The sequence below is a fragment of the Ursus americanus genome, chromosome 18 (assembly GCF_024610735.1).
Source record: "Ursus americanus isolate L20-20 chromosome 18, mUrsAme1.1.p, whole genome shotgun sequence".
Taxonomy (NCBI): Eukaryota; Metazoa; Chordata; class Mammalia; order Carnivora; family Ursidae; genus Ursus; species Ursus americanus.
The window spans coordinates 33,500,165-33,570,842 of record NC_142144.1 but is presented as its reverse complement, the minus strand read 5'-3'; the positions used below and the strand labels follow the sequence as shown (position 1 = coordinate 33,570,842).

Sequence of the window (70,678 nt, the reverse complement as noted above, 5' to 3'; positions counted from 1 at the left end):
CAGGGGGAGCAGCAGAGGGAGAGGGAGAATCAGGCTTCCCACTGAGCAGGGAGCCCGATGCGGGGCTCGATCCCAGGACTCTGGGATCATGACCTGAGCTGAAGGCAGATGCTTAACAACTGAGCCATCCAGGCGCTCCAACCACTATGTATTTTTCTGCAGTTCCTTCAGGATATGTGAGTGTGTGCCCATCTATCTATTCTTTTTTTTAAGTTTATTTATTTTAGGGAGAGAAAGAACATGCGGGAGTGGGAGAGGGGCAGAGGGAGAGAATCTCAAGCAGACTCCAAGCTGAGGGTAGAGCCCCACGAGGGGCTCATTCTCATGACTCTGAGATCATGACCTGAGCCAAAATCAAGAGTCGAACACTTAACCAACAGCTACCCAGGCGCCCCACGTGCCCATCTATCTTATCTACATGTTACATAGTGGACTGTTCACACAATTTTGCAATATTTTTTTTAAAACTTACTGTTATACTCTAAGCCTTTTTAAAGCCCATTATAAAAGTCCCCAAACTATTATTTTATGAGTGGAATCTACTCCATTAAGAGGACATATATAATTTATTTAGCCAATCATCTGTTATCATATTGAGCTAATGTCCTTTTTTTATTATAGCACTGCATTAATTTTTTTTAATTACTAGCTTTTGTCCACTGTCTTCATAATTTTACTCTCGGGTACCATTCAGAGATTCTTGGGCACCACCAATCTATGTCCCTAGAAGCAGAGGAGAGAAGAACAGTCTCAAAGTAGCTGGTAAACTTAGTTACCAGTCTGCACCACCAATCTATGTCCCTAGAAGCAGAGGAGAGATGAACAGTCTCAAAGTAGCTGGTAAACTTAGTTACCAGTCTGCACAAGACAAGGAGTTTGTACTAGAGAGTAAAGCAGCACCCTGCTTTCTTCATGGAGGAAGTCTTGCTATGAAAAAAAGAGAGCATACGTTGTTCATTGTGGACAAGTCTACATCTTGGTGAATTTGCATGGTTGGGTTTTGGAAGAGAAAACCAGTCCCCGCCATGAGCCTGGTGCTGTGCCATGGCCTGGCCTTGCAGCAACGTACAAAGGACGCTCTATCTCACAGCTGCAGCCCTGCTGCTCCTGTCCTTGTGAGCGTTTGCTTTGTGTTCTGCCAGCTTGCGCAGCTGTATGCAGGTTATAGATCTCCCATGCACTGCCATATACATGCAGCAACAGCCAAGGCTGTCCCTCGAAGGAAGGAGAACAAGGGACACTCAATTATCAGGGGCCATGATAACAATTGTACTGGGGACATATTTCATAGGACCCTTAGAATATTGTTAAATACAGAACTTTTACAGGTGAATTTCAATTATTCTCCAAACTCAAAAAAGAGGAATAAGACCATCAAGCAAAGGAAGGATTTGGGGGATTTTACGCTGAAAAGTGATACGGTCAGGTTTGCATGTTAGAAGGAGCAAACTACTCCATGAAGAATAGATTAGAGGGGATGAGACCAAAGTTGAGGAGTCTAGTGGGAAGGTTAAGACTAGAGCAGTAGGCTCTGTCCTCCTGCATCCACACCTCCTTGTGGGAGGAGTGTATGCTCCTAGCCCTGGACTTTGGACTTGGTCTTGTGACTTACTTAGGTCCATGGAGTGGGGCAGAAGTGACTAGATACCGGTTCTGAGCCTTGACCTTAAGAGGCCTCACATGTTCCACTTGCCCTCTGCGCATCTGCCATCACCAGGAGAAGGACGTGTCCAGCTGGGCTGCTGATCCTGGAGGATGAGAGACCTGTGGAGCAGAGCCGCCGCAAGCACAAGCAGAGCAGCCCCAGGCGCTTGCAGCCCCACAAGTGAGCCCAGCTGAGGTCAGTAGAGCTGCAGGGCCATGTGAAGGAACTGCCTGCTGTTGTAGGCCACTGGGATGTTGTGATTGCTCATTAGGCAGCTTTGCTGCAGCCACGGGTAGCTGATAGATACAGTGGCAATGCAAGGAAGTAAGCAAAGCCAAGAAGCGTTAGGAAAGCAGGTGGAGTTGGTGGTCACCTGGGTGGAACTAACTGTGACTGAGGGTAACTGACAGAGTGTTAGAGGACTCAGGTTTGAAGGCGCTGGGCCTGGGATGGAGAGCACAGGAAGAGGAGGAGGACAGGAAGTGACCTCCTACATTAGACTTACATCTCTGACTCCTTCTTTCTCCTTGTTTCCCAAGGAGACCAGGGTCTGTGTCTGTCAGGATGAGCCCCTGGGGTGCTGAGCTACTGAGCAGGGTGACTTGCATCCCTGCCACCCTCAGCGCCCCCATGGCCTCTGGCTCTGGGGGAACATCCCCTCCTTTACAGATCCATTAGGACAAGCCCTGATTTGGACAACGGATTGAACCAGACTTCCCGGCCATGGGGGCCACTCAAGAAAGCCCCTGCTGACTTCCCAGGGCTTCCTGCAGAGACAGAAGTCTATTCTCATTACTTTCATTTACTTAAGATACTTGCTTTACAGCAGTGAAACTGCCCAAAATATTCACTTCTTTATTTTCCAACTAGACGAATTGAACTCAATTTGCATTGGATAATTATTTTCAATTAAGTGATAACAATCCTGTTTCATGGAAAAATAATCTTGTCCAAAGGCCAAACAGTTTATCCCATCCAAGAAATGAGGAGGCAGTGACAGGAGGAGGCCTGTTGGCGTCCTCCTCACGCGGGTGGAGGGATGCCCCAGCCAAGCCCCTCATGGGTCACCTCTGACCTGAGGGCCAAGTGAGACCGGTGGCCTGTTCTGTCCTCTGACACCCCCCCCCCCCCATCCTGCATCTCCTCTCCTCCACTTTGAACTAACAAGAGGGTACCTCCTGACAGCTGCCAGGTGTTAGAAAAGGCAGCTGGGGGGCGCCTGGGTGGCACAGCGGTTAGGCGTCTGCCTTCGGCTCAGGGCGTGATCCCGGCGTTATGGGATCGAGCCCCACATCAGGCTCCTCTGCTATGAGCCTGCTTCTTCCTCTCCCACTCCCCCTGCTTGTGTTCCCTCTCTCGCTGGCTGTCTCTATCTCTGTCAAATAAATAAATAAAATCTTTAAAAAAAAAAAAAAAGAAAAGAAAAGACAGCTGGTACAGAGGAGGGCCCAGGCCAGAACCAGGAGAGCTGCGTTCTGATCTGACTGTGTGCCCTGGGCAAGTCACCCCAGCTCTGGGCCTTCAGATCCCTCTCTGTACAAGGAGCAGTGAGGTTAGGTTATAGGACTGCTTCAGCTCAGAGGCTGTTTGTGATTCTGTCAGTCATCCAGAGCTACCTCCCTCTAAAGCCAGGTTTTTATAGGGGACTCTGTCCAGCAGCCAGCCCCCACTTTCTGGGTACACTGTGTGCTGCTGAGGTGGGGGTTCACCCCTGTCAGATAAAAGATGCTCCGGCTGAGTTCCGAAGCCTCATTCAGGAGCAGCTTGTGGAAGCCTGCTCATGTGTTCAGGAGCAGATAGCTCCCAGCCAGGGGCTTTCTGGAGCGGGAGCGCTCTGTCTTAAAAGACCATATGAGAAACATCCCGAGGTGCTGTTGTCAGGCAAATGCTCCCACACTTGCTGCAACAGAGTGCTCACTCCCTCACCCACAGCCCCTTTGCCACATCACCCCTCGTAGGAAGCTCTCTGTCTCCCCAGGACAGATGTGCCTCGGGTCCTCCTGAGTGGTGTCTACTGCTGACCTCAGTCACTGCCCAGTCAGGCATTCAAGTCGAGTTCAAAGTAGCCAGACAGCACAGCCCAGCTAGACCTCCCCCCATGCCTCCTGATGCCCGATGTTTCAAACGCTTCTGGGTAAACCGTCCACTCACAGATGGAGCTACTGGGGACATCTCCCACCAATGCCTTTTCCTTCTCCCTGGTGCTCCATTTTCATTACAAGTCTAAAGGAGGGTGCATTTATACTTGTGTGTTAAGAAAGCTTCAGGAAGACACCCCTTTAAATCCATACACTGGTAATCATACTGGACTTGATTAGATTTACCAAGAAACAACAATGAAACGCACAGCCCAGAAACCTCTTCCCCAAGCTGAGAGGGATCAGAGTTCCAGCTCTGGGCAGGTGACAGCAGACCTCTTGGGCTCCCACTGGTCACTTGTCCCCCAGCGTCTTCCCCAGGGTACCTCCAGGGGCCTGGGGAACAATTTGGGAAAAAGACAAAGAAGCCATATCAGCATGTGTGGGGTTGACTTCTTGCACAACACTCAGCCCCGAAGAAGAAGATCAGTGTTTGCACTGGGTGGGGATAGAGGGGTGGATAATGTTTTTGATATATCAACCGATGTGATTGATTTATTCGGTAATATTTATTTACATGGAAAGGTATTTGATATATGTTGCTAAGTGAAAAGTAAAATCACAATGCATATAATCCCATTCTTAGGGGAAAAAAAAGAAAAAGTACCTTCCTGCCCATCTTCGCCTTGTTTCTTACAGTTAAAAAAAGGGAGGATCGAGGTGGACCAAACAAAAAACCGATGTGCGTTTTTGCTCCCAGTACTTTAAATACTTGATGCTTCAGGAGCAGGCGACACAAGAAACTCGACAACCAAACCAAAACCAAACCAAAACCAAACCAAAATCAAACCAAAAACCAACAACATTTTGTATGTTGACGTTACAAAAATACATTTTTGTGTTTTATGATTCGAAACGCAAAGCTCTCGGTGTATGAAATTTGCCACCCACCCGAAAAGCCTGGAAGTCTGGAGCCCCAGACATCAGCTGTTTGCCATCAGCACTAGATCTGAAGGCTACTGCTCAGAAAGAGCCAGCTTGTCTCCACCTTCCCCCAGCTCCTAAAACTAGGAAAGTTCCCCCAAGCTGGAGAAGGAAGAGGGATGGAAGGGAAGCAAGAGGCTGGTGCAGCTTCTGAGAAGGGGCCTTGTCCCTGGCCCCTCGGCCTCTCAGCCCCTCAGCCGGGGCTTGGCCTGGAGGCGGGAGCCTAGTAGCCCCGTGAGCTGTGGGATCTGAGAGCAGAGAGGCCCTGCTCCCCGGCTGGGGTGGTGGCAGAAGCAGTGGGTTGAGATGCCCGCATGGAATGTTCGAGCAAACCCCTCCCACCCTGGGACAGCCTTAGAGGCTGAGCAGCAGAGCTGAAGTCCCCCAGTGTGTCCAGGAGGAGGCCCAGCTGCCCCCCTGCCTTTCCAGCCATGGCTGGTGCTCCTCAGAGCTCCGTCAGGCCTGCTGTTGGATGGCCCAGGATGTGGAAGCAAGGCTCCATGCGGGGTGCTTTTGTGTATTCACCGGTGCGTAGCTCTCCTACCACCCTAGGAACTAAGTGTTCTCATCACTTACAGATGAGGAAACCACGGCTCAGAGTCGCCCTGAGTAGAATTCAGACTGTGGTCTGATTTCTGTCAGCTTCCACTGACTTCAGCACCCCCATTCTCTTCTCTATTCAGTGGAGACAAAAAGAGCTGAGTTGGCAGAGTCATAGCGTTTGTCCTTGGCCAGGCCCAGGGTGGCAAAGCCAGGCTGGAGGACGGAAAGAAGAAACTACCAGAGCCACCCTATCTCTTAAGTACAGTTTTCCATATTCAAATGAGATGGCACAATCTCCATGAATAAAATTACAGTACCCAAAGGGATCACGCCCAATTTAAATGTATAAGAGGCCATTAACAGGCCAGTCTGGCTATTAGAATTTAGCTCCTGTCATTTGTACTGTGGTTCTGCTATGATGCCAGGGGCCTGGGGATAACAGAGGCATGAGGCACAGTAGGCCAAGCTGCCTTGAGGACCCCCAGTCTCTAAAGCCTGGGTCCTCAGGCAGGCTGGGTGCTGATGTACCCTCCTGAGAGTTAGTAAGCTTCCTTCTCTCCCACTCTGAATCGGCCCAGGCCCCTGTCATCCAGCTGACTGGCCCTGACAAACCTTGCAGGTGGGGTCCTTAAAGCAGACCTTCACTGGAGTTCAGCAAACAGGAGGTCCCCAGGATCAACAGCTGAAGAAAGGAGGGGAGGAAGCTGGCGTGGACAGAGGGAAAGCCAAGCTGCCAGACAGGCTTAACAACCTGGGGGCCCCTGAGCTGAAAGCAGACTGTCAAAGTGTCCCCAGTTTCAGGGAGCTGAGCTGGCCAGGCCTCTGGCACCTCACATAGGTCAGTCACTCTGGGGAGGGGTGTAGCCTTGGGCTGGGTGAGTCTCTGCAGCTGAGGCCATCCTGAAGTGCAGAACACATGCCCAGCCTGGAGGGGATCAGGGCAGGTGGCAGTACTGACCTTGCTTCATGGTCCCAGGGGAGAACGAGGAAATACACGGAAAGCCTAAGCTCAGGGCTGGCACATGGTAAGAGCTCAAAACACTTCAGCCACAGTGTTATTTCCCACCCTGACCCAAAGCACAGGATGACCTCACCGCTTTGCTCCCTTGGCCTTGCCCTTACTCCCCAGCATCGAGAAGCTGCCCAGCCTCTCTTGCACATCTCCACTAATGGACAGACCGCTACTTCCCAAGTCAGCCCAAGTCACTGTGCAACAACCTTTTTGTTTTTATTGTGGTGAGTGAACACAACATCAAACATACCGTTTTAACCATCCATAAGTGTGCAGTTCAGTGGCATTAATCACATTCACACTGTTGTGCAACTATTACCCCCATCCATCTCCAGAACATTTTTATCTTCCGTCCCATTTCCCCCTCCCCCAGCCCCTGGCAACAACCATTGACTTTCTGTCTTCATTAATTTGACTACTCCAGAGTCTTCGTACTATATTTGCCGCTTTGTGCCTGGCTGATTTTACTTAGCATAATGTTTTCAAGGTTCAGTCATGACAGAACATATGTTGGATTTTCCTTCCTTTTGAAGGCTGGATAATATTCTATTATAGCATATTTTGTTTATCCATTCATTTGTACTCAGACAGTTGGGTTGCCCCCACCTTCTAGCTATTCAGCTATTGTAGCTGAATAATGCTGCTATGAATGTGCAATATCTCTTTGAGTTCCTGTTTTTGATTCTTTGTGTTATATACCTGGCATGGGATTGCTGGATCATATGGGAATTCTGTTTTTGAGAAAACCCCACAGTTTCCCACTACAGCTGCCCCATGTTTGTTGAATAGCTCTGACCATGAGAAAACTCTTTCAGGTTGTGCTGGACTCTGCCTCCCCAAGACTTCCTGCACTGGCTCTCGCTTTCTCTCCAAGGTCACATGTCTTTCATCTGCCCGCTGTGCCCTGGTTGGCCCCGCTGGGCTCTCTCTGCTCTGGGCAGGTCTCCCCGAGTTCCCATACCCCCAAGATTGGCTCTCCCCACACGCATAGTCCCAGGGCCCCCCTCGAACTGGCTCCTGCACAGAAGCACATTCTCTTGAGAAGCACCCCCATTTGGGAGACTCCAGGCCACCCTGTTGAGGGGAGAAGCAGTCTCAGAGTTGGGAATGAGCTGGCCATAGCACTTGGAATGAAATTCAGTCCCGACTTAGCCCACCCCACCTTCTAGCTGCTTCTCTCCCTATCACCTCCAGACTTCCTCTCCCTCACTCCCCTCCAGCCATACGAGCCTCTTATCTGCCCTCCTCCCACCTCAGAGCCCACCTCATTCCCACCATCCAGGTCTCTGCTCAAACAGCACCTTCTCAGGGAGACCTTTGCTGACGACCTGGAATGATGGGCCTCCACCTGGACCCTGTCACCTCAACCTGCTCAACTTCCTTCACCAAGCTCACCACTGTCCTCCAGCAAATAAGTCCACCAGGCCGGGTCCCAGCTCATTCATGGCTGCATCCCGGTGCCTGGAATGGTGCCTGGCACAGGGCAGATACCCAATGGCAACTGTGGATAATGCCAGGAACTAGTGTCTCCTTGCCCACAGGCTCTGCTCTCTGCCCCTGGCCTGGGAGTCTGAGACCTCGGTGTGGCCCTGGACAAGGTGCCTCCCTTGGGGACTTACTCCCCTCTGCTCTAGGGCATGACCCTGACCAAATCACCCCTGACCTCTCTCCCTGCTTTCCTGAGTCTCCTAAGTGCATCATCCTTGCTAACAAAGAAAATGATCTGTGAACAGAGGTACAAATGTATCCTCCTAAAAAATTCTGAAGACATTTTACCCGTTTGAAGAACTAACATAGATTTAAGTTTGTTTGTTGTTTGTTTTAGACCCAGTGTGGGGCTTGAACTCACGACCTGGAGATCAAGAGTCACATGCTCTTCTGACTGAGCCAGCCAGGGACCCTGAAGAGGTAACATTAACTCAAAATTTAAATTTTACTCTGCTCTGTCATTTTACTAGATGAGACTGAAAGTTCCTCCAATACTCAAAAATCTTTAAAATATCTAACTTTGGTATTTGAAGGGACTAAGGCTATCTCTTCATCCTTCTGGAAGGTTCCTGATTTCACTGTCCTGACACATTTTCATCTCATTCAGCCCACCCCAGCAGGATAGTGTGTGTGTGGTGGGGGGAGTTATAGCATCGTCAAGAGCAACAATCACAAATGAAATAGAATAAAACAAAAGTATAATTCAGTGGTGACGAGGTAGCGACCGTAGCTCCTCCAAGGACACCTTCCAAGGCAGCTGCCCTAAATGTCAAACCCATGTGTAGTCTCACCTGCTGTGCTTTCAATGCCCATGGGAAAGGTGCTGTGATGGTCTTTCTACTGCAAATAGTGAAGCCAGTCCAGGCCCAGGGCTGTGGACTGAAATACAGAGCATTCATTCAGGCGCTCAGACCACAGGAGTCTGGGGCCCAGGGTGGGGCAAGAGGGGAACGCGCTCTGCAGGCTGTTGGGAATGCAGACTCTGCCCTGGGAGGGAGCGCCTCCTTCATCTCTGTACCCTGAATGTCCCTGCCCTGGTCCACGACCTTGCTGGAGGCTGAGTGCCCAGTAGGAGGAATACTGGACACAGCTCAAGAGATGTGAGTTTAAGTTCTGTCTTTGCCGCCATGTGTGGACGAGGCACACCCTGACTCTTGTCCTCACTTTCCCCATTTATAAACCAAGAGCGTTAGAATGATCAGTTCCAAATTTCTCTCTGTGTACAATTTTTCCTTTATTCCTGGCCTTGCAGCCCCTGGAGTGGGAGAACCAAAATCAACAGGGTCATACGGTGACCCTGCCCTCACTGAGCTCAAAGTTTGGACAAAGAGATGAATGTGGATGTGAATACTACATAGTGGGAAGGAGACTTGTGTGGTCCAAGGAAGTGTTCCGGAAGCTCAGAATGGAGGGTCTTCTCTAGCTGAGGAGACCAGAGCTGCTCCCTGGAGGATGCAGGACTAGGGCTGAGCCTGTAATATATGGAGGATGTGCATATGCAGAGGAGGGTGGGGTGGGAGACTCAGCATCCCTCAGCCAGGCCAGCAAATGGTTCAGGGCAAATACAAATGAGAAAACAAATTACGTTCATTGGTGCCCCAGTACTGTGGAGCAGGGAAGACAGTTGTTTGGGCTTTGCTCATTTGTGGCATCAAAGTGTGAAGAAAGGATTTTTTTTTTTTTCTACTTTGTGTCAATAGCAGTCTTTGGCCACAATAGGGGCTTGTTCTGGTGATGGCACGAATGATTTGGTCAAATCTTCCAAAAAAAACAGTTGATGGGCCCATTGCCACCTCCAACATGAAAACCTTGAGTGAGACCAATCTGCACTTTATTTTATGAAAAGGCATTTTTATAAAAGTAACGTAAGACCATCACAGGAAATTTGGAAAAGAGAAAAGAGGAAAAATAAAATTACCCCCATACATCCCTTAATACCACCCCGAGATGCTGGATGTATTTCCATTTAGAATTTTCTGTAAGTGTGGATGGGCATGGGCTACTTTTTTTTCTAAGAGTTTATTTATTTGAGAGAGAGTGAGAGAGAGAGAGAGAACACGAGTGGGGTGAAGGGCAGAGGGAGAAGCAGACTCTCTGCTGAGCAGGGAGCCAGGATGCGGGGCTCGATCCCAGGACTCCGGGATCATGACCTGAGTTGAAGGTAGACGCTTAACTGACTGAGCCACCCAGGTACTCCATACTGCTATGTATCTTATCTGCATATCACATGGTAGAGATCATATTTCATGCACATTTTTATCCTGCTTTTTCCATGTGCTTCCCTGTCCCCTCTCAGTAATACCGCTGTACCCTTCAGCTATTTCTGGATAACAACCCAACTCAAAATTCATGATTAAAACAAGATTTACTATTGCTCTTGAGTCTCTGGGTAAAATGGGCCGTTCTACTGGTCTGAACAGGCTTAGTCTTGATTGGGGGGGTGTTAATGCACCTGTGCCCAGCTGGTGTCTCAGCTGGTTGGACTCAGATAGCCTCACTCACATGTCTGATGGCTGGCCATCTATTGCCTGGGCAGCAAGGGTGACTGCACCCTGGAATTTACCCGCCATCACATTCTGTTGGTCAAAGGAGGTCTTGTGAGCATCCAGAGTCAGAGTGAGAGGGACTGCAAATTTCAGGGTCAAGGACATGGATATAACGAGGCCAGTAACTGCAGTGTCAATGATTGCCATCAAGCTACCATGTTCCTCATTTTCATAGCTGCCATGTTTGACAGCAGTAGAGTTTTTCATAGATGTACCATTACATAGGGATGTACCACATTTAATTTGTTTAACATTTTTCTAATAACACCTAAGCGATCAATATGTTACAGCCTTAATCTCTGAGGTAAAGAAAAGCGATGTTTCCCACCCTTAATCAAAAAATCCAAAGTTATGGGGTGCCTGGCTGGCTCAATTGGAAGAACATGTGACTCTTGATCTCAGGCTTGTGACTTCAAGCCCCACGTTGAGTGTAGAGATTACTAAAAAAAATTTAATTAAAAAAAACCAAAAAACCCAAGGTTAAATGAGAAGATGGAGCCAAAGTCTTCCCCGGGCCCCATACAAGCAACACCACCTGCAGACCTTCCTATGTTCTTCATCTGACCAAATTCAAATGTGTCTATTCTCAGAAAACGTACTGGCTGTTGAAACCATTTGCAAGAGTCCCTTTCCATCTCTGGGCCTTGCTTCCCCATCTATAAAGCTAGAGGGTTGGACTAAATGGTTGGGGGGGGGGCGGGTATTGGACAAGAACAGCGTTTGGCAGACAATGCCGCTCAGGTCAAAAAGCCAAAAACGTATCCGTGACATCCTTCTTACACGTACTTTTAAATACACAAGAGACACAGAAAGCACACCTGTATCATTCTTCCTGCCCTACAGTGACCCACCTTTAAGAAACGGTGTGTACGGAGCAGAGGGGGCAGCAAGAGAGGCGCCGGCTGGCGGGTGTGAGGGTGATGTTAGATGTGCGTATCCAGGCCAGGCAGCCATCACGGGGCTGCCGACGCTGGCTGGTCTCTGTTCAGTGTCTTGTCTTGTAATCTCAACATGTATTTGTGACCTTGCTGCATGTTCGTTGTCTGTAAAATGCACTATAAAATTTAATTCCTGTGGTTTGCGGCTGAGCAGAGGAGCTTTGAAAAGAAAGGTGGGCGCATTCTCACTCATGAGCTCTTGTTATCATTTTTAAAGACTTTATTTTCTTAGAGCAGTTTTAGATTCATTTCAGTTTTAGATTCAACTTAGCAAAATTGAGAGGACGTACAGAGAATTCCCGTATACCCCCTTTCCAACCAATGCACAGCCTCCCTCAGCATCAACACCCTGCACCAGAATGGTTCACTCAACCAAGGATGGACCTGCGCTGACACGTCAGTATCACCCAGAGTCCCTAGTGCACACCACGGCTCGCTCTTGGTGTTGCCCATTCTCTGGGTTTGGACAAATGTGTACTGACATGCATCTACCATTATAGCTCATACAGACTATCTTCATTCCCTTCAAAGTCCTCTGTGCTCTGCCTATTCATCCCTCCCTGCCCCCCACCCCCACAACCACTCATCTTTCCACTGTCTCCATAGTTTCGCCTTTGCCAGATGTCATATTATTGGAATCGTACAGTCTGTTAGCCTTTCAGACTGGCTTCTTTCACTTACTGATATGCATTAAAGTTTCCTCCATGTCTTTTCATGGCTTGAGAGCTCATGTCTTTTTAGTGCTGAGCAACATTGCATTATCTGCATGTGCCACAGTTTACTTATCCATTCACCTCTTTGAGGACATCTGGGTTGCTTTCAGGTTTGAGCAATTATGAATAAAGCCGCTACAAACATCCGTGTGCAGCTTTTCGTGTGGACGCAAGTTCTCAACTCCTCTCGGCGGATACCAAGGAGCTCGAATGCAGGACTGCATGGTGAGGGTATGTTTGGTTTTGTAAGAAACCGCCAACCCGTCTTCCCAAGTGGCTGCACCATGTTGCGCTCCCGCCAGCAGCGTGGGGGGTTCCTGCTGCTCCACATCGTCGCCAGCGTTTGTTGTTGTCCGTGTTCCAGATTTTGGCCATTTTAATGGGTGTGTAGTGGTGTCTCGTTGTTGGAATCTGCATCTCCCTGATGACATATGGTGTGGAGCGTCTTTTCATGTGCTTATTTGCCATCTGTGTCTCTTTGGTGAGGTGTCTGTTAAGGTCTTTGGGCCATTTTTTCATTGGATTGTTTTCTTATTGCTGAGTTTACAGAGTGCTTTGTATATTTTGGGTACAAGTCCTTTATCAGATGTGTCTTTTGCAAATAGTTTCTCCAAGTCAGTGGCTTGTTTTGTCATTTTAAAGTGCTCCTTGAGGGCACCTGGGTGGCTTAGTCAGTTAAGTGGCTGTCTTTGGCTCAGGTCATGATCCCAGGGTCCTGGGATCAAGTCCTGTGTAGGGCTCCCTGCTCAGCGGGGAGTCTGCTTCTCCCTCTGCCCCTCCCCCTGTCTCATGTGCGCTCTCTCTCTAATAGTGAAATAAAATCCTGAAAGAAAGAAAGAAAGAAAGAAAGAAAGAAAGAAAGAAAGAAAGAAAGAAAGAAAGAAAAAGAAAAAAAAAGGAAGGAAGGAAGGAAGGAAGGAAGGAAGGAAGGAAGGAAGGAAGGGGCTCCATGGATCAAATAAGTGGACTCAAGCACCCCCGAGCTCTAACAGCCCAGAGAAGGTGCGGAAAGGAGTGCCTTCTTTCTCTTCCCCAGCTGTGTTCGGAGGTCACCAGTCCTCATGAGCTGGAATGGGCAGGGCTGTCAGTGGTACATCTCAAGGGTCACTGCTGGTGATTGTCTCGTGCATTGCAGAGGCCCTGGGGATAGAACTGGCCATGTCCTTGTTACAGACTTCTCCTGTCTGGTCTTCTGGAAGAGGTCTTTCTGATTCTTTGTGCTGGATGTGTGATTTTGTTTGCAAGTTTCCTTGAGAAGACCACTCCTCCCCAACTCTGGGACACTGTCAATCATGATGGCTCCATCCTCCAACCCTGGCCCTCTGAGGTAGACAGTCTCAAGGATCACTCTGTCCTGCCCTCAGCACAGTGATTGGTTTAGGAGTGGGCATGTGACCTCAAGCAGCCAATCAGAATACTTTTCTGGGATTGTTCTATAGTCCCTGGGACAAAGGAGGGTTCCTCCAAGAGATTGGGAGAGACAGGGCCCTACAGCACTGCTTGAACCCCCACATTAAGTCTTGCCTGGTTGCACCCAGACTTCTACCTTTCAGGAGCCACTGAATTCCTTAATAGGCTTGAGTGAGTTAAATATCTCTCAGTTTCAATCAAGAGTCCTTCAAGACCCACTCAGGTTTATACTGTGTAATGGTAGGGGGTGTGCCCTTGACTTACATAATACACAGTCTGTTCAGCTGAAAGCAAGAATGATGCTCCCTCAACGCTTCCTCTCAGAAGCCCTCCTTGATTTCCCCAGGCAGAGTTAGTCACTCCTTCCTTTATGCTTCCAAGTATCTTGTAAAAAATATACGCTGTGGAGCTAATCCCTCTATACTGCAATTTACATACATACACACCTGCCTGTCTTCAGGGTAGGGACTAGATCTGATTTATCTCTGTTTATTTAGTGACCTAACCAAGAAAGTGCTTAGGTGTTTATTAAGTGAATTATATCCAAATCTCATTACAACAAACAATTGGGAAATCCCGTCTAGTCTGTTAAAAGAAAATTCCCTTTGGGGATCCTGAGTGGCTAGGCAGGTAAAGTGTCTGCCTTCGGCTGAGGTCCCAGGGTCCTGGGATTGAGTCCCATGTTGGGCTCCCGGCTCCGTGCTCAGTGGGGGATCTGCTTCTCCCCTTCCCCCTGCTCATGCTCTCTCTCACACTCACTCTCTCTCTTTCAAATAAATAAATAAAATCTTTTAAAAAAGAAAAAGAAGATTTCCCTTGTAACTCCCACAGAAAAGTACTGTAGATCAGGAAGGAGCTGACAAACTTTTTCTGTTAGGAGGCAGATAGTAAACATTTTAGCCTTTAAAGCCACGTAGTCTCTGTCACAACTACTCCACCATTGTAGCACCAAAGTGCCACAGACAATGGGTAAACGAAAGAACTCGAATGTGTTCCAATAAAATTTTATTTATAGACACTGTAATTTTATATAATATTCATGTGTCACAAAATATTATTCTTTTTTGATTGTTTCCAACCATTTTGAAATGTAAAAATCATTCTTAGCTCTCAAGCCATACGAAAATAGATACCTGGCAGGATTTAACCCACAGGCCTGAGTTTGCCAACTCCTGGTGTAGACAGCAAATGGGTGTCTCCATTTGCAGAAAACACTGGGAGGGAGTTGGCATCTGTCCCCTGACTGTGTGTCATGGAGCTGGAATGGCTGTCACCTCTCCTCACTATATGGATTGGAGATTTGGGGCAACCTCTGTATGATTCATGGCCTGGCAATGAGGGGGCCAGGGCAGGGCAGGAAGGGCCTTGGGTGACCACAGCACCACCTCCTTACTATAAACCCAGGGAACTGAGGCTGCCTAAGCCTGACAACTGGTCCAGACACAAACACCTTGGTGAAGTTTACTGTCCTCTGGGAGGCTTCACCAAACCACCCGGAAGTGGCAAGAGGAGCTTTCTGTCTTTCTTTCTTTCTTTTTAAGGAGGCTTCATGCCTAGGGTGGAGCCCAACACGGGGCTTGAACTCACAACCCTGAGATCAAGACCTGAGCTGAGATCAAGAGTTGGATGCTTAACCCACTGAGCCACCCAGGCGCCCAGATGAGGTTTATTTCTTAAAACCATAATCCTCCAGGGGCACCTGGGTAGCGGAGTCGTTAGGCGTCTGCCTTCGGCTCAGGGCGTGATCCCGGTGTTCCGGGATCGAGTTCCACATCGGGCTCCTCCGCTGGGAGCCTGCTTCTTCCTCTCCCACTCCCCCTGCTTGTGTTCCCTCTCTCGCTGGCTGTCTCTCTGTTACATAAATAAATTTTTTTAAAAAATCTTAAAAAAAAAAAAACATAATCCTCCAGGTGCTGGTTTCACGTTCACACATGTGACTCTCAGCTGCACCCACCTCCCCTCATCCCAAATTCTGCCAAGCTGTGACAGCCCTCCCCACACACCAGTGAGGCCCTGGTCTCTGCTACACGCTGCGGGCCTCACGTTCTAGGTCGTTCCCAGCCCCCCCAAGCTCTGCTCTTGGAGCCAAGAAGGCACCTTTGTACAGATGGCTCCAAACGAGTCTTCTACATCTGCAGAAGATAACGGACGTGCATTAAAAAAAAAAAAGGAATAAATACATATTTAATGATTTAGCTTAAGTAGCTGAGCAAATATTCATTTTCTTAAAATGTTAATACATAATTAACTGATAATAAAACTAATTGGGTAAAACATTCTAAAAATAATGCAGTACCTTATTACATGGGGGAATATAACTGTGTCAAAAGAGGTTTCACTGTTCCCGAGGCTGACAAGTCTGCAAAAGCAGAAAAGGGAAGGGACTTTGTCCAGCCACTGGGTAAGGGTCTGGGGGTGGGGCCCCCTGACCCCACTGCTGCGGGGCTGGCGAGAGTGAAGGCTGCCTCCTGCAACTTGGCAACTTGACAGTGGATTTAGACAGCATCCCAGTGTCCACCCCAACCTGGCCAGTGCACCCCTTCTTTTTTTTTTTTAATGATTTTTTATTATATTATGTTAGTCACCATACAGTACATCCCCGGTTTCCAATATAAAGTTTGATGACTCATTAGTCAGTGCACCCCTTCGCCACCACCAATTCCAAAGAAAGAAAGAAAAGAAAAAACCCACCATATACATCCTTTTGTTAGATTATAAAAGAGAAAATTTGCAGAGACTTCATGAACTCATCCTTCTACTAGTAAGTGCCAGGCCCTGGGCTAGAAAGGGAGGGGAGGCTGCCTGGCCATCTCTTCCCCAGGAGGTCTGGGGTGTTTAGGGAAAGAAGGTCTGGACATAACATTCCCCTAACAGCTGCAGCAAGAAGTGAGCAGGGGGCAGGGGTGGGGGGGGTGTCAGAGGAGGGGGAGGTGCTCTGGGACTGGCTGGGATGATGGGCTTTCACAATGCAGGTAAGGGAGGCACAGGGCAGAGACCTGACTGGCGATCCACAGGAAACAGCTAGGGTTTGGTCTGCTGAAACAGGACCCAAGCAGGGCGTGATGACCCGGGAGGCTGGGAGAAGGGGGTCTCAGGTGCAGAGGAAGGCAGCTTGGCTCTAGCTACTGTGCCCAGCCAGGCAGCAGTGGGCTCTGGGTCCCACTGTAGGCCCTGCCTTTTATTATTCATCTCTCTTGTGAATTCAGGTGGGGAAAGGTCTGCTGAGAGTCATGCCAGAATTCACAGGAGAAAGATTCTGTAATTTCTTTTAGCTCTGTGACTCTGGACAAAGTATTCAGTATTAATGCAGTTGACCATGACGTCTTCTGTGTGCGCGACTGACAGACCAAATTACCTTTCCTTATCTCCTGGGGAGAAAAAAGGACCATTTATTTGACATATTTCATAATCATTTCACCTGCTTGCCCCCTACAGAGAGCACCGGTGACCCGGCTCCCTCCCTCCTGCACGATGCAGGAAGCATGTCGGCTAATAAAGCCCAGTTTCTAAAGAATGTTTTTAATCTTGGAATAGTGAGCGTGATTTTCGATTGTATTTTTAATTCTCTATCTACTTTTTTATTTTTTTTTTTTTTTTTAATTAATAATGATTTTTTATTATATTATGTTAGTCACCATACAGTACATCCCCGGTTTTCGATGTAAGGCTCGATGATTCATTAGTTGTGTATAACACCCAGTGCACCATGCAATATGTGCCCTCCTTACTACCCATCACCGGTCTATCCCATTCCCCCACCCCCCTCCCCTCTGTAGCCCTCAGTTTGTTTCTCATAGTCCATAGTCTTTCATGTTTCATTCCCCCTTCTGATTACCCCCCCTTCCTTTATCCCTTTCTTCCCCTACTGATCATTCTAGTTCTTATGTTCCATAGATGAGAGAAATCATATGATAGTTGTCTTTCTCTGCTTGACTTATTTCACTAAGCATTATCTCCTCCAGTGCCGTCCATGTTGTAGCAAATGTTGAGAACTCATTCTTTCTGATTGCTGAGTAATATTCCATTGTATATATGGACCACAACTTCTTAATCCAGTCATCTGTTGCAGGGCATCTCGGCTCCTTCCACGATTTAGCTATTGTGGACATTGCTGCTATGAACATTGGGGTGCATATGGCCCTTCTCTTCACTACGTCTGTATCTTTGGGGTAAACACCCAGTAGCGCAATGGCTGGATCATAGGGTAGCTCAATTTTTAACTTTTTAAGGGACCTCCACACGTCTATCTACTTTTTTAAAGCCCATGTTTCCATTCTCCCTAGTTCTCATCTTAGTTCATCAGAGCCGGGAGGAAGCTGGGACATCACAGGCTCCTATCTCCTTGGCATTTGCCAAGTGGAGAAGGTGGTGGGGAGCAGACTCAGGACTCAGTCATCAGACCTCTGTGCCCTTGGTGCTCACTGGACACGGTTCTCTAGGTGGTGGCTTGGAAATCCCCAGCTTGGGCAACTAGAAGGCCCCCAAAACATTTTTTAAATGGTGGTAAAATACACATAACAGAAAATTTACCATTTTAACTATTTTTAGGTGTGTAGTTCAGTGGTGTTAGGTACTTTCACATTATTATGAAACCATAACCACCATCCATCTCCAGGATTCTTTCCATCTTGAGAAATAGAAATTCTATACCCATTAAATAATAATTCTCTAGTAACCCTCCTCTTAAACCCTGGCAATCACCATCCTACTTTCTGTCTTTATGAACTTAACTACTCTAAGTACTTCATATAAGTGGAATCATATAGCATTTGTCTTTTTGTGACTGGCTTATCTTATTTAGCATAAAGTTCTCAAGGTTCATCCAAGTTATGGTATGTGTCAGAACTCCCTTTCTTTTTAAGGCTGAACAATATTCCATTGTATGTATATACCACATTTCATTTATCCATTCATCCATGGAGGACACTTGGGTTAATTCCATGTTTTGGCTATTGTGAATAATGCTGCTATGAGTAGAAATATCTCTTCGAGTCCCTGTTCTCAACCTTTTTGGGTCTTCTGCCACTCAGGTTGGAGGCCAAGCCAGGCAGCACATGACAGTTTGAGAAAACAACCCTCACCCTGTACCCCGGGCCCACCGGGCACATTAGGGCTTGTCCAACGGAAGGGAAAACCAGCTGTGTGGTGGTTTACACCCACCTGCCAGGTTCTGTGCATGGCCTCTCAGGGCTTCTATTGTGGATTTCAAGTCAGCGTTTCCTGGGGCTCCTGAGCCCCTGGCTCTGGCCTCTGCCCTGGGAACAGACAAGGGCTACATTCACACATCCCATAGAATAATGAGCGCCAGGGACCTTTCATGCAGTGTGTCATTTAATTCTTACCTTAACCCTGGGAGGTAGGTATGATCATTATCCCATTTTACAGATGAGAGCCCTGAAGATCAGGTAAAATAAGGGCCTATGTTCCCCAGCGAGGAAGTGGCAAGACACAGTCTTAAGCCCAGCTCTGTTTGCATTCTTTCCACTCCCTCTAGCTGCCTCTGTTGTGTTGAGGGGCATTCCTGAGAGGTGCAAACTTCACCTTGTAGGGAGTGTGTAGGGGCAGATTTGGGGGAGACTTTGTCCAAGGAACTTGGAGGCCACATTTTAGCAGGACCTTGAAAAAAAGGTTGATGTTGGAAGGTGGGGAGGGTGGAGAGAACTGTGTGAAGAATTCCTCAGAGGGACCCAAAGAAAGGTGATAGACTTTAAGTGTGGTAGGGATTTATGTTGAAGACTAAGTTAATAGATTTTGAGATTAAGTTAATAGATTTGAAAGGTTTACAAAATGGATAATTGTCTATGAAAATAAATATCTGCAAGATCGACTCAAAAAGAGGTGGAAAGCATAAAGATGCCATTGAAGAAATTGGAAAACGCACTTTCTGCATTGTATATTTCTATAGTGTTTGAACTAGATAATGAACATATGTTACTTTTGGACCCTGAAAAAATAAATATATAAAAATCAAATAAATATATTATTATCAAAAATATATATGACATATTTTAAGTATAAGAGGCAGATTGCAAAATGGTATATGTAGACAATGGCCCCACTTATGTAAGTAAATGTGTGAATGTGAGTGCATATTTGAAAGGATATACACCAAAATTCCATCAATATTCATCCCTGGGCAGGAGAATTATGTATGACTTTCTTTTCCTATTATTTATATTTTACCACTAAGGGAAAAAAAATAATTGGAAGAGAAAACCTAGATGACCTTGGATATTGTGATGCCTTTTTAGATACAACACCAAAAACACAATCCATGACAGAAAGGCTTGACAAGCTGGACTTTATTAAAATGTAAAACTTCTGCTCTAGGGAAGACAATATCAAGAGAGTTAGAGGACAAGCCACTGACTTGGAGAAACTATTTGCAAAAGACACATCTGATAAAGGACTTGTACCCAAAATACACAAAGCACTCTGTAAACTCAGCAATAAGAAAACAATCCAATGAAAAAATGGCCCAAAGACCTTAACAGACACCTCACCAAAGAGACACAGATGGCAAATAAGCACATGAAAAGACGCTCCACACCATATGTCATCAGGGAGATGCAGATTCCAACAACGAGACACCACTACACACCCATTAAAATGGCCAAAATCTGGAACACGGACAACAACAAACGCTGGCGACGATGTGGAGCAGCAGGAACCCCCCACGCTGCTGGCGGGAGCGCAACATGGTGCAGCCACTTGGGAAGACGGGTTGGCGGTTTCTTACAAAACCAAACATACCCTCACCATGCAGTCCTGCATTCGAGCTCCTTGGTATCCGCCGAGAGGAGTTGAGAACTTGCATCCACACGAAAAGCTGCACACGGATGTTTGTAGCGGCTTTATTCATAATTGCTCAAACCTGAAAGCAACCCAGATGTCCTCAAAGAGGTGAATGGATAAGTAAACTGTGGCACATGCAGACAATGCAATGTTGTTCAGCACTAAAAAGACATGAGCTCTCAAGCCGTGAAAAGACATGGAGGAAACTTTAATGCATATCAGTAAGTGAAAGAAGCCAGTCTGAAAGGCTAACAGACTGTACGATTCCAATAATATGACATCTGGCAAAGGCGAAACTATGGAGACAGTGGAAAGATGAGTGGTTGTGGGGGTGGGGGGCAGGGAGGGATGAATAGGCAGAGCACAGAGGACTTTGAAGGGAATGAAGATAGTCTGTATGAGCTATAATGGTAGATGCATGTCAGTACACATTTGTCCAAACCCAGAGAATGGGCAACACCAAGAGCGAGCCGTGGTGTGCACTAGGGACTCTGGGTGATACTGACGTGTCAGCGCAGGTCCATCCTTGGTTGAGAGCGAACCATACCGTGAGTGATGTTGGTAACAGGAGAGGCTTGTATGTGTGGGGTAAGAGGTATATGGGAACTCTCTACCTTCCTCTCAACTTTGTTGGAAACCCGAAACTGTTCAAAAAAATGAAAGTCTTAAAAAATTAATATGAAAAAGAAATGAAAATAAAGCTTGTTTAAGCACTTCTCTTGCAGGTAGTTCTCAGGATGACTCTTGTCAGAGTTTCATGTAACAGTTAATGCCGATGCTTTTCCAGAGCTCAGAAAAAAATTAAAATTTTTCCAATTAATTTTGCACCCTTAGAATAACTCCAATACCAAGCCTAGATTAAAAAAAAAAAGAACACAAGATAAAGTGCATTTATCTAAGATCAAGAGCCAACGTCATATTCATACTCAATGATAAGGCACAAAGCTCTAGTCTGGAGGGATTCAGATTCGAGTCAGAATTAAGACAAGGGTTGTCAGGTATCAGCAATGCTAGTTGCTATAACATACAAACACCTAAATCTCAAAGGCTTGTCACAATAACAGTTTAGTACTTACTCACAAAAAGAACAATGAGGATTCCTGGTCAGCGGGCACCTCCCATGTTGCCTTTTTGGTAACCAAAACCCTCTCTGCCTTCTGGTTCTGCCATTGCCTGGATCCCCTGCTACATCCTCTATCCTCAGACAGAAGAAAGAGACGAAAGAATCCCATGGTGAGTTTTATGGGCTCAGCATGGAAGCCTAATACATCACTTTCATCCACAGTCCAATGGCTAGAACCCAGTCACAGGCCATACCTAACTGCAAGGGGGCTTGGGAGGCACAGTGTAGTTCTTTGCCCAGCAAGAAAAGGAAACAGGTGATAGATAATACAGCTAAGAATGCTCCCTTCTTGTCTCCAGGATGGTTTTACAAATCACTGACACTCTCTGCACATTTTGATGCGTCTGGCAGGCAGTGACTGTCCCCTGAAGACCAGTGATTATAAAGATGTCCCAATTTCAGAGATTGAAAATGTGAAAAACTTAGAGGCAATGAAATATTATATATGAATACTAGACGAACTTATATGAAATGCTATATTTGTAATAGACCAAGGATGAGCAAGGACTGTCCAGCCGTGATCCCAAAGGCAAAAAGCATAAAAGAGAGACTTAATTACATAAAAATGAAAACTCCCTCACATCAAAAAAGAAAATTAAAAGCAGAAGGACCTACAAACGGGGGAGCGGATATTTGTAATATGTGTGATTAAGAATTAGTAGGCTCACTATTTTAAGAGCCCTTACAAATCAATAGTGAAAAAGATGAACACTCCAAGATAAAAATGGACAAAGAACTGTAACAGGAAATTAAAGAAGAACTAAAAATGGTTAAATATGTTAAATATAAAACTATTTGGTGGTCAAAGAAATGCAAATTGAAATTCCAGTATGATACCTTTTTTTTTAACCACCAAATGGACAGAGATCTGAAAATTGATAATGCTGTTTGCAAAGCCTGGAAAATAGAGACTGTTACCCTTCTGAAAGGGATGAGATTGGTGCACTGTTCAGCACTGTGGATAAGATCTTAAGTCCATGCATGCCTGTTGACCCAGCAGCCCCACTTCTGGAATCTATCCCAGGCGGGGAAATGAAGATATCTTGAAGATAAACATATGAGGCTGCTAATCACAGGGGTTTTTAAAATTTAGTTTTAATTTAAGTTATAATGCACATAATTTTCAGAGTTGAAAAATTCTACAGGAAAATTAGCAGTTCCCTGGAGTCCCTCCTGTACCCTACCTGCCCCCCTTCCCGCCCCGCCCTAACCCCCCTCTTTCTCAGTTCCAGAGATGCTGCTTTCAGTCCTTTTGATATTTACAGTGTTTTCTCCAAATAACATGTTTATTTGTTACTTCTTTATTTTTCAGGTTTGGGCATTATGTAATGATTTCCCATCATGGAAAGAGAGGATTTGGTCTCTCTCCAACCCCCTGAACATGCACGTACCGCTCTCCATCTCCATCATCAGCCTCCCAATACAGTTATTTGTAATTCTGATTAGATCAATATTCATTATTCACCTTCTTATGACTATAAATCTGTTGTCAAACGAGCTGTATAGGATACTACTTTTTTTTTTTTCCTGTATAACATTTGTTTTTCCTGGAGTTAATAGTTAACTTATTCTTGTCATTGACTTAGTTTGCTAATATTCACCATCAATTTAACCACAAACTCTTCCAATGAAAATGTTGAACATATTACTATTCCATTGTGTTCTGGCTTCCACTGATACAATTTGAAAAATCCATTGCCATTTGGAGCCATAATCCTTTGTGTCAAATCTACTTTTTCTCTGCAAACCTGTAGGATCTTTCCTCAGTCCCCTCACCCCCTTATTAAGGCCCGTTCCCAGCTCCAAAATAATTAGCATGCCTGCTTCCGGGGCCTCTGCATGGTTCTGTGGTAGACACCAGCTTCTTTTTCAAGTTTGGGATTTGGCTTTTTGGGGCCTGTTAAGTCCATCAACTTTACTACTTCCAGAGTGCTGTGGCTGATGAGTCCTCTATTGTTCTGCTCCTCTTTGTGGTTTTTTTTTTTTTTAATTAAGTCATCCTACTATAGTTTGGGGAAAAGCAAAATTGCACCAAGGTTAGGTGTTTGGAGTCCTGCTTTGGGGCTGGTGGTGGGAGTGTCCCCATCTCACAGTTCTCTTAAAACCAACTGGAGTTCCGCTGGGAGGCAAATACCCTCAGAGCAAATTAATGACTAAAGTGTCCAATCTAAGAAGTTTTTAAAAAATACAATAAACCCCAAAACAATATAAGGAAGATGATACAAAACAAAATCAACAAAATAAAACACAAAAATGCAATGGAGACCAATGAAGCCATGAATTGATTCTCTGAATAGACAAAGCAGACACATCTTGGGAAAGACTGATCAAGGAAAAGAAATCTACAGTAAGTAACATCATAAATGAAAAGAATAATACAACTGTGGTTAAAATGAGGTTTAAAAGATAAGATCAAGACAGCCAAATATCTGAAGATTATGTTTTTGCATGTAGCTATATTTGCAAATAAGATTATTATTAAAATAAAAAAAGATAAGAGAATGCTCTCAACCACTTCATACCAACAAATTTGAAGTCTTAGTAGAAATAGATACATTCCTACCAAAACTGGGAAAAAATATCCTCAATAGTCCTAAAACTATGAAAGAAATTGAAGCAATAGTTGAAAACTTTCCACAAAGAAAACTCAAAGCCCAGATGGTTTTATAGGTGAATTCTACCAATATTTCAAGGAATAGATAGTCCCAATTGTATATGAATTGTTTCAGGAAATAGAAAAACAAGGAATACTCCAAATTCATTCTTTGAGGCCAGTATAATCTTAATACCAAAATTAGGCAACTAAAGCATGAGAAAGGAAAATTACAGTCCCATTAAACTCACGAGTATAGACATAATAATCCTAAATAACATTAAAATAATCAATGGTATATGAAAAAGATCACCTACCATACGAAGTTGAATTTATACCAGGAATATAAAGATGGGTTAACATTAGAACATCTAGGGACACCTGGGTGGCTCAGTCAGTTAAGCGTCTGCCTTCAGCTCAGGTCACGATCCCAGGGTGCTGGGATCCTTGCTCAGTGGGGAGCCTGATTCTCCCCCTGCTTGTGCTCTCACTCTCTCTCTCGCTCTCTCTCACAAATAAATAAATAAAATCTTTTTAAAAAATTAGAACATCTATAATGGTAATTTACCGTATTAATAGATTAAAGAAAAAAAACCATATGATCACCTAAGTAGATGGAGGAAGGCATTTGACAAAAGTATATACAGGTATACTTGGGAGATATTGTGGGTTCGGTTTCAGACGACCACGTTAAAGTGAATATCACAATAAAATGAGTCAAATTAATTCTTTTGTTTCCCGGTGCATATAAAAGTTGTGTTTACACTACACTGCAGTCTCTTAAGTGTACAATAGCATTACATCTAAAAAACATAATGTACATAACTTAATTTAAAAATACTTTATCAAGGTGGCTGGGTGGCTCAGTTGGTTAAGCGTCTGCCTTCAGCTCAGGTCATGATCCCAGGGTCCTGGGATTGAGCCCCATATTGGGCTCCCTGCTCAGCGGGGACCCTGCCTCTCCCTCTCCCTCTGCCCCCCACTCATGCTTGCTCTCTCTCTCTAGTGGGCTCTCTCTCAAATAAATAAAATCTTAAAAAAATAAAAAATAATAAATAAGAATACTTTATCGTTAAAAATACTAAATACCATCTAACTTTCAGCAAGTCATAATCACTGATTGCTGTAACAAATAAAATAATGAAAAAGTTTGAAATATTGTAAGAATTACCAAAATGTGACACAAAGACACAAAGTGAGCAAACGCTATTGGAAAATGGCACCAATAGACTTGCTTGACACAGGGCTGCAACAAACCCTCCATTTCTGAGAAACACAGTATCTGTGAACTGCGACAAAGTGGAGAACAATAAAACAAGGTATGCCTGTACTGGTTGATGAAAAAGCTCTAAGCTGATTAAAAATAGAAAGAAATTTCTTTAACCTAAAGAAAATGTAAAGGAAACATTACTTGATATGTAAACAATAGAAACATTTCCTTTTTTTAAAAGATTTTATTTATTTAAGAGAGGGAGAGAAAGCGTGTGCAGGGAAGGGGGAGGACAGAGGGCAAGGGAGACAGAATGAATCCTCAAGCAGACTCCCTCTGAGTGTGGAGTCCAACTCGAGGCTCCATCCCAGGACCCTGAGATCATGACCCAAGCTGACATCAAGAGTTGGCCACCCAACCAACTGAACCACCCAGGCACCCCTTCCTTTTTTTTTTTTTAAGATTTCATTTTTAAATCAATCTAGACACTCAACGTGCGGCTGGAACCCACAACCCTGAGATCAAAGGTCGCCTGCTCCACAGACTGACTGAGTCAGCCAGGCACCCTGAAACATTTCCTTTAAAATCCGGAAAAGACAGGGGCTCCTGGGTGGCTCAGTTGGTTAAGCATCTGGCTTGATCTCAGGGTCATGAGTTCAACCCCCACGCTGGGCTCCATGCTGAGCGTGAGGCCTACTTAAAACAAAAAAAATCAGGAAAAGATAAGGATGTTCACTGTTGCCCTTTTTATTCAACATTATACTTTTGAATTTATTTTTCTCAAATAATTAATACATTTAATGGCAGGAGTTTTTAAATAGGGGCTCCTGGGTGGCTCAGTCGGTTAAGCATCTGTCTTCGGCTGGGGTCGTGATCTTGGGGTCCTGGGATCAAGCCCCATATCGGGTTCCCTGCTCCATGGGGAGTCTGCTTGTCCCTCTCCCTCTGCCCCTTAGTCCTGCTTGTGCTCTCTCGTTCTGCTCTCTCTCGCTCAAATAAATAAATAAAATCTAAAAAAAAAAAAAAAGCCAGAGGGAAAAGATAATACATTTTTTAAGTCTTTAAATAAATTAATAAAACTTAAAAACATAAATGGTATACATTTGAAAAGAAAGAGATAAGCTCTCATTATTTGAAAATGATATGATTGTCTATCTAGAAAACCCAAGGGAATCCACGGACCAATTATTAGTTAGCAACATCACTGGATATCACATAAACAGGCAAAAGTCAATGAAATTCTTAGTCACTAAAGGAGAAACACAAATGGTAAATGAACTTGGGAAAATATGTTCAACCTTCATAGTCACCTGGGAAATTCAGTTTTAAACAAAAATATAGCCTTTTAGACTTACCAGATTAGCAAGTGTTTTTAAAAATCTGACACCACCAAATACTGGAGAAGAGGCGAAGTAAGCAGAAAGCTCAAACGCCGCTGGGGAGCGTCACTGAAGAAACCGCCTTGGGAAGCCGCTGGTACCATCTAGCTGAGTTCAGTCTAAGATGCCCTGGAGCCCGCGATTCTCCACCAAGGTACTCGCTCCAGAAAATCTTCTGAGTGTGTACAAAGAGGCATTTGTAAGAATACTTACGGCAATATTGTTTATGACGACAAATCTTTTTTTTTTAAAGATTTTATTTATTTGCCAAAGAGAGAGAGCACAAGCAGGGGGAGCGGCAGGCTCCCCACTGGGCCAGGAGCCCGATGTGGGACTCGATCCCAGGACCGCAAGATTATGGCCTGAGCCGAAGGCAGACACTTAACTGACAGAGCCACCCAGGCGTCCCTATAATGACAAAGAAATCTTAAGTGTTTATTGACAGGAGAATGAATAAAGTTGGTGCGTTCAGAAAAAAGAAAAATATAATACTGAGTAAATAAGCAAGATATAGAAGGATAGGATTCTACTTAAAATTGCAACATTCCACCCCCACCTCTCTGACTTTATTTTTCTCCTTTACACCCCTCGCATTCTAACGTATCATATAATTTATCAAAAAACAAATTTTATCTATAATTCATAAATTTTGTTTACTGTTTGGTTTACCCCACGGGAATGTGTCTACTATGAGAACAGTGATCTTGTCTGTTTTGTTCACTGATATTCTCAGGGCTTCGAATAGTACCTAACATACAGCAGGCACTCAATAAATATTTGTTGAGTGAATTTGTTGAGTGAATACTAGATGGTAGGAAACCACATACTGAAAGCTGAAAGCATGCAAAACAATACTACTTAACATTTGTGAGTAAACACTCAGTGCTGGTTCGGTTTACCCTTGTGACAGAGGTAGGGCGCTGGATCAGGAAGGGATACCGGGAAACTTCAAGTGTCCCCGTAAGGTTTTGTCTTCTAAGCTGGGCAGTGGAGGTGGGAGTGTTTGTTATATGATGATCGACAATTTGTGCATGACAGAAAAAAGTTCACCTTACAACTTTTTTTTTTTTAGTAATAGGAACAACAGCACCTGCAGTGGGTCTTAGGGTTTCTAAGGGTTTTCCCGCATGATCTCATGGGTCAAGAATGCAGAAGGGGCTTCCTATAAAGCAGCTCAGAGCAGGGTGGGGCCTGGGAGGGGGGGGGTTCTTCCCGATCTGCCTAGGGGGAAACCCCCACCAGAGTCAGAGGAGGGGCAGCCCAGGGGCCGCTGCTCCTGGATGACAGTGGGCAGGGTGCGTGAGAACGGGGCCTTGCCCTGCACTGTCCTCACCTGGGAGTTGGGGACTGCCCCAGCAAAGGGGGCCTCGCTTCCTCTCCCCCCCCACCCCGAGCCTGGAGGCTTGCTGTGGGTGTCCCTGTGAGAGGACACTCATCTGAGGCAGCACCGGGTTCCGCATTAGGAAACCCAGGAGTTGTCCCTGCTCTGAATCTGGATCGCTGGGGCTTCTCCCTGCTCAGTCTCGTCTCCTCCCCAGGATAATGGGAGAATAAATAACAACCCTGTTTTGTATCCTTCCCTCAGGGCTGTTGTTAGGATCCAATACTGAGCAAAGAAAACTGTCCTCCCAGCCAGAGAGACCAGAGTCTCAGTGCAGTTTCACATTTTCTCCTTTGATATGAAATCTTTGGACGTAAACATCATCCTGATATTACATAGTCTTCAAAATGACCATTTTTATTGGCTGAAGAGTCATTAAGGACTCAAGTGTATTTACTAACTCATCCCTCTACTGTTCTAAGTTGAGTGTGTTTACCGTTTTCCTGCACTAGAATCAACCCTGCAATTAACATCCTTACGCGCTTAAAGTTTTGCTTTGCTTTTTTTGGGGAATTATTTCATTAGGAAAAATTCCAGAGGAAATAACTAGTCGAAGTGTATAAATGGCCTTTATGGTACTTGATAGGTTTTGTCAAAGTGCTGTTTCCCAAGTGGGGGGTCCTGGGGACATGGAGGTGGGTGCAGGACCACCGTGTCTTATGCCAAGAAGGGTCCCCTCCTGCCGCGGGGGAATTCAGAGTGCGCCAAACGCAGGGCTAATCCTGACAGAAGATGAGAGGAGACATTTATTTTTGTTTGCCGCTTTGAAAAATACCCTACTTGGCAATATTGTAAATTCGGTTTACAGCTCCCTTAACTGGACAGCTTTGAAATTATTTGTTTCTCGACATACATTTTTGAAGGTGGGAGAATTCAGACAAAATGAGCCTTTATTAATATTTAACATTTCATAAAGTATTTACCTTGCACATTTAAAATGCTTACGAAAGGCTCCCATGCCGGGCTAGTTTTGCCACATCATCTCTGCCATTCGGACACTTTTAATTGTTTTTCTTCCCCCCTAAACAAATGAGTGTTGTTCCAACTATCGAGGCTGCAGCAAGCCGCGAGACCATCTGTATGGCTGGAAGGGAGAGCAGTGTGACGTCGGTATCTCTGTGGGAACCAGCTCACAGCCGTATGCTGCACTTACTAGAAATCTGCTTTCTGCCAGACGCTTTCTTGTGTTATTTCATTTAATCTTTGATTCCATTAGATTGGTACAAGCGCCCCACTTTACCTATAAGGAAACGGAGGTGCAGGTCCTGGGGATATAGTCACTATGCACATAGCGGGTAGGCTCGGAGAACAAAGATGGGACTGGTGTGCAGAGGCAGGAGCCCTGCTCCCAGCTCTGTCCCCGCCTCTAGCTTGTCATTCAGTCCTTCTGGACCTTGTCTCTGCCCAGGGAGAAGCCAAGGGCCCAGGACAGGCTCCGTCATTCGGGTTCCTCCCTGGACCCCTGGGAGGACAGACATTGGCTTGTCTTTCTCTGCACAGAACACGGGGGAATCGCGTTCTCAGGGCTCAGCCAAGCACGGATGGGCCCCGATCAGCTAGCAGTGGGTTGGTACATGCGGTGTTTACAGGGTCTTCATCACTCACTCGGGAGCCCAGAATTCAAATTTGCCCTTTTCTTCATTCTCCGAAGACTTTTTGAGCATGAACTGAACCCTGGCGGTTGCCGGCCTTGCAGCCCAGGAGCCCACCGCTCTCTGCCTTGTGACACCGGCCTGGGCCTCGGGTAAGACACCTCTGCGGCCTCTGACCGCAGTTCCCTCATCTGTAAAATGGGGGTGATAATGACTAGCTGAGTGCATTGTTGTGAGGCTTAAATGAGAAGAAGGGTGGGACGGAGGCCCCACGTAAGGAGCTGCAGGTGTTCTCTGGCTATGACTCGGGTGCACTGGGGAGTTGGGCCTCACACCCACACCCAAAACACGCCGGCAGGGAGAAGGTGTCTGGCTGGGAGGGGACAGGGCAAGCTTTCCCTGAGGGCTGAGGAGGGGGCTGGGAGGGGCCCAGCCCGGCTACTGTTGGTGCAGTTCTGCCAAGTGAGCAGAGCTGCTGCCTGCAGCCAGGACTTCCCTTTAGAAGCTGGACAGGAGGGGCGCCTGGGTGGCTCAGTCGTTAAGCGTCTGCCTTTGGCTCAGGGCGTGTTCCCGGGGTCCTGAGATCGAGCCCCACATCAGGCTCCTCTGCTGAGCCTGCTTCTTCCTCTCCCTCTCCCTCTGCTTGTGTTCCCTCTCTCACTGGCTGTCTCTCTCTCTGTGTCAAATAAATAAATAAAATCTTTAAAAAAAAAACAAAAACAAAAAAAAGAAGGTGGACAGAAGACCGCCAGCAGGGGAAGCATTGGGCAGACTCCGCACGCCTGGCCCACCTTGGGGAGCTCTGCCCGCCCTTTCTGCCCAATGACAGATGCCCGTCACTCATTCATCTGATAAATATGTATTGAGCATGTGGTACGTGCCAGCACTGCTCTTGGTCCTGGAGATGCGTCCGTGAACCAGCAAATCCCCTGCCCTCAGAGCTTACATTCTGGTGGACAATAGAGGGAAACTGGCCAATAAACAAAAAATAGGCTATATCAGATTAGTGGTGAGCGCTAAAGGGATAAATGAGGCAGGCTGAGGGGCATAGAGCATGGATGGTGGGGTGCAATCAGGGAAGTCCATGAAGGCTGCCTGGAGAGTGAGATCTGGAGGGAAGGGAGTTGCAGGCCGGGGTCCAGCGCGAGCAGGAGCCCTGAGACCTGACTGGGTCTAAGACAGCGAGGACCCCAGGGAAGTGGGAGAAGAGAGGGAGTGCGGACGGCTGCCTGGAAGAGGCCCCCTGCAGGGCCAGGCAGAAACAGGACCGGTCACGGGCTACTGCAGAGATGATGGCGCTTGGACCAGGGTGGAGGCAGCGGAGGGGAGAAGACGTCGGGTTCTAGGTGTGCACAAAGGTAGAGCCAAGAGAAGTTTTTGCTGAGCCAGACTCTGCCCTCCAAGCCCCTCCTGGGGCTGCTTTTCTTGTGGCCTCACCAAGTGCCACCTGGCAGTCTCCTCATTCCTCAGGTGATTGCAGAAATAAGATTTTAAATGCTTCGCTTTGGGCCCCCCACCCCCCAAATAAAACTGAATGTAATCACTGGAAGAAAACTCCACGCCCAGGGCGCTGCTCCCTCCGGCGGAGGCAGGATTAGATGAGATTCGCAGGACGGGGTTGACTTCCAGTTTAGATGCTTTCCATAAATTAATTACAGAGGCAAAGCCGAGAGGGAGGTCCTGGGGCAGCTCTTCCCTCCTCCGGAACAGTTGGGCTACTGCCTGCGGGCTGGGAGCTGCTGCAACTCCTGATTTCTAGCCAAAGGTTGTGCTCTCAGCCCCTGCGGGTTAAGCATCTTCATCACCAGGGAGAACATGGGAGAACACTGAGGCTTTGGGCTTTCTCCTGAGGACAATGGGGAGCCACGGAAGGCGGCAGGCAGGGAAGGCACAGGGCCAGATTTGCTTTCCAGAGACCCTCTGGCAACTTTAGGAAATGTGATTGGAGGAGGGGAGGCAAGAGGCCAGGAGATCCAGGTGGAGCCTTGGAGGGGAGGAAGGAAGGGAAAAGGAGTCAACTCAAGGGGTAGGAGTTGCCACTAACACATCCACCTCCCTGGGCTGCCCCTAGTCAATCGCGGCTCTGCCCTTTGGGCCCAGACCTAATGCCCAGCTCGTCCAGGCCCTGGCCTCCTCTCCGTGTGCAGCCTGCAGGCAGGCCAGTAGCTCATTTCTGAACAGTTTGAGCTGAATACCATAGTATTCAGCTGTTTGTCCCTCCTCGTCACAGATCAGGGTTTTCAGCCCAAACAGCAGCAGGTGAGAGAGGGACTTCCAGAGGTGGTTTGTGGGACTTTTGCCGAAACAGTTGAGTGACCTTCACGCACAGCCTGTAGGGGGCTGACTCATCCCTCGGAGCTCCGTGCTTCCCCCTTGGCCTGTCTTAAATCAGGGATGGGGTGTTGATGCTTAGCCACATAGATCATGGCAACCTCGGCCTTCCAGGAGTGGACCCGAGCTCGTCCCTCAGGTCCTGCTCAGACCCTTCGGCTCAGCAGAACCTGCCTGTCCTGCTCTACATCCCACGGCGAGGCCGTATCACCTCCTCCTCCAGGAGGCTATACTCAGCCCAGATCTCCTTGGATGGTGCTGACTGACGGTACACGGGAAGTATGGAAGTTCAGCTCCCTGGCCTGAGGTTTCAACAACCCTGAAATGTAACTTACATTCCAGAAACGAACCACTCCACCCAAGCCCTCTGTGGGACTAGGCCAGAAATGGCCCCATTTACCTTCCTCCCATCCGCTGTCCTGTGTCTGTCTGCTTTCCAGGCTCATTCTGGGAACACTTACACAGGATCAGATCCTCGGCTAAGAGCCTGCTCCTGGGAAACTGACTGGAAAAGCTTCCATGCTTTTACTCCTGCTGTTTCCTTTTCTTAGACCATCGCCCTCGGCAGCTTCCTCACAAAGTAGACTCATGCCTTCCAGGTCCCACACAACCTCTCCTCCTGCCGGGAACCTTACAGAGGGACGGCCCTGCCATGAGGTCCTGAGGTGCCTGATGGCCGGCCCAGGCTCCAGGGAGATGGCCCCCTCTCCTTGGGTCCACCCTGTTGAACCCACAGTCTAGTCGGCACATGGAATTACGCCACCCCCAACCCCACAGCCTCCCCAGGCCTCCGTGGCGCCATCTGTTTAATGGGGGCACTGGCCTCTGGTCCTGTGCGAGCCCTGTTGTTCAGCCCCAGGGTCTCTGCTCCCCACTCCTGACGCCTTTGCTATAGCTGAGCTCAGCCATCAAGAAAGCTCATTTAAGAATGAACCGCCCTTCCCTGCTCCCAGAACCAATACTCCTGCTGTTACAGCTTGTTACAAAGTCCCAGCCATGCCCTGAGAAGGATTAAGGAAATGGCTCTGGTTTAAAAAAAAAAAAAAAAAAGTCCCCAGAAGAAATAATGCGTTCCCATTGCTAAGGGAGTCCTAGAAATCAACCACAGTGGTCTTCGGGAACTTTTCCTGTTCTGTTGCCACTGAAGCACATTCCTGGCGTCTGCGCACCAGCTGTGGTGGCCGGCCTCTGGGGACAGGCTTCTGCCCGGCAGGCAGAGCAGCGGCCCAGGTGCCAGCCTTTGGATCCACGCGGAGACCTGGGGCAGCACAGCGGCGGGAGGAGCTTTGTTAAAGCCAAATCGTCTGGACAGCAAGAGGGCCAGGAGGGTCACTGTTCTGCCAGGAGCCTGCTGGTGACCCAAGCAGGCCACTGTCCCCTGCTAACACTCTGTTTCCCCATTTGAAGAATGGGGGTGTCCGCTCTTGCAGGGGCGCCCTCACAGAGTACATTTTTCGGACTGTCCACCCCAGCTGGGCACTGGGGCCCCACAAAGGCCTGTTCCGCCCCTTGTATGGCACTGGTGGGGCTCCTGGTTGGTGGGGAAGAGGACGAGGTATGTGGTGAGGGTCAGAGGAGTGGGGTGTGTATAGTGGGGTCGCTAACACAAACCAGAGGCTTACAGCCAGCATCCCAGGCCCTAGGGAGGGGCTCTGGGAGCAAGCAGAAGCTCCAAGAGATGGCCTGAGGCCATGAATGACTTACTCCCTCCGGACGTGACACAAGGAGCCACTGGGTGGGGGGGAGGTGTGGCTTGGGTCAGGGCAGTCATGGGTGTTGTGGTCAAATGCTTTGGTGTCACTGAGTCCTGGGCTTGAGGCCTGGCTCAAACTTGGTGAACTTGGGCAAGCCCTTCTGTCTCTCTGCGTCTGTTTTTTTGAGGACTAGTAACAGTGCCCACGGTCAGGCCTGTGTGGTGGTGAAGATCCCATAGTTTGAAGCCTGACAGAGCTGGGCTCAGTCCTGGGTGGAGGTGGCTCCCCTGTGCACGAGTCCCCAAAGCCAGGGCCCTCTGCTTTCCAGAAGAGCTGGCCCAGGGGCTGAGAAAGGGGCAGGTGACTTTCTGAGCCAGATGTAGGGCTGCAGCAGAGCTGTCTCCTGAAAGCCTGTGGGACAAGTCCTACGAAGCCTCCCTTCCTTCCTCAAAGAGGCCCCAGCCCCCTAGCCTGCAGCACCACACACTCACCCTCTCCCTGGGGCATGCCTCACTGGGAAATGAAATTCAAACACATTCCCCAAAGGCCTGGGTTGGCCAAGGGGGCCCAGCTGGACTCTCTGCTACGCTGGCCAGGCCTCAGGCCCTTTGTATGCTATCATCAGTTTCCAGCCACCAGATGGGAGCCTAGGCAGGGGCCAGGATGGAAACTGCATTGAGCCTTGCTTGGTGCACATCATCAGGGAAGTTCTTTTTCTTCTCTGGGCCTCAGTTTCTATATCTGTATAATGGGTGAGCAAGAGATCTCTGAGGTCCTCTTCCAAGTCATTGTAACTATTGTCCTCTGTGGCCAGAGAGCTGAGGGGGGCACAGACTAGAATCCAGGTCTCCTGCCGCCCAGGCCAGGGGTGTCTAGGACCACGCAGGTGAGCAGAGGGAGACTTCTGGGTGATGTGCTGTCAGGCCCTGAGACTGTGAAGAGGAGCAAACATCTGTGGTGTTTGAACCCTGGCCCCTGGCTTCCTGCATGCACCCCATCAACATGCACCCCCCTCCAAGCATGAGCCAGGAGAAGGCGCGCCACCAGGGAGGAGATAAGCAGATGATCTAAATTCAAACCTGGTTCTGCCCCTTACCAGCTGTGTGACCTTGGGCAAGTCACTTTGCTGATCCATGTCTCAGGTTCCTCATCTGTAAAATGGGTGTCCTAAAATCTGCCTTATTGGCCTTTGTAGGGATTAAATGAATTTGTGTGCAGGAAGTGCCTGGCACGGATCAAACACTCACTAAGAGGAAGCCCCCTTTCCTTGGGGCCTCTTCCCCTCCTCCTATTTCATCACCTGTCTCATTGTCCATCTCAGCTGCTTCAGCTTCTCTTCCCTTTTGCCAGATGCCCATGCTTTCAAGCCTCCTGGCCTTCGGTCACGGGGTCTGTTCTGCCAGGAATGCCATTGCTCCCTCTCTCATTCCTACCATCCCAAATCTTATTGCCTTCACTGTTCAGCTCAAATGCCATCTCCTCCAGGAGGGCTCTCCTCCTGTGCCAGCAGACAAGAACACAGATAATATGGACACCAGAAGGGGCTACTCTTTGCCCACAGTGGCCTCTACCTTACGCCTGGGTCAGAATCAAACCCGCAGAGCCTTTTTCTCCCCCACCCCGCAGTACACAAAAGTGCCCACTAGGTGGTGATAAAAAGACGACGTCCCAGCGGGGAAGAGCAAGGAGGGAGGCCACTCAGGCACCGCCCGCCCGCATCATTTATTCATTCCCTCAACAAATGTTTTCTGAGCACGTGGCATGAGGAAGACCGCCGAAGACAGTGGCAAAGGCCCTGCTCTCAAGAAGCTTATGCTCTAATGGCAGGAGGTAAGAGCAAAAACACAGCAAATAAGGAAAGGAAGCAAGAAAACCATAGGACAGAGGTGAAGGTTGCACAGAAGATGCTGGGGGCCAACTGTGTTCATACCCGAGTGAGCATTTCTTCATTGAACAGCAGGATCTGTCATCAGAGTGTCACTTAGGATCTCAGAGAACGGCTGAGCTGGAAGTTTCCCTAGCCTCTTGCTACTCAAAGTGCGCTCCGTGGACCAGCAGCAGCAGCAGGTGGGAGCTTATAGGAAATGCAGAGTCTCAGGTCTCACCCACGTCTACTGAATTAGAATCTGCATTTTAATAAGATCCCCCAGGTAATCCGTGTGCATGCACACCAAAGTGAGAAGCTCTGATCCAGTCCAGAGCTGTAGGGGCGACCCACAGCCGTGGGCCAAATCTGGCTGCCTACTCTCATGCAAAAAGGATCTTGTTAAAGAAAAAAATCCAAGGACACCTGACTGGCTCATTTGGAAGAGGATTCAAGCCTTGATCTCAGGGTCCTGAGTTCAAGTCCCATGTTTTCATGTAGAGATTACTTAAAATAATTTTTTTTGAGATTTTATTTATTTGTCAGAGAGAGCACAAGTAGGGGGAGAGGCAGGCAGAGGGAGAAGCAGACTCCCCTGCTGAGCAGGGAGCCTGATGGAGGGCTCCATCCCAGGACCCCAGGATCATGACCTGAGCTGAAGGCAGATGCTTAACCGACTGAGCCCCCAGGCACCCCTAAAATAAATAATTTTTTTTAAAAATCCGAAGAATAATACTTTATGATGCATGAAAATTACACGTAATTCAAATTTCAAAATCCATATGTAAAGTTATATCAGAACACATCCACGCACACTCATTTATATTGTCTGTGGCTGCTCTCAGGGTACACTGGCAAAGCTAAATGGTACAGCAGAGACCACAGGGCCCACAAAGCCTAAAATATATACCGCTAGGCTCTTGGCAGAAAAATTTCCCGATCCCTGCTCTACTGCATCCGCTCAGATGAGAAATCGGGGCTTAGAGAGAAGCAGGGTCTTGTCGAGGCCTCATAGGATCTGCTCACACGTGCATACGCCATTCAAGGCCCTGTTTGCAGAGCCTCTGGTTTGGGCAGTTGAACTGCCTTCACCTTTTCTCTGTTTGGAGTGATAGCCTTGTCTAAGATTTATGATGTACTCGAGACATTTCAATGAGATTTCCATTTCAAATGAAGCCAGTTTGAAGTCTAGAATGAGATGTGGGTACCCATAGGAGAACCGGGTTCCTTTTACTAGAGTGTGCATGACTGATATTAGGCTTTTTCGTGAGAAAGTGGGGCCCCTGGGTTCCTGAAGGGAGGCGAGGGTTTCAGGGGGGTCAGTGCAGGGAACAGGAAGGAGTCTTTCCTGCACCTCGCCCACCCACAAAGTGAGGGGTTCCGGGACTCTGTGGGGTGCTCTGAAGCTTTGAGCTGGGCTGGCAGCTAAGTACCTATCTCAAGTCACCAAGTACTTCCCTGCTATCTCCATTATGAGTCTGGGGGTCTTGGTGCTGGCAGGCGTGCTGGCACTGAGGGCGGGGGGCAGAAAACACAGAGGTCAAGGCCTGGGCTGTGGCCTGGGCTGAGGGATGCAGCTCAGAGCGGCGCCCCCTGCTCAGCCCCGTCTATGGTGGCCACCATCCCCAGGCTCGAGAGTAATCAATACTTAGGTTTAAATATCAGCTCAGCCACTTACTAGCTGTGAGACCTTGGGCAAGTTTCTTAACCTTTCTGGGCCTCAGTTTCCTCATCTGCAAAATGGGAATACTAAGAGCACCCACCACAGAGAGTCGCTGTGAAGACTACATGCAGTGACATGAAGGACAGCCGCAGACACACCGTCGGCACACAGTAAGTGTTAGCTCTAATAACATATTGGATAATATTACCAATCATTTGTTGCATGAACAGCTGGCAGCACATAGCTCTGAATCAGAGATCTGACCAGCATTTATGGGCACCTGCATTGCGCCCCCTACCTGTGGGCCCTTTTCTATATGTTGCCTCTCGCAGCCCTTCACCATGGCCTAGGAGGAAACTCCCAGCCCGCAGCGGCTCCCCAGCAGTTCCATCTTCAGGTGTCTGCAGGATGCATGCCCAGACTGAGGCACTCTATGCCTGAGTGGGTGGGGGAGGGGCTAGGTTGCAAGATCAGCCCTGGGGTGCTGCAGCGGGACCCCAATCCAGGGGACCAAGGCTGGACTCTAGCCAGGGCTGGGAGGAACAGAGGAGAAAAGAGTCAGGCAGGCCCCCAGGACAGCTGGTTGGGGCTCAGGAGGGTTACTAGGTTGGCTCAGGTTCAGGGTTCAAGATTCCAGAAGTTGGAGTGGAGGCACATCTTAGAGATGGGGTAGCCAGATGGCTAGAAAAGATCCCAAGGGCTGAGCAGACCCCTCAGCTAGGCCGACCTAATCCAAGACCCCTGAGTCCTCTACACCCCCTGACCAAGGGCAGGAGGGGTCCAGGGCCTAGAGCAGGGAGGGGGTTGTAGGGGGCAACTGCCATAGCTGTGGGGGGTGAAGCCAGGAAGGCAGGCAGTGCCTGACATGGACATGGGCATGACTTGGGCTCATTATCTTCCTCTGATCAAAGAGGTGAGGGTCAATGTCAATCCCGTTCAGTCAACATTTCCTGTGTACTTCCCAGGCTCTGGCCCTGGGCTCAGGGCACACTGACCACCATGACATCCAGTGATTGGTCCCCTCATTCTGTGGTTTGGAAACCAAGGATCTGTCAGAAGTGCTTTGTCTGATGCCTAATCTGGCTAGTATGTGGTTGAGGCAGATATTCTGAGCCAGCCCTGTTCTCACAAAGCCTCGGAAATGAAACAGGCCGCAAGCACCTAACTCTGCTTGTAAAGGGGCCCTAAGGGGCCTAAGATGCTTCCTCACCTATATTAGTGTACTGCCATGTAACAAATAACCACAGAACAACAGCCCATATGACCTCGCATGCGACCAGTCACATAAGACCAGCTACAGAGCTGAACAGAATGGAATATGCAGTTCAGAAATGGCCCCTAATAGACGCAAATTTAGAATACGAGAGTGGGGAAAAGATGGATCGCTTCATTAAGCGTTGAGCAACTTGCTACCTATCTGAAAATAAAGATGGATCAATATTCCAGTAAAAAAAAAACAAAAACATAAAGGTATCAGGCCTAGAAAGCATGAGATACAGTTAAAAGTCAAAACTAAACTAAACTAAACCCAGTATGAAAAAGATTCCCTGCAGGGCGCCTGGGTGGCTCAGTCAGTTAAGCGTCTGCCTTCGGCTCAGGTCCTGATCCCAGGGTCCTGGGATCGAGCTCCAAGTAGGGCTCCCTGCTCAGTGGGGAGGCTGCTTCTCCCTCTGCCTGAGGCTCCCCCTGCTTGTAGTCTCTCTCTCTCTCTCTCGCTCTATCTCAAATAAATAAAATCTTTAAAATAAATAACTAAATTACAATAAGCATCATTTTAAAAAATAACACACTGGAGAAACAGGTGCTTTCATACATTACTGGTAGGAGAATATGTCGAACAACTGTGAAAAGCATTTTATCAGAATCCGTCAAACTTTCTAGTGCGTATATTTTCTGACCAGCAATTTTGCTTCTAGGAGTTTATCCTACAGCGGCATTTACACCTGCGCACAATGACATCTGCCAAAGGCTCTTCACTGGGGCACCGTCATAGTAAAAGATGGGGAAACAATCTAAATGTCCTTTAATAGGGAATTGTCCATAGTTTATGGTTCACTCCTACAGTGCAATACTCTGCATCCATAAAAAGAATGACGTGTACTGCTGTGGAATGGTCACCGAGCTACACTGTTCAGTAAAAAACCGGGTGACGCAAAGTGTGTGTACATGCTGGCATTTCCGTGAAAGGATACGCATATTCTGGTAGATGTTAAACCCCACTGGAAAGACGTGACTGCTTTGGGGGAGAGGCTGTGAGTGGAGGGACCAGGGAGAAGAGAAACAATTCCACCTTATACCCTTGTGTGCCTTTGAGAATTTGCATCTTGTGCATTTATGAATCATTCCAAAGTTAAAGAAAACATTCATTTAAAAATAGTGCTTGAACAACTGGCTGGCCATCGAGACCGTTCAGGTGCGCGCCCCCTCAGACCACGTACGCAAAATGTTCCAAATGGATTCAACGGAAACGTGAAATTATATGTTAAAGTGAAATTAGAAAAGCCCGACAAAAACTCCTTTCCGTGCTGTCATTTTGAACTTCTGTGTGCTCTGAGTCTCTGTCTCCTGCCAGAACTAGGGCCCTGCTCTCAGTGGCCCAGCGTCTCCTAAGCTGCCCATTCCATGCTGCTGACTCTGGAACTAGGGCGCCAGCCTCCACCTGCCCCTCCCCTTCGGACCCCACCTCCGTCCCGGGCTCTTCCACCGGAAATGTGGAACATCTCCCTGGCATCCTGAGCTCATTCCTTGCCAGGCTGGACTCGGCCTCCCCAAGCCCTGCACTTCCTCCTAGATATCCATCCAAGTGACAAAGTGACAGCCGTCTCCAGGAGGCCCCCTAAGCCAATACCTTAGTTGTAGCTCCTTGTACCCTTTACCTTCTGTTAGAGACCAAATGTTTGGGTCCCCCCATCCCGTTCATATTTTGAAATCCTCATGCTCAGTGTGATGGTCTTAGGAGCTGAGGCCGTGAGAGTGGGGCCCCCACGAGAGGGATTAGTGTCCTTTTAAGAAAGACCCCAGAGAGCTCCCTTGCCTCTTCCACCCTGTGAGGACACAGCAAGAAGACAGCCGTCTATGAATTAGGAAGTCCTCACCAGACAGCAAGTCTGCCTGTGCCTTGACCTTGAGCTTCCAGCCTCCAGAGCTGTGTTAAATAAATGTTCCAGTGGGGGTGTCTGGGTGGCTCAGCCGTTAAGCATCTGCCTTTGGCTTGGGTCATGATCCCAGGGTGCTGGGATCGAGCCCTGCCTCAGGCTCCCTACTCTGCGGGGGGCCTGCTTCTCCCTCTCCCTCTATCTGCTGCTCCTCCTGCTCGTGCTCTCTCGCTCTATGTCAAATTAAAAAAAAAAGAATCTTTAAAAAAAAAGAACCGTCCAATATATGACATTTCGTTATTGCAGCCCTAGCGGAGTAAGACACCCTGTCCACTCCAACAGGCTTGCACAGTGGTTAAGAGCCTGGATCTGGAGTCAGGGTGCTGGGTCTGGAGTTGGGGTGCTGGGGCTCGAATCCAAGCTCTGCCTCCTTGTAGCTGTATGACCTTAAGCAAATAACTTTGGCACTCTTTTTTTTTTCTTTTTAAGATTTTGTTTTTAAGCAATCTCTACCCAATGTAGGGCTCGAACCCACAACATCGAGACCAAGAGTCGCATGCCCCACTGATCGAGCCAGCCAGGCTCCCCGCACTTCACCATGCTTGCCCTCAGTTTCCTTATCTGTGAAGTGGGCAGAGTAACAGCATGACTCACAGGTTGTAGAGATGTTTAAATTTGTGAGTCACCATGTCCAGTGCCTGGAACTTAGTAAGAGCTCCATCAGTGTTAGCGACTCATTCCATGACCAGTGAACCCCTCTCCAGCTCAGATCCTCTCTCTCCCTACCTCTTCATGCTCCCTCCTCATGGACCCTCAGCTGGCCCTCCCTCCGGCTCACACCTGCTGCCCAGGAGCAGTACTGAGCACAGCTGGGTGCTCTGCCTTAGGGGAGGGGGCCCATTAATGTGTCACGGCCCCTCCCACTCCCGGTGGATAGGCTTACCCAGTGTCCTCACTGGTCCCGGTGCGTGGGAGGAGCTGCATTCAGGTGTCACCATTGAGTAACAGAGTTTGGAGCCACCTGGCTGTGTTGCCCCCCCACCCAGGGCCTTGCTGAAGACAGAAAACACCTCGTTGTGTCAATGTTTGTAGTATTTCAGAAATTGTCCCTGAGGTGGCCCTGCAGCGCAGATAAGCATCTGTGGGTTAGGCATTTTTTTTTTTAAAGATTTTATTTATTTATTCGACAGAGGTAGAGACAGCCAGCGAGAGAGGGAACACAAGCAGGGGGAGTGGAAGAGGAAGAAGCAGGCTCATCGCGGAGGAGCCTGATGTGGGGCTCGATCCCATAACGCTGGGATCACGCCCTGAGCCGAAGGCAGATGCTTAACCGCTGTGCCACCCAGGCGCCCCGGGTTAGACATTTATTAATGTGTGACTTAGGGAGATGGCAGGGTGCAGCATTGGCCAGGGGTGCAGATGGCCCAGAGGGCCAGCTCTGGCCTCTCCGGTGACTTGCTGTGTGAACCCAAACTGGGTATGTTACCTCTCCCTGCCTGTCTCTGGTTCCTATCTGGGCCCTGAGGGGGCAGAAATGGATTCAGATAAAACTGGTGGGGAAGAGACTGCCTGGCAGGGCTTTTGTCCTTTGGGTGCTCCCAGCCCCTCCCCCTCATCCTCAGTCGGCTTTCTGCATCTCCATTTCTGACCAACTGGCAGCCTCAGGGCACCAGGGTGCGGGTCTCCTTGGCTGTGTCACCATTTGTCAGGCACGTACTGCACTCCGTGTGTTACATGCTGTGGTGACTGTTCATCCTTTCAACAAACCATGACGCGGGCATTACTATTATCCCCATTTCACAGACGAGGAGACTGAGGCACACAGAAGTTTAATGACTTGCGGTCAGTGGGTGGCAGAGCTGGGATTGAAGCCCATGCACACTGGCTCTGGAGCCTGAGCTCCTCACCTCCCCCCTCCACAGCCTCAGCCCTTGATGAGCACCTACTGTGGCCCAGGGCCCGTGTAGACGTTGCTGGTTTAATCATCACAGTAACTCTGAAAGGTAAGTGTTCCATACCCCATTTTGTAGCTGAAGAACTGAGGCTTAGAAAGATGATGTGGGGGCGCCTGGGTGGCACAGCGGTTAAGCGTCTGCCTTCAGCTCAGGGCGTGATCCCGGCGTTATGGGATCGAGCCCCACGTCAGGCTCCTCCACTATGAGCCTGCTTCTTCCTCTCCCACTCCCCCTGCTTGTGTTCCCTCTCTCGCTGGCTGTCTCTATCTCTGTCAAATAAATAAATAAAATCTTAAAAAAAAAAAAGAAAGATGATGTGAACTGACCAAGAGGACTGCTTGTAAGTGGCAGAGCTGAGGTTCAGACCCAGGTGAATCGGATTGCAAAGCCCGGGTCTACCTGTGACTCCACATGGCCCTATCTAGCACACGACCCTGGCCCTATGTGTGACCTCCCTCCAGCCGGCCAGCAGCTGTCCAGCAAGCCAAGTGGCCCACAACCAATTAAACTCCCCCTACAGCTGTGGGTTTCATATGGGGGAATTGCACCTGATCCTAAAGGGGCCATGCCTGGGTTCAGACTGCCCTGGTGCAGCCTCCTGAGTATATAAGGCGGAGGTCTGGCTCAGAGCCCTGTCTGTGACCAAAGGCCCCTACCGGGAACAGTGTGACCATAATGGAACAGACCTAGCAAGGACGATTAGGGCGCTGAGGCCCTGGGAATTAGGATGGTGCCTGACTGCATCTCCCCTCTCCAGACAGAGACACACTCCGACAGCTACAGGCATCCTGACAGCCGTCCACCCACACTCACACAGGACTCTCCTGGATGCCCCTTTACCCACCCCAACTCCAACTCCAGACACACCTGCCAGTCCTTGAGCCTCTGCGGCAGTGAGTGCTCAGAGGGAGGCCCTGGGGACCAAGGTTCAAGCCCCCCCAGAACAAGCCCCAGTTCCATGAGGGCTTGGTCACCTGCACACCCCTTCACGAGGCACACACCTAGGGGCTCCACAGCTACACCCCACAAAAAGTCACACTGTCACTGCCACTCCCTGAACACACACAGTCCCCGCTCCTCGAGGCCCACAGGCTCCCTCTCCCCGCCCCGCCACTCCCCCCTTATCTTTCCCCCTCTCTACCGCCCTCCCCCCACTCCGCTCCTTCCCCGCCCCTGCAGCCTTTGGCTCTCCTGCCCGCCCAGCTCCGGCCCCGCCCCTCCGAGGCCCCGCCCCGCCTCCCGTCGCGTCCCGCTTCCGTCTGGCGGTCCGGGGCAGTGTCCTGCGGCTGCCAGGTGAATGAGGCCGGTGGGAGTCATGAAGGTGTTCGTTACCCGCAGGATCCCCCGCGAGGGCTGGGCCGCGCTCACCCAGGCCGCAGAGTAAGAGCCCCGCACCCTCGCGGCACGCCGAGTCCCCGGGCCGGGGTCGGGGCTGGGGGTGGTGTCGGGGAAGGGGCTGCGGAGCCCGGGCCCTGCCCTGGATCTCCGGCACCCCGCATACGGGGTGACTCAGCGTCTCCAGGCGGGCTGGGGGCGGCCTCCTTACACCCCACTTATTTTTGGTGGGGAGGACCGGAAGGTGCAGGGGCCGGAGGGAGCCGGGATCCTGCGCTTGCGTCTTGGCCGGCCTTGGCAACCTGTGCCCGGCCTGGCCGGTGATAGAGTTTTGGGAGGCTTAAAGAAAGTTCTCTGCGGCCTAGCCTTGTCCAGGCCTGTTGCAGTGACGCCGGGACCCTCAACTCTGCTGGCACGTGCAGTGTGGGTGAAGGGAAAGGCCTGGGGAGAGGGGAGGCCGCCGGTGACGCAAGATGCAGGCTGTTAATCCTTTACCCTAGAGGTCACTTTTGGCAGGGTCAGGGACCTTCGCAGTTACTGGCCTGGTCCCTTTGGACAGTTGCCAGGGGCCTCTCGTGACCCTTAAATTGAAGATTGCATGCCAGTTTTTCAGGTGCTTCACAGACATAAACTCTTAATCCTTGCAACGCTGTGAAATTGGTGCTATAATTCCCACTTTACAGATGAACAAACGGAGAGGTTAAGTGCCTGGCCCAAAGTCACAGCTGCGGTGTGGCAGAGCTGGGGTTTGAACTCAGCTCGGTCTGACTGCAGCGGGAGCACTGTGTTATCCAGGTCTGTGCTGCCAAGGTCCGGCAGGGAGAAGGTGGAACCCGAGCTCAGAAACCAGTGGCATGCGAAAATGAGATTCGTTTGTTTTGTTCAGTGCAACAAAACCTTTGCTGAGGACCTGCCGGGTTGCACGCACTGAGGAGGAAGGGGGAGGCAGAAGCAGGAACCAGGGTTATGGCAGGGGCTCGTGCAGCTGTAGCACTGAGTGCTGTGCCCATGGAAAGGAGGACGAAGGGTAGCCTGTGCCAGGCGCTTGGTCGGCCAGGCGCTGCAGCAGGGTGTTCTGGGAGGTGCTGGCCGCCTTCCTGTGTCTTGCCATACGTGACGGGGGCACTGAATTAAATGGCAAGGACTGGGAGGCTGGGCAGCACCACTGGGAACACTCACTGTTCTCGAGCTGTGGTGGAAGTGTGCCCTAAGACCCCTCCATGTTGCATTGCTTTGGTCTTGTCCTCCTGGTAGAGTGCAAGTAGGAGTGACTCCCTCGCATGGACTCTCAGAACGGGACAGGCAAGCCTCTGCTGGTGCAGGAACCACCCACCTCCCCCCACTGGCCATGAGGCCTCCCGGGAGGGTGATAAAGTTCTTCCTTGCTTTGAGCTGAGAGCTGTCCCTGTGCCTTTCTCCTTTTAGTCCAGGCTCTTGTCAGGCCTTGGTGACCTCCACTCTGTGATAGCCCTTTACCCTCAGCCAGCCTCTCGGGACAGTTCTGAGGCTGCCCATGCCTGACCCCGACTCCTCTGCCAGACCCGGGCAACCTGAGGCTGGAGCAAGCAGAAGGCAGTGTTTCTCACTTTGAGAGGGAAGTGCAGTCCCAGGGGGCCTTTGGCAGCCTGGGGGCATCTATGGAGCTCCCCGGCTTCTGATTCTGAGTGGGCTTTCTGCGTCTTCAGCTGTGAGGTGGAGCACTGGGATTCTGATGAGCCAATCCCTGCCAAGGAGCTGGAGCAAGGTGTGGCGGGGGCCCATGGCCTGCTTTGCCTCCTCTCTGATCGGGTGGACAAGAGGCTCCTGGATGCTGCAGGTGTGTGCACTGGGCAGGGCTGGGGAGGATTCCGAGGGGGTCTTGGCCCCGTAGGGCACCTCAGTCTGCTGCGGCTGGCTCTCCGCACGGGTCTGCAGTGACCTGAGTCCTGAAGGCATTCGCTGCTGTACGAGGCCAGAGGGAGCAGTTGTGTGGAGCTCCCTCCGGCACAGGCATTGCTCCTCTCCTGGCTGTGAATCCCTGCAGGGAGGCCCTAGGAGGGCAAAGACCGGTGTGGAGGGAGCGGGTATGAGGGCGAGCACCCGAGTCCCTGGGCCCTCATCTAGCCCTGCCACAGCCTTGCTTTGTGACCTCGAGAAAGGCCCTGTCCCTTCTGGGCTCGTTTGTATCATATAGGAGGGCCCATCTCAGTACCAAGCACCAGCAGGCACCCAGGATGTGTTAGCCCCAGCCATGGGTCTCAGCCCTGGGCCAGGGTACATGTCACCCAAGGTTGTTTTGAGGAAAGATTCAGACTTAGAGGCTGCCGGATGAGGAGGGGCCCTCATGAATCAGTGCCGAGCCCATCCATGCCTTGGCCCTGGAGCTTTCTAGTGCCCTGCCCTGTAGAGAGGGTCGCATCTCAGCCGTAGTGTGGGACACATCTCAGTGTGTCCACAGTAGGGCCCCAGGTGCGGTCAAAGGAGACTGGAGGCTTCACTGAGGGAATAGTCCCATGGGTAAGAGTGGAGGCCTGAGTGTCAGAGACCCCCAAGGCGAACCCCAGCTCTGCGACTCGGCAGCTTGTGACTGGGGCCGGCCACTTCACCTCCCTCAGCCACAGAGTCTGCACACGGAGGAGTCAAGTCGGATTGTCGGGTCTGTCAGGTACAGTTGTTCAGGATTCTAGCTGAGGAACAGAGATGTTGGCCTTTCCTCTTATTCTTAGAAAATTATAATAAGCACATGGCCCCATGATGTCCCCAGTGGGGTGCGTTGGAATCCCACGAGGAAAGATACAAACAATGCTTTTTCTGCATAACAGGAGCCAATCTCAAAGTCATCAGCACCATGTCTGTGGGCGTTGACCACTTGGCTTTGGAGGAGATCAAAAAGCGGTAAAAGCAGCTTGCGCTCTGGAAAGGGCCCGGGGTGAGGGCTGACCCCCAGAGCGGGAAAGGGAGCTGAGTATTTATTTGCTTATAACCCCCTCCACCCTTCAGTGAGACTGTGAGGGGGCTGACCATTGATGCGTCCACATGAGCACAGGGCAGTTACGACAGGCCCCGAACAGTCAGAAACTGTGGGTAACTACATCTGGGTAGCACACTTTCCCATTAGCCTGCTTGTTGACCCTCACCACAACTCCTTGAAGTAGGAAAGCCTAGTATTATTATTATTTCCCTCGTTAGATGAGGAGATTCAGAAAGCTCGAGTAGTTATTTGCCCCAGACTTGGGGCATCTTCGTGTCCTTTGCCAAGCGGGAGATAAGCGAACCAGGAAGGAGGGCTGACCGTTCCTGTGTGCTCCTTTACAACTCGGAGCTTCCCAGTGGGCAATGCAAAGAGGGAGCAGAGGAGATGTCCCAGAGGTAGAAATTGATGAAGGTGCCTGAGGCCTGTGTTGCCACCAGATCTTTGCTTCCTAGCGGCATCCGTGTGGGCTACACCCCAGATGTCCTGACAGACGCCACGGCAGAACTCGCCATGTCCCTGTTGCTCACCACCTGTCGCCGCTTGCCAGAAGCCATCGAGGAGGTGAAGAAGTGAGTGAACCCCTGACAGGAAAGTTGGCCCTGCTCAGCAGCTGGTTCCTGAGCCCCCAGGGTCCCCCTGGCCCGGATGTGATCCCTGTCCCCAGGGGTGCCCCATCCAGTGAGCAGGGACTGACTCAGCCAGACTACTGAGGGGCAGGGCAGAGCTGAAGAGAAATGTGGGGAGTCGTGGCTTTGAGGGGAAATCATGAGAGAGGAGGATAGGGAGGGGCGGACCAATCCCGCCTGGTTGGCAAGGAAGTAGGGGCTGGAGTGTGGCTCGGAGGCTCCCCGCGAGAAGCAGCAGGGGGGCCTCCTCTTGAGCACACAGGGGACACAGGTCCACCATCCTTGCTCAGGATGCAGGAATCCCAGCAGCTCGGAAACCCGAAGGTGGTTTCATAAATTTCTTGGTAGCAAAACCCGGCTGGAAATAACAGGAGGCTATTTAGGATCTGTATTTTTCTCACTCCGTGTGAATATTCGTGTTTTGCTGCAGATACACTGGTGTTTGGTAACAGGTCCCACTCCAGACGCTGCTGAGGGTGTTATGTAGAATAGAGACCATGCACCAAAGCACCTTTCTAAAATCTGAAATTGAAAAACCTGGTGTGAGGGTTTGGGTCAGGGATTTGGGTCTGGCTGTCAGGGTTGGGGAAGGCACTGTGGCTGCGGGGAGGCTGGCAGACTTGCCAGTGCAGGCCCTCGGGGTTCGTGGACTGGGAGCTGGGGCCCCGGGGTGGGGCTGGGGCCGAGGCTGAGGGCAGCACGGGGCGGATGAGACATGGTGCCGCACGTCCCGCTCGCCCTCCTGGCCGGGGAGTCGGCACCCTTCTCAGAGGTGGCTCAAGGCAGGCTCCATCCGTCTGTCCAACCAGGACAATGGGTGGGGCCTATGGCTTTACTTTGTGTTGCTTCCCTGGGGCACTGGGAATACTGGTTTTGGAATCCCAGATCTCAAATTTGCAGCCTGCTGCTCCCACCTCTGCCCTGGCTGGATGTGACCTCAGGCAGGGCACCCTTCCTGGTCTCGGTTTCCCCATCTGCAAAATGGGCTGAGAACCTCTAAGGCCCCTCCCAGCCCTCGGAGTCTGTGTCGTCCAGTGGCTTTAAAGGAAGAGTCATTCCAGATGCTCACCCACAGCGCTCAGTGGCTCATGCTACGGGCTGGCCTTTGAGCTGGAGAGCAGGGTCTTCTACGCCTTGGACCACAGCTCCTGCCTGGGGGTTCTGGGTCTGTGCGTTCACAGAGAGCGCTCATCTTTGCCCGAGGCCGGGGCTCTCACCCACCCCTCCCCTCCCCACAGCGGTGGCTGGACCTCGTGGAAACCCCTGTGGATGTGTGGCTATGGACTCACGGGGAGCACCGTCGGCATCATCGGGCTGGGGCGCATAGGTGAGGCCCCCACCTTCCTGCTGGCCTGTCCCAGCAACCTTGGCTTCGTCTGAGTCTCTGGTGCCCGGTGTCTGGGTGTGGACCATCCTTTGGAGAGGGTGGCCACCACTGGCTGTTCCCAGTGCACTTTGCATGCAGTAGGGACATCTAAGGGACAGACCCAGCTTCATAAAGACACAGGCAAAAACAAAAAAATAAATGAAAACAGGAGATCCTTAAGAACTTGCTAGGTGACAGAAGCAAGTTGAAGAGAGGACTCTTTATGGTTGCGGCTCCATACAGAACAGATGAGAGCGGCGATGGCTGGGTTGGGGCCTTGGGGAGGGGCTTCCTGTGGGACAGCTCGTGCTACCCCAGGCCTGCCGGAAGGCATTTGACTCGTAAAGCTTCCACTCAGGAACCAGAGGGTCCAGGGGGCAGAGCATACGTGTGATTCTGCAGACGGGGCGGGGCTGTTTTTCTCCCGGGGGCCCCTGCTTGGAGAAGTCTGGCAGAAAGACTTGAGCTCAGCCAGGCGGCTGTCCGTGGGTCTCCGGCATCTACCTGGTCCAGAGGTGAGGGTCAGGATGGAGAGGACGGACAGTCTGGCCAGCTAGCAGTGCCTCTCACACCGGGGAGTTGCTTGGAGTAACCCACCAGCTTTGGGGCACGTTCTGATTCTGAAAATCCAGCAACCCAAGCCTGTCTCTGGAGCAGCACATGTGAAAATGTGTTAAAAGATTTGGGGTGAGTTAGCAGTTTGGCCAGGCCACCGAAAAGTCCTAAGAGGTCTTGGGCTGCGTTAATAAAAGCAGAGGGTCCAGAAGGAGGGAGGGGACTGCTTGGTCAGACTGCTGCTGGGATGCCAGGCCCAGTTCTCAGGGACGGTAAACAAATGGCCCTCAGGGTGCCCAGGACTATGTGAGGGCAGCATAAGCCGGTCACAGCCACAGAAGAGCTGTGGTGCTGCCTCCAGGTCTCTGAAAGGCTGTCACAGGGCCCCCCAAGGGCAGTGTGGGCTGGTGGGGGGCTGGTTACACTGGGGCAGGACCAATTACAGTTGGAAGTATGCTGATGAAAAGACCTCCCCCACCCCCACCCCAGGGGCTCCGTGTCCCTGGAGCTACTGGGTGCTGCTCCTGCCCTCTGAGGGGTTGGGGACAAGCCAGGACTCTCTTTGCCTCCAGGCCAGGCCATTGCTCAGCGTCTGAAGCCATTTGGCATCCAGAGATTTCTGTACACGGGGCGCCAGCCCAGGCCTCAGGAAGCTGCAGAATTCCAGGCAGAGTTTGGTAAGTGAAACCGTGATTTCTGCAGGAGCCCCGTCTGCGCTCGGTGAGAGGGGTCTCTGAATTTCTGTAGCGGCAGCATTTCAGGCAAGTGTATCTGAGCCTGTGGCGTCCCTCAGGTACTAGCTAAGCCACCTGCCCCTGGATGCAGGGGCCCAGCTGGAGAGCACAGCGATGTACCCAGGCCACACGGTGAGTTCTCTTCATGCCCGAGAGCTCTCCAGGCTTCCTCTCTCAGAGTTCCTTGTCACCACTGTCCATGCCTGGGCAGAGCAGCGGGGATGGTGACAGAAGTAAGGAACTGCTGGGAGCCTTGACTCCCAGTTTCCCTAATAAACTGGTGAGCACTGTCCCCCAGCCTTGTGTCCGTGGATCAGCCCCCTAGCAAGGTGCACGGTGTCCTGAGCAGAGGGCAGCTGGATTTTAGCCATTCCTCACCCCCTTGGCACATTGGGCCCTGAAGGTGGTGACCTTGAACATCCTGCCCCTCTCTGGCCTTAGTTTCCCCATCTGTGAGACCAGGGGGCTGGATGAATGAGGTAGTACATGAGGACCCCAGGAGCAGCTGTCAACTTTGTACGGTTATCAGAGGTATACAGTAGACATGAAGCCTTCAGGAAGCATCTCAGGAGTTTCCAGCTTGGCAGGAGGAGGCAAGGGTCTGGTCTACCATCCTTTTGCCATCTCCATCCTGGGACTTGGCGTCTCACGGAGCCCTGCCCTCTCCCAGTGTCCACCGCCAAGCTGGCCGCCGAGTCTGATTTCATCATCGTGGCCTGCTCCTTAACACCTGCAACCAAAGGGCTCTGCAACAAGGACTTCTTCCAGCAGATGAAACACACGGCTGTGTTTGTCAACATCAGCAGGTACGCTGGGGCCGCCCAGGCTCCCTGGGGCACCGAGAACGCCTAGAGAGGGGCTGTCCCTGCCTCTGTGATCCAGGGCTTTCCTGCCGTGGGTTGTCCATGAGACCTTGGGCGGAGCTTACCACTCCCTAAGCCAACCCACCAGTGAGCCCCAGCTCTGAAGTACAGTAAAGGCCACAAGGAGTGCCCCAGGCTGGGGGAGGAGCTGTCAGAGCAGGCCTGGCCTGTCTGGTTCCCAGCAGCTCTGCAAGCCGTTGCTCAGGGCTAGGCCCGTGGCAGAGCTGTTCAGGGAGTGGAGGCAGGATAGCGGGATAGCGGTGAGTTACCAGGTAACCTTGGGCAGAGGGTTGGGTGTGACGATCTTAACAGCCCTTCAGAGGCCGACTTCCCATAACAATGAGCCTGGGTCTGTCTGTCTGTCTGTCTGTCTGTCTGAGTTAGTGACAGCTTGAACCGTGGTGCTTCTGGAAAGAGAGACCCAAACCCAACTTGTCAAGGTTTCTCAGTGTCCCCAGGGTGGCTTCAGGCCCCTGGGCATGTTACAGAGGCAGACCTTCCCTCTCTGCCACTCAAGTCCCTGCCTGGATGGGGCCCTTTGAACCTGCTTAAATCAGTGTGGAGGCAAGTAAAGGCAAAGGAGGGGATTTCATGGGGTCCCCCTCAGGTCTCCAGAGGCCCCTGTAATTATTAATGTTTAGCCACAAAGGAGTGACCCGGATGGGGAGTAAAACGCGCGGGAGCGCAGGGCTCGTGCTGAGACAGCTTCTCAGCTTCCGTGTTTGGAGCACCTGCAGGACCCGGTTCCGGGCGGGGCACGGTGCATTGTTGCCTCCTGCACGAGTATGACTTCGGCATCCGGTCTCGAGCCAGTCATTTCTTTCCTTCAGGGGCTCAGTCACAGGAGGGAGGGCTGCTCACGCACATGGATGTAGTTAGGTGTATCCCAGTGTTCGGCCTGCGCCCAACAGCGTGGTGCCGCGGTTCTCAGCACGTTCTCGGGCAGACCCCCCCGGATGGGGCCCCACACAGATGCAGATCGTGGGCCCTGTTCCCGCACTAGGGGGTTGGTAAGCTCTAATCCTCCCGGCACGCCTGGGAGTTGGGTGTATTCTCCCCGTCTTACAGAGGAAGGTGACGCACTTGCCCAAGGTCCCTCAGCTGGAGTGGTGGGGCTGGGCTTCTCCGCGTACTGTACGGACTTACTGTAGAGAAGCGCTTCTCAGGCTTACACTTTAAAAGTCGAGCCAAGTGTGCCTGGGCCGTGGGGAAATCCAGTCCGTGGGTTGGTCTGCCGTACAGGCGGCCTGGGTGGAGGGAGCTTGGGGGCATCCGTGGCACCACTGTCCTTCCCAGGGGAGATGTGGTGAACCAGGACGACCTGTACCAGGCCTTGGCTAGCGGGCAGATTGCAGCTGCTGGACTGGATGTGACGACCCCGGAACCGCTGCCTACAGACCACCCTCTCCTGACCCTGAAGAACTGTGGTGAGAACTGCGGTTTCACATGCAGTTGCTGGGCCCGCGGGAGTTAAGAGGTGGCCCAGGGGTGCCGGGTGCAAAGCTACCGTGAGCAGTACCGAGCACAGGGGGACACCCCTGGGACCGTACGTGTTGATGCTGTTAGTGACGCTGGCACACTGCAATGCAGTGGGGGGCGTCCCAAGCTGCGGGGCCTAGGACTGCACTTTGGGAAGCACTGTCTCAGTGGTTGCTTCTCAGCCTCCCCAGTTACTTCGTACCTGGTTAACAGCTCTTTATGTTAAGTTCTGTCTGTCCAGGTCACTGGTGTGCTTCTGTCTCCAGACTCCTACGTAACCGTAGGGTCTAAGCCAGTCCCTGTCCTTTATGTACATTGTGGGATGGAAACCCACAGAGAAGGTCCTTAGCTGCCTTCCCCACAGGGATTGCCCCCATTATTGTAGCCCTTGGAAACTGCACTGTCCCCACCGTCCATACCAGGCTGAAAGGAGGAACACTGGCTGTCACGTCTGGGCTATCGCCCACAATGGGGAAAACCGTCCATCCCCGCAGTCCTGGCAGCTCAGCTCAGGGCCCTGGATACTGCTTTCGAAAGGCGTCCTTTGGGGACAAGTGACCTTACTTGCTCTGCAGTGGGGCTGGAGGGAGCTGGTCTGTCCGCCGTTGAGTCTTAGAGTTATTTGTGCGGATCGGAAGCCCTGTGGCACCGCTTTCAGGGGCACAGGGGTGGGTGATCAGCACTGAAGCTTCAAGGCTGAACTGGCTCCTGGTTTCACCATCTGACATCTGCAGGGCTGTGTCTGGACAGGCTCCGAGACCCCTTCTGGGCTCGACATCCTTGTATTTAGGATCCGTATCTCTTCCTACCCTTGCATGTGGGTTTCAGTAGCCTCGAGTCCCGATACCGGTCCCCTGACCCTCAGCCCCACAGGAGTGGAGCGCGTAAGGACAGTAGGCAAATGAAAGGGTACTGAGGCAGGTTCTCTTTATCCTTCTCACTGCAAGCCTGCTCAGGCAAACAGGGCCCACTTGAAGGCTCCTGAAACAGCCTTACCTCCCTCTCCTCCTCCCTTTTCCAGTGATCCTGCCCCACATTGGCAGCGCCACCTATGGAACCCGAAACACCATGTCCTTGTTGGCAGCTAACAACTTGCTGGCCGGCCTGCGAGGGGAGCCGATGCCCAGCGAACTCAAGCTGTAGCCAGACAGGACAAGCTGAGGGTCAGGAGCCCACCGTGCCCCTGCAGCCTGTCAGTGAGCACCGGCTTGATTTGGACCCACAGGACGGGAGCCAAGCAAAAAAGTCTGATCTGTTCTGATCCCGCAGAAGGAAGACTGGTGCTGATACACGGGCTTGCCACTTCTGTGGTTGGAAACGTCTGAGCCAAAAGTATGTGATCCTATTAAATAATTCTCTGAGAGACTGTGTGGGCCTGTACCTGGGAGCAGCTAACAAGGGCATCTGGTTACCTTTCTAAAATCAGGGCATCTGGTGGCCTGTGGGTTCTGCTCCGCCCCCAGCCCTCACCCCCAGCAGGTGAACTATTAGAACCTGTCCAAACCACCTTACCCCTCATCTCCTCCTCAACTCCTTCACTTGTCCCTCACGGGGATGGGACAGCCATGGCCCAGGGTGACCATGGCACTTAAATCTGCTACCTAGACCATCAGATTAAATATACGTGGCAAAGAGAACCAGGTAAGGTCACAGTACTGTTATTGTTTTGGTCAAGAATAACTGGAGGTAGGTGAGTTTAATTTTTATTTTAAAATCCGTTTCAGCACCTTCACACTTTGCTCCCTTGTCCATCCCCTCCGCCAGCCCCGCCCCCCAGGTGGATGCCCTTGTTCTGATCACCACCTCGCATTGCCAAAGCCCTGCTCCTGGCGAGGGAATCGGGTTCCAGCTCTTCCCCGCGGCCAAGCCGGCCAGCAGATGGAGCTCTCACCCCGGCAGGCAGGTAAGGGAGCAGAAGAGAGCGCAGGATCGAGCAGACTAAGAGGGCTGGGTGTGCTGAGAACAAAACCTCCCACAGGGCTTCGGCTCAAAGAAAGAGTGCAGGGAGAGCAGAGGGGCTGAACTGAGGGCAGTGACAGTAATTGTGACTGACAGCATTAAGAGTATTCTGGAGGAGATTTGATTTTTTTTAAAAAGTACTGGTCAAAGCAGGGTTAGAGAAAGCCATATACTTCCCTTTTTTCTTTCAACCTTAATAACCTAAGCGAAGAAAAGAGAACACATATTTAGTTAGAGGCATGAATGTGACAAATTTTTTATTTCAAAATCTCAAATTTTGACCAGCATAGCACCACTGACATGGGTGCCCTGACAGAACTTTATGATTTGATCACCAGAAATGATTATGCCAGGCTATTATTAAGGCTAACCAATCAAAATTCAGGTACCCAAAACCAGTTCTAATTCAGGTAGAAACTACGGATCCCAGGAACCCTGAGACTGGTTTTGCAGGGAACCGCTGAGTTATTTTTAAGTTCTATAGCACGTTTGAGGACACTGGCCCAAAAGCTTGCTTCTCACATGTAGAAACCGATGGACTAAGAGGTAGATGAGAGATTCCAGATGCCACCTAGCAGCGGAGAGGCAGGGCCCCAGGCGCTGTGGCAGGGATAGGCCCTAACGCAAAGTCCACTTAAGGCTGAGCTGAGGTGAGGCGCAGCCTCCTGGCACCTCCCCCTCCAGATGGCAGGGGAGGGAAGCTACCCCTGCTCTTCCTGTCGCCACTGGCTCCTCTCCCTGGGCCCAGGCAGGGCCTCTCTTGTGCTCCACCTTGACCCACCTGCCTCCCCAGGTTAATCTCCCCACAAGACACTGGTCCCCACATCAGGTAGAGGGGTAGGTGAAGAGCCCCCTCACATCCAGTCAGAACACGACTCTAACAACGGCCGCACGCACAACCGCATTTCACACGTGATCCCATATCCTCCAGCGGTCTCTTTCCCACGTCTGCTGGAAAGGAGAGGAATCACAGAAGTTTCCTTTTTGGCTTTCCTCCCTATGAATCAGTTCATAGGAGATGCTAAGCCTGACTATGAGCAATGTGAGTTTATCCGCCGACAGATATGTAACTGCACACACTAGATTAAGGGGAGAAGACACATGCTGATTGTTTTAGGCTACATGTACTTAGCTTGCTAAACAGTTCTAAGAAAGAACCGAAGGACTTCTTTCGATTACACACAATGGTTTGGTGTCTCTGAAAGAGCTGTATAAAAAATGAACTCCTGTTCACGCGTGAATTAGGCTGACTTCATGAGCTCTCCAGAGACCTGTCCCCCTGGATGCACTCGAGCCCGGGCTCGGCCTCGCACAGGTGCCGCCCGCAGCCCTGATGGCGCAGGTGTGGCTGGAGAAGCGAGGCGGGGGCCCACGGAGGCCCGGGCAGTGCCCGACTGTCTCCTCCAACAGTCTTGGGCGCTCCTGGGTGACTTCCATGCTCTGGGCGGACCAACTCTCTTATAAAGTCTGGAAAATATTTATCTGGGAACACTGCTACTGCGTTTGGATTTTAAACAATTTGAAACATTCAGTCTTGGGTTGGGGCACCAACGATAAAAGCTCAGGGTCTAGACTTTAAAACTATAGTATATAAAAGTCATAAGCCCACGGTGGAGAGGGGTTAGCATCATTTTTGGTTAGTTTGCAACAAAAACAGTAACGCAGGCCTGGTCAAGATGCCATGAGGGGCAGGAGTGCGGAGAAGCAAAGCGGAGAGCCAGCCTGTCACTGATGAGACGCGTCAGGCTGGACGGGCCCCCAAAGCCTGGATGCAGCAAAGGGTGAAACGCACCATGAAAGATCCCACAAAACAGGACTCCACATCATTAGAACAAAGACAAACACTAGTTCTTCTGACTTCTAAACATGGAACTGTAACATATGTAATACAAGTTGGGTAAAATACTGCTAAAACAGCACGTACAGAAACAACACCTTACTTGCCACTCCCTACGTACATACTCCATTTACAACTGTGTTTTTAAAACCAGGAAAAATTGTGAAAACATCTATCCAGCAGTGATGTTTTCGAAACTTAGTACACCTAACAGTCCGGAGAATGCTCGCTCTGGACCCAGTGTCAGCACCATCAGAGTGCAGTGTCTGTGACTGCAGTTGAGACAAAAATTAAAAATACAGTACTTTCTGAGGCCTAGGACTAGCTCATGATACACTTTAAAGCATCTGTGGCGGACAGGCCTGTCCTCGAGGGCCTTCCTTTCGGACAGGCACAAGCTCGCCGCGGGTTACGCGTAAGTGCGTTCTGCATCACTGTACAGGGATATGATATTCCCTTCAGAGGATATCGGAAATATACTTAAATGCTTCACAGAGTTTTACAAAAATTGCTAAAAAAATTTTTTTTGCACTTCAGTTTTTAATTTTTAAATGGGCCACTTTTAACGCCATCGATTACAAACTACTTTCTGACTGCTTTACTCAACCCTAAGGAAGAACTCGGTTTCAGGGATCGCGTCCCTCCAAACGTGTGCGTCTCACTCAGAAACGCAGCAGCAGCACAAGTGCTACGCATATTAATTCTCCACTTACTAGTCATTGGAATTTGCACGAGCCATGGGGGGGAGGGGCTGAAGCCTCAAGCCCCGTGGCACGAACCACCAACCAGGAGAGCCGCTCTCTCCGGCCCGACTGCTGGCATCGGCACGACTGGACAGGCCGGGGTTAGAGCAAAGTGCTGGGGAGGTTGCTGCTCTGCCAGCGCAGGCACGTGGTCTTTGAGTGTTTGTACAGGTGGCTGGACTGGCTGAACCTCTTGCCGCACTTGAGGCAGGCGTAGGGTTTTTCACCCGTGTGAACTCGGATGTGCTTCTTGCAATCTGTCAAGGTCAGGAAAGTCTTGCAGCAGATTTTGCAGGCGTACTTGCGAGCCCCCTCTACAACCAAGACGTTGTGCTCTGATAAGGCCTTCTTGCACTTGGACAGGACATCAGCAGATGCCCTGGTCAACTGCGGGGGGCCTGGCTGCGAAGGATGGCCATTTTCAAATGAGGATGTGGCCGCATTCATCATTAGCTGGGAGCTGGCAGAGTTTTCTGGGATCTGTGAGCTCCTGACAGAAGTTACAACTGGCATTTTGGGAGCTATGCGTCGGTAGTATGGAAAGTTACTGGCTCCTCCCCTCGGGGAGCCCATCATGACCCTGGAGAAGGAGGAGTGGAGGCCCAAACCGGACCTGGAAAAGTCCATCCCAAACTGTTCCCCCCCTTGGTAGCCTGAAGTCTGCACACACGGCAGGCCCATCACTTCTTGCATAGGCCTGACGAAATGCGAGTCTGCAGGCTCACTGAACGGATTCTCCACATGAGCGCCAGGGGCCGAGGAGGGCCCGCCCGCAGGCCCAGCCTCTGGACTCAACAAATAAGGGGCCTCCCCCTCCAGCCTACAGTCACTAGTAGTGTTTGGGATATTATCATCATTGTTCTGATTTGCACTAAAGTTACTCCCTCTGCTCTTGTTAAGAAAATTTGAAATGCTAAAAGTGGATTTATGTTCTAGGTTATTTGTGACTTCCAAAATATGGATGTCACCTACCCTGTCAGTGCTAGACTGGGGATCTGAAAAACTCCGATCACTACTTTCAGGGCTGAGGTCTATCTTCTCGGCACTGACCACAACCCCTTCCACTTCCACGGATTCGCTGCCTTCTGCTTGTGAGGTCACGTCGCTCACTTCATCCTGAGGCTCAGGAGAGCTCAGAGGCTCAGACTTCACCACCACTCTCATGTGTTCCTTCTCTCCAAGGCCAACCTCGGGATTTTCACACTGAAAACCACTTTTCTCAGCTGCAGCTTCCTGCTCAAAACTAGCCTCCACCTGAGTTGCACGGGAGGCCATGGACAACTGGGCCATGTTGCCGGCAGTATTGTCAGACTGGCTGGGCACCTGGGCGTCTTCTTGAGCACCAAAAGACTGGTCAAACATGATGGCACTGTCTTCCTGGTTGTCGGTCATTCCGTCAGCCTTAGGGTTATCCACGATTTTCAGGGAATCGGGTGAAAAGAACTCCTCCCGAGAATGAACCCCTGACGGCCCGCTCTCCGGCGTGACATCAGCAATGGCGGACTCATCCATGGTGGGCCGGAGGCGCTGTCTGGCCCGCTCCTCTGCTGACTGCTTGCGCTTGTGAAGGCGTCTCATGGGGAAGGCTGTCCGCTGGTCCAGGTTACTGCGCATGGAGGAGCTCATGGGGGCTGGCTGCTCCTCGCCACTCTGGCCGGAACTGAGCGCTGAGCTCACGATGCTTAGCCCCAGCTGCTGGAGCATGAAGGAGCGCTGCATGCGGGCGCTCTGCTCCTGGGCGCGCTCGCTGGGGGGGGACATGGGCAGCGTCCTTGTCGTTAAGTAATGTTTACATGCCTTAACCACAGAGTTCAAATGCAGGTGAGAGGCTGCCAATAAGACGTCCATAACATTGCTCTCCCCCAGCATGAGGGTGGAGGTGTACATCATGTCAATCAGCGCGGCGAAGGCCTCCGCCGTCACCACCTCGCTATCCAGCTGGATCATGTTCATGGTCTGGTCTCCCTCTGCCACCGAGAACAGGGCTCGGAAATGCGTGCTGCATGCCGCCAGCACCGAGCGGTGGGCTTTAAAATGTCTGTTCCCCACGACAATGACACAATCACAGAGCTGCCCGTGAAGTCTCTGGTAGTTCAGCTGCTGGAAGATCTGTTCAAAGTGTCCAGGGAAATCCATGATCCTACAGAAAAAACAAAGGAAGTGTCAAGACTTAGAAAAGCTGAAGTCCAAGTCAGAGCACAGAGGGTGTGATGAAAAGAGATGTGGACAGCCAAGCTTGGACCTTTTAAAGCTTCTGATATTTCTGATGATGGGCACACAGACTAAAAACCTGTCAAATAAGGAACAAATGCCAATTCAGCTAACAATCCTGGAAGCATGCACAGACGTGGGATCAGCTACTGGCTGTTTATGGGCTCCCCTTCACTCTTTGCAGGACCCACTTTTAACACTTAGGATGCATGTTAGAAAAGACCAACGTGTAAGTGGAGGAATAGCTATCCCATAGAAGTGAATTAGAATTCTGCATTCCCTAAGGACAGTGAATGAGCTCCATGAAATTCCAGTCTTCTGGCAACCTTAAGAGTGAGAGGGGCAGATCAGTATCAGCGGGTAAGATTTCCAGTTACAGATGATGGTAGACTGTACACATGCATTTACCCCCATTAAAAGGAGACTATAGCTTTTGGATTTGCTGTTGTTTAAAAGGTATAATCCCACAAGGGAAAGAAGAATGGGAGAGAAGTATCAGTAGCATTTTGGAAGCTGGTGAGCAGGTAAATGAATGAGTCCCAACAGACTCAGCTAGAGCTAAATCCTAACCTGGCAGTGGATAAAACCATCTGACTTACGTAGAAGCCCCCTATCTACCCAAAGGCTCAGGAACTGGCTGCAGAAGTGCCAGGGGAAGTAGACTGAAGGTGAGGCCAAGACAGGAGGACTGGATGGAATCTGTTTAATAAAAAAATCATCTACTGGAAGCTCTAGAAGAGCTCTTATATGCTTGCCCCCCCCCCGACTGTGCTAGGGAAGCGAAGAAGAAGGGTTTTTTTCTGTCTTACTTATATAGTGACAGGCTAGTTGATTTATCCGCCTAACCGATTATACATAGTGTGGGTTGAGATCATTCACAAACAGGAAGTCAGGGTGTATTAGAAAAGGCGAAAGATAGCCAGAGAGCCAGTGATACTGTATGATACACTAGGCAACAAAGTGATCTGGTCAATATAAGGACAACCCACGCCTAATTTATATTTCATGTTCTTTATAAAAACTAGTCACTTGAAATAAGGCAATGTGTAAAGCAGATTGTATTTTCCAAGACGGCTGGCCACATGAAGATTGCCCATCCTGCGTGCTTTCTAATAACGTGACACTGACACTCCTTATCCAGAGGTGGGGTCTGTGTTCATTCCCCTTGAAGCCTTGACGATGGCAGCAATTACACTGTTTTTCTTCCACTCCCGCTGACTTGGGAGTTGGGTCATAAAAGGCAACAGAGCTTTTGCCAGCTGTTTCTGGCTTGCTCTTGGAACCCAGCCACCATGCTCCACGAGGAAGCCTAGCTGAAGTGTAGCTGACAGCACTCACTCCCAGACACGAGTATGCCTTCAAGGTGACTTCAGCCCCAGTCATGGTCTGACTTCAACCCCATGACAGACCCTAAGAAAGAATCATCTAGCTGAGCCCAGTCAACCCCTAGAACTGTTAGAGGTAGTAGTAAAATGATTTTGGTTTCAAGCCATTAAATTTGCAAGTGATTTGTCACATAGCAACAAAAAACTGGAACAATGTAAAACTTAACATTTCCTCACAAATCAACATTTAAATACTATCTCCAAGAGACACTTTTTTTTTTTTTTTGGTCTGCCTACTAAGTCTTTAGGGGAAATCACTTTTCCCCATTCTTAGTGCTTGTGGTGCAGATTAGACTGCCCTAAACCTCTGAGTTCCAGGAGGGGACAAATAATCCAGGGAGATCTGGCCCCAAGACTCCAGTGACTGTTTCAGAGATGGGTATACACCCAAGTGGTACCAGTTAGAGTCTGCCCTGGGATTCTCTTCACCCAGCTTGCAAGCTATAAGGTAGATGTAAGTCTAGCACTGATGGAGGCCATTTTTGTCTGTCTGAGGAGGAGGCCAACACAAAAGAAAGCAATACCCCAAAAACAATGTCCTGATGACAGCAAGATCCTGGGATCCAGCCATGACTACAGGTGGCATCACCCTAGGACTTCCTATTTCATGAGCCAATGAATTCCCCTTTTATCTTAACCTGGTTTATGTGAGATCTGTCACAAAGTCAAACATAAGGTTTAAAACATAATTTCAAGAAAACCTAAATAACATGGCTATCTTAAAACCTTTGTGGATCTAGAAGGCGTATTTTTTAAGAATTCAGTTAGTTTGGGAGATATAATTTGTTACTGTCAGCTCTGATGGAAAAGAATCATGAATCAAGATCATTTTTATTCAAAACTCCCAAGCAACTGTAGCAAACTGGGAAGTCCAATGTAAAAGCGATAAAAAGAGCTCATGCTGGAAAGATAAGTGTTTTACCAAAAGCTGATGTTTAAAGCCTCAAGCCAAGGAAAAAAGTTTCAGGTCTCTTTAAAAGATTTCAAAATGTGACAGTATGAATCTAACTAGTTGGAGGAGATACAGCAAGTAATCTAGCATATCTACCAATCTGTAACTGTCTGACTCATGGCGACTGTGCACTACCATGTTTGTTACCTGGAGGAACACATTTTTAGTAATTTCCAACCTAAATATAATTAAGAAAATACACTTATCCCACTGCTCATTATATTAACATGAATAATCAAGAGCTGTTTTCTCAAGAGATTTACTTTCCTAATAATTCTTTACTTAGACTAATAAAAAAGTTCATTTGTGTTCTAGGAGAACAAACCAATTAATAGCACATTTTAAACTATTTGACTTATATATTGGCCTACCCACATGCTTTTCAATAATATACTGACTTCAGAAGGAAAAGCACACCGGTACTCAAATACCATCTCACACCGTATCAAGTGATTAGCTCCGTGTGTGCCAGCAGGACCTGCAGCGTGGCCACCTGCAGGAGTGTCTCAACAGTCTAAGGAATTCTTAACATTCAATAGCCCTAAGCGAGGTAAGACCCTAGCAGAAAACAATAACTAAAAAGAACTTTTCCTCCACTTTTAGAGATGGTACAGACAAAAATAAATGTAAAGCGAACAAAATGAGGCAAGGTCCCAGACAAGCAGTCTAGGACTTCTGACAGGGCTCCAAGTCCTGGAGTCCTTGAATGTTCACCCATGGCTCGGATTTGACTAAGTGGACGTAGGGAACGGCCAGGAGTAGGTTGGCACACAGGTGCCCAGCGGCAACCCCGGAACTCGATCCGTCAGCGTTGACTAATTTTATAATCTCTCTCTCTCTGCTCTGTCAGGGCTGGCTCAGAAACTGGACAAATCAGGTCTAGTAAAAAGGGACTCTATCCATGGCTAAAAAGTGAGCATGACCAGGGAACTCAAGCTAGAGCCCGATGCCTTACCATCTCCCCCTATCCTCCAACTCTCCCTGCTCTGCCACCTTGTTTTCCAGTTCAAAATACCTGGGGATTAGCTGACCTAGAACTTCATGATTCCGTTTGAATAAGAAAAGGTATTAGTGCCCTACTTATATTCCTAATGCAAACTCAAAATGCTATTTCTACTAAAACAGCTTTTTTGAGGGCAGGGACTGCATTTTCTCTCTCCCTCCCAAAGTGCCTGATAATAGAGCTCAGTAAATTATTTGCTGAATGAGCGCTGAGGGTATACAGATGAAATACAACACCGTTATTACCCAACAGTCATTTTCCTGAGAGTCCCAACTATCTCTAAAATCAGCCAAAACCCAGAAAGTCTCAGAATATCCAAAATAAAGATCAAAGCCTATGTATGAAAGATTTCCTCATAGGAAAGTCCCTCAAGCACTCACAGTCTTTTGTTTTAAACAAACAAAATTCAAGTCTTTCTAGTTTCCTGATTGAAGATGAGCTACGGCAACTCTAGAATGAGGGCAAGAGGCGGCTGTGCATTGACAGCTGCAAAACAAATAAAACAGCTGACCCGCTAAGGGAGAAAAGAGGCCCAGCAACTTGGGAGCCACGTACTGGAGGAGCTGTACAACCCCAGAGATGGCAACAGCCCACGAAGGCGCTTGTGTATTTGGTATACCAATTCATTTATCCAACGTTCGGAAGTGCTTGGTTGGTTCGAGGTTAAGTGCTGTGGAACAGAGACTGATATGGTATAGTCCTAGCTGTCACAGGGGCTTAGGAGAAACACGACATATACAAATAACTGTATTACCAAGTGGAGAGCGCTAAGTGCCGCCTAAGAGATAAAGTGGGCTTGGTGGCTCAGAGAAGGCAAAGGTTATTTCCAGCTTCTTGGTGGCCCGGACAACAGAGCTAGTACAAGTTTGCATTTGGATTAAGTGAGATGTAAAATACATTCCATGCAGAGGTAAAAGTGGGGAGAGGTTTGAAGTGGGGGAGGTAGTGTTCTACTCTGGCTGGAGAGCAGGTAAGGCTAGAAAGGCAGGTACTGGATAGCGAATGCTCGTCACGGGTATTAACGATCACCACGCAGCGTCAGAGAAGTTAACAAAGAGGCATATCATTTCCAACTCAAGACTATCATCACTTGTCAGGGAACTTTTGTAAAAAATACTTGAATTCTATTTCTGACAGCTTGAGGACAGTATCAGTCAGGGTTCCTGGTCGCAGCAACAGAAACTGTTTCTAGCTAACCTAAGCATAAAAGTAAGCTGCTGGGGGGCGCCTGGATGGCACAGCGGTTAAGCATCTGCCTTCGGCTCAGGGCGTGATCCCGGAGTCCTGGGATTGAGTCCCACATCGGGCTCCTCCGCTATGAGTCTGCTTCTTCCTCTCCCACTCCCCCTGCTTGTGTTCCCTCTCTCGCTGGCTGTCTCTATCTCTGTCGAATAAATAAATAAAATCTTAAAAAAAAAAAAAAAGTAAGCTGCTGGAAGAACTGATGGGAGTTCTGGACACCGGAGCTTGAACTGGGCAGCAGGAACAGTCTGTCCAGAGTGCTGTCTCTGTGTGTGCTGGACACAGCCATTCTACAAGAATGCTGACGCTACAGGGGACTGAATCTCCCCTTCCCTTCATTATTGTTAGTTTCAATTCTTGAATACATGTCTTTTTTAGTATTATATGAGATGAAATGGAAGGCACGTAAACTTGAAGTAACTGTGCTGCATGCTAAAGGCAATGTTGTCGCAAGGACAAATCCTTGTGCGATTTTGAGTTGTAAGCTGAGCTAATTGCCTTTTTCATGGAATACCACTATAACTTGGAAGAACAGTGACAAACTGGTTATTCAGACTTGAGTACTTGCCTGACATTGTCTTGAAGATGAATGAAATGAGCCTGTCACTTCAAGGAAATTAACTTACAGTATTTGTTGCCTATGATAAAATTTAAGCTTTCAGGTAAAAATTGGAATTTTGTAAAATTTGTATATGTCACTGTGAGTTACACAGCTTCCCAGTGCTCAAACCCGATGAGATCATTGCTGATATTAATGGAATGTGATTTTTTTAATATTATAAATGTGTCAACATTTGGAAGATCTGCATAACCCATTGAATCAGTATGTTCCAAATGTGATGTTGGAAAATAAGTTATGGATAAAAAAATTCAAAGTGCAAGATACAAACTAATGTACTTCAATGTAACAGAATAGGAAAAGTTTGTTGACATGGTTTCAGATTACACATTGCAACTAACCAACCACTTAAAATACCATCTGCTGAGCTCTGTTACAGTATCAGAAATGAATATCCAAAGTTATTTGAAAAAGCTACTAAAATACTCTTCCCTTTTCCAAGTACATATTTGAGTGACTCTGGATTTTTCTTGGTATACTTTTATCAAGATTGTATCTCAACAAATTGAATAAAAAGCAGGTATGAGAATCCGCCTATCTTCTATTAAACTAAACATTAAAGAAATTTTCAAAGAAATGTAAATCAATACCACTCTGAGCATCCTGGTGCCCAGATCTTGGTTTCAAATACCATTTTCTAACAAAAGGAACCTAGTGCTCTTTGGAGAAATGGCTGATTCTAGAACTGGGGCTGAAAATATACAAGATAAGCCTGCAGTATCTTACAGTGTCAGGAAGTAAGGAAATGCTGCACACAAACAAACATGAAAATGGGAGTATGTGAAAGGGACATGGGACCCAACAGGAAAAAGAGCGCCCAAAGGCCAACACTGGAACAATCTGAGCAAAAAGATATATAAAATAGTATTGGATTATACCCCAAATATATAAAATAAATATCCATAGATCTATACTGATATAGATTGCTTGCATAAATAAATGGGAGAGAAGAGTCAAATCTCCTGTGCAGAAAAATTCCAAGTAAATTATGTAGCTACTCTAGCCTCAAAGAGATGGAGCGTAACTCGCCGCTCCTTGACGTGAGCTGTGCATAGTGACTTCCTTCCAGCGTACAGCACAATATGCCCATTATATTACAACAAATCAGTACTCCAAAACAATTCCGAATCTGTTGGAGCTGTCAGAAAAATAAATCAAAGCTTTTAGCAAATATATGTATAACTAATCAAATGAAAGGCACCCCCCAAAATTGGACCTTGAGATGAAAAGCCACTATTCAGTGATGAAAATGATGAAAACAACTCTAAGAGCAGCAGTTCACTCAGAAACAGCTGGTCTTTTAGCATATGAGAAGTTCACTTCATACTCAGACAAAAGGTGCAGTGTAGTGTTACATTCCAGCCCACCTGCTACACTAACAAAATTTGGCTCCTACTATTCAATGTCCATATTTGAGAAATGCTAAGTACAGTAAAAGAGAAATATATGCTTAAAACTGACATAGGAGAAAAGTATTTGTTCACAACAAATTTACATTTAAAAAATACAAGTTGAAAGCTAACACAGACTCAATATCTTAAATTTTTCTTTTCCCTTTCCAAGGAGAAATTGAGGCTGATTCAAGATTCTGTGTCAGCACTACAGCAAGCTTTGTCTCACCGAACATAAGATATTTTTAAGTCTTACCCCCACCGAAGAATTCCAATTCAATATAATTCATGTTAAGTACTTTATTATTTTTTTATATTTTTAATTTTATTATTATTTTTTAGGGGAGGGAAAGGCAGAGGGAGAGGGAGAGAGAGAATCTTAAGCAGGCTCCCTGCCCAGCACAGAGCCCCACTCAGGGCTCAATCTCACAACCCTGAGATCACGACCTGAGCCAAAATCAAGAGTTGGACAATTAACTGAGCCACCCAGGTGCCCCAATGCTAAGTACTTTAATATTAAAACATTTGCATGCATTTTGTATCGAAGTAATTTTTTAAAATGACTTCAACTTCTTGTGACAGTCTTTCAACAAAGTCTCTTTCGAGAGCAGTGACCTCTAAATGTAGGAAAACACCCTACTCTAAGATGCTTTTCTTCCAAATCTTATCACATTCAAAATTTTGCTAGAGGTACCGCAATTGACCAGAATACAGCTTGCCAGCATCCCCAGCTAACTACGTTTTAAACACAATTTTTAGAACAAAAAAGGCAAATCAAAAACAAGTTGACTTCAGAACTCTTAAAAAAGTCCTGGTTCACTTATTCAGCAGAACACAAGGGCCCCGAACAGGTCCCCAACCAGTTTGTCTTACCTGGCAGGTCACCACGCTGGCTGTGGTAGCCAGGCCAATCTTCCCAAGTTTGCTAGAATTTCCAGCAGGGGTTAAAGCAATAGCAGCAGGCCTTCCCTTGCTTTAAGGACTGTTCTCTAGAACTTTCTTCTCTCCGCACCTGGTCTCTTCCCCCCACCTCTGCTCTTTCAGCTTGCTGCCAACCACCCTCATCTTGGAAATCACAAGACTTTAGCAAATGAAAAGTTCTCCAGAAGACAAGACAGCCAGCACACCTTTTTAAGGATCTAAGGCACAAGTGTCCGTACAAAGATAGCAAATCATCAATGACTAAGGCACAGCATTCTCTTCAACGTCTAAAGATCCCAGTATCTTCTATGTACTACCACCAAAAGTATATGAATGTACTTTGGGAAAAGTTTTGTTTCAAATCTTGAAGGTGAAGGGTTCCTTCTACTCATTCAAATTAACCAGAACCGGAGCATATTACTTAGTAATCAAGACTTAACTAAGTCTTTTCCGTAAAAATTTTCCTCCGAATGAACATTTGGGATTTGTCTCCTATAAAGAACTTAGCTTCTTACTGTACCTCCACCAGGAGAGAATGCAGACTGACTTTATAACAACCTCTTTCTTTTCTTTTCTTTTCTTTCTTTTGGTAAGAGAAAAAACTGACCTTCCACCCCCCCCCCCTTAATTCACTGCCTGATGTTAACATTTACGTACAAATCTGTCCTCCAAACAAGGGGAAGAGGGGGCACGGCTGTTCTTACCACTGCAACCCCCACAGCTCCTAGCACGAAGCCTGGAGAAAGTGGACATTCAATAAATGCCCAGAAACAGTTTAGTCCTCAGATCACAAGCTGGGGCATTCCAAAAGACTGGCTCCACCCCTCCAGGGTCAACCGCCGGTCCCCGATTCCAGACCGCCTCGGCCTTGCTCGGGTGAAAGGAAACCACGACGCTCACAGACCCACGAAGAGGGCAACGAAGCCACCAGACCCCATCCCGTAGGGCGGCAGATCCTCTGTTAACTCGCCAGCCTGTAGGTCCTGGGCCTTTCCCACCCCATCCCAGCAACCTACGGCGCCTGCCCGCGGATCCGTGGGGGCAAGAGCCCCCGCCCCACCCGGCAGACAGCCTGGCGTCGGGATCTGGGGGACGCCTGCGCAGAAGAACCCGCCTCCCGCCCGCCTGGCCCCTCGGCTCCGAAGGGTAACAATACCCCTTCAGAAAGAGTGGCAGGGTAGGCGGGGGTCACCGGTACGCGTCTGCGCGCGCCCCGACGCCGAGGCGCGAGCCGGCTCGCGCCGCCCGCCTAGCTCTCCCGGAGCTCAACGGTCTCCACGTGAGCGCGCCCGCGCGCTCCACCACCGCTGGTGCTGACAGGGTCGCCTCACCTGAGCCGGGCTCCGCCCCCCTGCTCGCTTGAGGAGGCGGTGACCCTTCTCCGATCCGGCCTGACAGAGTCGGAGGAGGCGGGAACGTCCAGGCCGGCGTCTTCGCGATGGGATTTCCTCCCCCTTCCGCCCACCCCGCCTCTTGTCCCCCAGCTTCTTCAGCCCGTTCGCCGCCGCACTCTGAGAACACCGCGGCGGCGGCCGACAGTAAACGGAAGTGACGCCCGCTAGAGAGCCTACTCCGCTCCATTTCTCCTCCCTCCGCACGAGCTGCGACCAATGAGAAGGGGAGAGGGCGGGGCCGGGGCAGAAGGACAGCCAGCCGGCGCGCGGAGTCCGGAGGAATTTACTCGGCCCCCCGGAACGCCGACCAATCGACGGCCCCAGGAGCTCGCTGTGTTTACTACCGACCGAATCCGTGAGCGCTGTGACCAATCACCGTTTGCCTTACAACACGTAAAACTGTTATCAAACGCCTTTTAAGGCGGGATTTATCACTAAGCGGCTCTGGGTTTGGACTGTAGAAAAGACTGTGTGCTGCAGCCAATCAAGAACCGTTATGGTTGAGGTAAGCGGCTTTTACGCCTAATTGTGCCAATCGCAGTCGCGGCTGCCTGAGGTCTGTGCGACCCGGGAGGCCTGTCCGCAGAGGAGTGTGTCCCACCATTGGCTGGGCCTGAAAGATTTCCCCACCCTCGAGGCGTCCGGCCCTTCCGTGACCGCCCGCCCCCTCTCTGAAGCCAGTGCCCTTTGCGGAGCCCACACCAGTGCCGGAGGTGGAGCTACTCCCATCTCGTAGACTTTGGGGAAAACAAAATAACATTCCGAGACGTTGTGTAGTTGAATTAGGCCAAACTCCAGGCTAAAATCGCTGGACCCAAAATACCGTCCGTCTGACAGCACTTGGGTGCGATGCCGCCCCACGTCCAGTCCCGGGGGCGGAGTCTCCCAGCGCTGGTGCCGGAGGAGTACGGCGGAGGTCCGGGCCCTGGCCCTGGCCCGCCTTTCGCGCCACATTCCGCCTGCCGGCTCCAGAGCCGACGTGGAAGGCTCGCGCACTCACGTGGGACGCTGTCAGAAAAGAGCAAGCTCGGGGCGGCTCCCGAGCTCCGAGGTGCACGCTCGGATGCAGAGCCCGAGCAGCCTCCCGGGGAGGAAGCCCTCCTACCTCCGGTGAAGAGGAGAGAAGCAAGCCCCCGAGGGGCCTTCCGGCGGGAGCTGTCCGGGAGCTGTGCGTGGCTCGGAAGACAAAAGGCAGGCTGGAGATAGCCCCTGGGTTCTTTTCGGGGTGGGGGTGGGAGTACGGGGAGACTTCTAAAAATGGAACACCTCACTTCTTCAGAATTTAATACCTAAATACCATTATAGCGGATCCATCCATACAGACGTTACAGGTTGGAAAAGTTGCCCTTTGGATTTATTTCTTTAAGGCCTCAATGAAGTCTGATGGTAAATTCTGTTCAAGATTGCCTGACATTTTAGAGCCTTTACACGTATTTTACTGCAGATTCGGCAGTAAAATTATATATATGGGATTCTGACAGTAACCTAGGCAATGTGAGAGGTCCTTTCATACACGTGATCCTTACAAAAATGCTGTGAGTTAGATATGTCGGATTTACAAATTGGAAAAACTTAAAAAGATCTATATACTTATTACTTAGGAAAGTGTGAAAAGGCCCCTCCTATGTCGGTGGGAGTATCACTGATGCTCTCCTCGAAGATAACTTGGCAGTATCTCTCAAAATTTAAAATATCCGTTCATTCCCTTTTAGCTGGCAATTCCTTCTGGAAATATATTCTGAAATACACAAATGTTGAAATATATACAAGAGGCTTTTGATCACAGCTATTAGTAGAAGAAAAAAGGAAACAATCTGCATGTGCATCTACAGAGAATTACAAAACATTGGAATGTACATATTATTGCTCCTTCATCTCTAATGGTCCCAATACATATAAAACAAAATTAATAGTTTTGTGCATGTGGAGGTACATATAAAAATTTGTAAAAATATGGCTAAGTATCAAAGGATACAATCAAACTGTTCACAGTAGTTAGTGAAGGGGGAGGTGATAAGGAAATGTTTAAGAGTTTAATTTTCAGTCCTTATATACTTAAGTATTAATTTAATTTTTTAAAGATTTATTTCTTTATTTTGACAGAAAGAATGAGAGAGCACAAGCACGGGAAGCGGGAGAGGGAGAAGGACCCCGGGATCATGACCTGAACTGAAGGCAGCTGCTTAACTCACTGAGCCACCCAGGCGCCCCGGTTTAATTTTTTTTTTTTAAGTAGGCTCCATGCTGGGCTCGAACTCACAACCCTGAGATCAAGACCTGAGCTGAAATCAAGAGTCAGATGCTTAACCAACTGAGCCACCGAGGTGCCCCTGTATTAATTTAATTTTAATAATAATCTTTATTATTTTAATAGTATTTATGAAAACCCGGAAATTTAGGTTGTTCTGGTTTTTAAGTCATTGACACTATTCTTCCTAAATTACAAATTTTTCAATAAAAGTATCAATAAGATTCTTTTTGAAACTAGACCCTTGATTCTAAGACTCATAAGGGAAGATAATATTGCAAGATTAGCCATGAAAATTCTGGAAAAAATTTACAAGGCAGCTATAGCCCTAACAATTGCAAATATATTTCATAATGCATTATTGTGTAAGGAAAAAAATAAAACTTGGAGAGAGGATTCTGGGAAGATGGCAGAGAAGGAAGCACCAAGAATCCGTCTCCTTGCCCAGACAATAATTGCACTGGCAGAATCTGCGTGATGTAACTATTTTGGAACTCTGGAGTCTATTGAAGGCAACCTCTAAGGGAAGCCTTCAATGATAAATTGCAGTAAATTTTGGTCAGGTTAGCTCTTAGCACAGTAGAAACTACCCATCCCTCACCCCTCAGCCATGTGGTGGGCAGCTGTGCACTGGTTCCTGGAGCCCCTGGCATCAGCTTGTGGGAACCAAGATGGGCAAAAAGGACTCTGTCCTCCAAATATTTGGGATTGCTGATTGCTGCTTTTGATACAGAGGTGCAGATGAAGAGACAGGCACCCGTTGTTGCACCATAATCCCCCTCCCCTATTGTCGCAGGACTTTTCCCCTCCAGCTGAAGCGATTTCCAGGG

General features: G+C 49.3%; 2 protein-coding genes across 3 annotated transcripts; one reads left to right on the top strand and one right to left on the bottom strand.

Moving 5' to 3' along the window:
* Positions 1-43,252: 43,252 nt before the first annotated feature.
* On the top strand, positions 43,253-53,306 carry GRHPR (glyoxylate and hydroxypyruvate reductase). Its single transcript, XM_045780293.2, has 9 exons — positions 43,253-43,412; positions 45,053-45,183; positions 46,169-46,241; positions 46,773-46,889; positions 48,185-48,273; positions 49,440-49,544; positions 50,272-50,407; positions 51,761-51,891; positions 52,965-53,306. Exons 1-9 carry the CDS (start codon positions 43,330-43,332, stop codon positions 53,084-53,086), a joined length of 987 nt encoding a protein of 328 aa, XP_045636249.1. The 5' UTR covers positions 43,253-43,329; the 3' UTR covers positions 53,087-53,306.
* A 134-nt stretch (positions 53,307-53,440) lies between these two features.
* ZBTB5 (zinc finger and BTB domain containing 5) lies at positions 53,441-67,697 on the bottom strand. 2 transcript variants are annotated; one of them, XM_045780291.2, is made up of 2 exons: positions 67,538-67,697; positions 53,441-58,622 (listed from the first exon to the last, which is right to left on the bottom strand). In XM_045780291.2, exon 2 carries the CDS (start codon positions 58,616-58,618, stop codon positions 56,585-56,587), a length of 2,034 nt encoding a protein of 677 aa, XP_045636247.1. In that variant the 5' UTR covers positions 58,619-58,622; positions 67,538-67,697; the 3' UTR covers positions 53,441-56,584. The 2 variants fall into 2 exon arrangements, with proteins under 2 accessions (XP_045636247.1, XP_045636248.1); XM_045780292.2 differs by lacking the exon at positions 67,538-67,697 and adding an exon at positions 66,159-67,507.
* Between the last annotated feature and the right edge of the window lie 2,981 nt (positions 67,698-70,678).

Coding starts and splice junctions, on each gene's coding strand:
- ZBTB5 (XM_045780291.2), bottom strand. CDS start 58,618: ATGGATTTCCCTGGACACTTTGAACAGATCTTCCAGCAGCTGAACTAC.
- GRHPR (XM_045780293.2), top strand. CDS start 43,330: ATGAGGCCGGTGGGAGTCATGAAGGTGTTCGTTACCCGCAGGATCCCC. Junction 43,413..45,052: donor GCGCTCACCCAGGCCGCAGA/GTAAGAGCCCCG, acceptor CTGCGTCTTCAG/CTGTGAGGTGGAGCACTGGG. Junction 45,184..46,168: donor GAGGCTCCTGGATGCTGCAG/GTGTGTGCACTG, acceptor TCTGCATAACAG/GAGCCAATCTCAAAGTCATC.